The following is a 72,089-nucleotide window of genomic DNA, read 5'->3' on the forward strand; positions in this document are numbered from 1 at the left end:
CATAAATCAGCCCAAATAATCATTCTGTAAAATGAGAAAACATCCCTGTATATAATAGCAATCATTATCAATCAACGTGTACATAAATCGGAGGAAAGTTAATCCATTCACTCATCTAGTTCTTCAAAATAGCCAGCATTGAAAGGATAACGGAGGCGCCGACGAAGGCGACGGAGGTGGAAACAGATCCGGCAGCTCCAACAACGGGAGCGGGAGCCGGCGACATGTTGAGGTCCTGAGCGGAAGCGGCAGCGGAGAAGATAGCCACGGCGAGGACGACGACGAAGGCCTTGAATGTGCCCATTGGTGCCATAGCGAATGAGTGTTTTTAGCGAGAGAGAGAGAGAATAGGAGAAGAGACTGGAGAGCACAGAGCAGCTTTAATGGAAGAGAGATTGCAGAGAGATACGATTGAAGGAAGGGAGGGAGGGGTACTTTTATAGAAAGAGAATGCGCGTGGGAGGAGACAGCTGGCAATGTTGCAGAGAAGAAGCGCGTGAGCGGTAGGTGTGACTGTGAAGCTGTCGCGAGAGGCCAATTCTTGTTTGACCGTTACTGGTCTATTTAGCGTGGTGTTACCGTTCATGTCCTCTTTTATTCTTGTGAAGTTGATCAAATCATGTGATTTTTGTTTTTTTTTTGTTGAAAAAATTATTTGATTATTTATTTCTGGTCTCTTTGGATATCCGGTGGAAAAAAATTAATTAATGAGATTGATTTTGAATATACTCCCTCTATTTATATTTTTTAAAGAATTGAATGTTAGAAAATATAAAACACTTTTAATGTGTAAAGGTGTAATTATTATAATTTTTTTTAAAATAGCCATTAATAAATAAATTACTTTATATTTATTTTAGAGTTAAATACTCTATAAAATAGAGGTAAATATAAAAAAATAATATTAATTTGAAGATAAATAGCTATTTTATTAAAAAGTAAGATTCGATTAAAAATACTTATATTTTTTAATAAAAGAAGTAATTAATTATGTTATGTTGTATACTTGATTTATAAAATTAATTATAAGTTGAATTTAAAAGCAAAATTAAAAATAAGATAAAATCATAATTTTGTAAAAATATATCCAAATATTCTGTTTTGTATCAAAATCAATTAAAAATTTAAAATCATGATTTTTTTAAAAATATCCAAACACCCACTATGCTCATCAAAATTAATTATAAACTAAAACTTATGATTCTTTTAAAAATATCCAAATACCCCTATACACACTAAACTCAGTTATGAACTCAAAAACATGTTATCTTGTAAGCTACTACATAACCTGCTTTTTAATTATACATCCTTAAAATTTATCCAAAAACCATATAAACTTTATTTTATAAATTATAATTTTAGATTCATAATTAATTTTAACTTGTATAGGGGTGTTTAAATATTTTTAAAAAATTATGGTTTTAAGGTTATAATTGATTTTATTATTTAATAGGAGTTTGGATATCTTTTCATAAAATCATAATTTTGGTATTTAAAATTGATTATATTCGGTATATAAACATGCACATAGTAAATGCATATAACAGTATAATTGAAATTTAAAAGCTACTTCCTCCAATGCAAAAACGTGGTTTTCATCCAAATAATAAATTATTTTTTTTGTTTTATTTATCAATCACTTCCAACATATTTTACCAATATCAATAAAAATTTTAAAACTCATTAACTCTATTTTAAAATTTAATAAGTTATTGACTTTGCTTTTATTAAATATATACATTTCGATAATATATTTTTTCTTTCCAACATTTAATATAAGGTAAAAAAAAAATTTATAATAAAAATTTATGATGTGACTTATAAATAAAATAATTTTTTTCACTTTAGCCTGTAAATAGGACAAGAGGGAGTGGAAGAAAGGGTGTTTGATAATTTTTAATCAAACCATGGTTTTGATCTAAATAATCCATTCAATATGCAAATCCAAAGGGGCACTTAACCTTTATGCATCAAATGCCGTGATCAAATTTAAATTTTTTAACTAAATTAAATGGCTTGTAGATTCTGTGCATGGTACTTCAATTGTTCAAGCCTTTGCCCTTTCTTTTTATTTATTTATTTATTATATTTGCCCATTAGATTATCTCCCCATTCTTATTTTAACATCTAGCATAGAATTTAACACAGTTTGTTTCATACAAAATAATTTAATACTATAGTAGATGAAATTGATGTTGAACAAACTAGAGGGCGTAGAACTTAAAAAAAATAAAAAAAATTAATAATAAATATGATAAAATTAAGTAAACTTGTGACAATAATATAAACTTGAATTTCAAACTTGGATCGTAAACTCATAAAAGTTTACTTCTATTAATAAATAATAATTAAAAATTTATTATTAAATAATTAAAATATAAAATATAACCTTAACTTGATTTAAATATATTTAAAATATAAATCATTGAAATTAAATACATCTACATTAATAAATTATCATACAAAACATAAAAATTTTAAAATAGAAAAACTTATTTTTTGTATTTTTTTTCTTTTTTATTGATATTAGTTTTTTCTTTTTAAGTTTTTTTTTTGAACTAGATTGTATAACTTTTATAAACTGAATTCTTTATAATATATATTTAACTCGCTCAACTCGAAAAAAAGGAGCTTAGCAAGCCTGCATCTAGTATGAGTTTATGAATTAGTTGACACAATTTTATAAGTTAAAAATATAAAAATGTTAAATTCAAAAGTAACCTCATGAGTTTAACTGAATTTTTATCTAATCTAAATTTATAAGTAAGTTAATATAATTTTATAAATTAAAAATATAAAAATATTAAACTTGAAGAGTCAATTTAAAAATTTGACGAGTATGCATGCGAGGATGGGCAACCACAGTTGTTGGAGAAATTAGAGAATCATTCTTGTCCAGTTGTTCTCTAATTGTAATAACCCAAAAGTTGGTGAGACCCCTTGACAACGCATCTGAAATGAGGGACAGATCGATGCTAATTATTTGCGACTTGCGAGTATTTAGAGGATATTATGAATCAAACCAAACACATTATTTTTAAAACATCTCATTTATTTCAACTCCTTTAAACAAGAAATATTATGAATCTTAATAATTTTCAAGCACCAAAGATTATAAGCTTAAAAATGTCAATTTAATTTTTAAAAACTGATTCATTTTCCAGAATCTTTCATCAACTTACTAAAATCATAACTAATTAATTCTCTAAAAATCATAATGAGGTGATTGAAGTATCTAAATCAAGCTTATGAAGTCATCTTTAAGGGAAAAATAATCTCTAATTTCAAATAACAATCAATATTTATTGAGGAATTTTCGTTTCTCATTGTTTCAGTTACTTTCAGGAATTTTTTTTCAGCTTTTTGACCTTATCTTGTAAAAATCATATCTTATGACATACAATTCCAAATTTAATCATTCAGAACTTCATTTGAAGCTTGAAATGTCCTCTATAAGTGATACATAATTCAAGGTAATAATCACCATATAGCTACTATAATACCTTTGCTAATTTTTTACCTTAGATAAGTACTTTATCTTGGTAACATACACCACACATAAAAATATTTACAAACTAAAGTAAATTCTATCTATGATCATAATTGAACTATAAATATGTTTGTAATCTATTTTCATAGTTACAATTCAATATAAAATTATGAAACTATATATGTATATATTACAACTCCCAAAATATATCAAAATATTATTAAAAAGTAAGGTAAAGAAGATAATTTCTTCAATGCCTTTTCTCCTTACTTTGGTTTATGAATAAACATGCACTTATGATTTCTGGCATAAAGAGAAGAGTGAAATTTTTTAAAAACATCCATAACATTAATCTATTTCAAACTTCAAGCAATAATAATGAACAGATTCAAAATCAAAAAGCTTAGTTAGACCATAAATTTATGAAAACTCATCAAGTATAGACAAACTTTGGCCACAATGTCATACAAGCAAGATAACATCTAAGATAATTGTATTTTCTACACATTCATGGTAATAACATTCAATCACACTAGGTGTCAGCCCAAAAAAAAAAAATGCTATCACAAGAAATAGAAAAATTCTACCGTTGATTAAAATATTTTCTTGTCCCAACTTCTCTTATAATTGAGATTCTTTGGACTTCTCACAAATATTTAAACCTAAAAATTATTCAATCATCACCATATCATTTCCCATAAATCCAAAATAATTAAATTCATAATTTATACATATTACATTAGATTACTACTAGAACTTTTTTCTTTTTTTTAAAAAAATTCCATTCTCCTATATCTTAGTCACAGTCAAGAGTTCTACCCATTTCTCAAATAAGTTTTTTTCCCTCCACTGACTAATTTAGAAATTGCAAAAGTATTCTCCCTGCATCACCATCAGCAAAGTGAAAACGCAATAGCAAACTTTCATTTAAAACTTCATTTGTCATACATGTGTTCAGCACAATTACTTTGACGTGGCCCACCACTCAATTAACCCAAATATAAGCCCAATCCTCAACTTATCTTATTCATTCTAGAAATGGCAAACTTGCATCTGATGGGCTCAAGTGCGCTTGTTCATTTTAATATTGTGGAGTCTTATAAAAAGAATGATAATATTTCCAAACATCCCCAATATTCCAAGTCTTGTAATAAATTTATTTAACTTTTTAGGTATTTTTTAATTACTAATATTAATATGATTTTTTTAAATATTTCTTTCCTTCATATTCTAATTTTTCTTTATACCCCAAAAATAATCCTTATTTATTATTCAATCACTTATGAATATCTTTGTCCAATGATTAACCCCAATATATTCTAAAAATCATTTCTTCATATTTGACTAAGATCATTATTTAAATCCTATTCCTAAATTTTCATTAATAAGCATAAATCCAAACATGATAGTCACCATAACAAAATACATTATACATCAATTAATATTAATTTCTTTTTGGGTTTAGGGGAATTCCAACTTCAAATTATAAGTTTAAGAGTATATGAAATCTTAAACATATATTTGATGTAATATATTTTTTTTTAAATTTTAAAAACAATGCCTCATCACTTCACAATTAATAAAAATTAACTTTCACAATTAGTTACCTATTATAGAAAAGAACTTCACAAATTAAAAAAATGACCAAAATTTTATTTTATTTTTTTGTAATTTTTAAGTCATTTTTTTAATTTTGTAGTCTACTAAAAATTCAAGTTAATATTTATTAATGATAAGAATAATATTATATTATTTTAAAAATTAAAAGAAATATTACACTAAAAACAAATTTAGAATCTTGAAGGCTTTCAAACCTATAATTTAGAAGGAAATTTATAACTTAACCTTGTTTTTTATTTTTTTGGAACCACCAGAATCCATGGACCTAGTTGTGGGTGTATTTTTGCCGCCTGTGTTAACATGTCACCACAAAATCATACTCTTTCCGTTTAAAAATATAAGATAATTTTTAAAAAATTAAATATTAAAAAATATAAAATATTTTTAGTCTTGCAACGTATAATCATTATTTTTTTTAAAAGTATTCCTATTAATAGTGACTTTATACTTATTGTAGGGTATTTAATAAGATAAATATAAAAGATAGAGTTAGTTAGAAAATAAATAATTACTTTCTTGAATAATAAAATTCAATTAAAAATACTTTATATTTTTTAACAAAAGGAGTATATATACTAGAGGAATGAGGTTAAACACCAGATTTCTCTATCAAAAAAAGGAAATCAAATTTTTTTTTTCCCTTTTGAATAAATTTTTTTCAAAACAATTATATTGGAAATAGAATTGGGTAGTTAATATAAAAACATGTTTGAATTTTGGAACGTTCTAGGAACTAACCACTCCAGTGTCGATGTTTTGGGTAAAACACTAAAGCTAAAATATTAACGTTACACGTACACAATACACAGTCATAAATTTCGCCCAGTATTTTTGGCCAAATTTTTTCTTGCCCTGCATCAATCAATCAAATAAAAATTTATTTTCCATCTGCACATATATAAGCTTAAAATAAATAGCATCAAAATATCTATTATTTTTATTCATATAAAATAAATAGAAAAAATCATATATAATCCATCCATAAATGCCATGTATCTCAACTCTCCAATGTACAAAAATCAACTCGGTTCATCACTCGGTGCATGTAAAACGAATCATCATCAATCAACGCATACATTAACCGGAGGAAAAAGCGATCGATGCACGCATCTAGTTCTTCAAAATAGCTAGCATTGAGAGGATAACGGAGGCGCCGATGAGGGCGACGGAGGTGGAAACAAATCCGGCAGCTCCGACATCAGGAGCTGGAGCCGGCGAGGGAGACATGTTGGAGTCCTGAGCGGAGGCGGCGGCGGAGAAGAGAGCCACGGCGAGGAGGACGGTGAAGGCCTTGAATGTGCCCATTGGTGCCATAGCGAATGGGTAGAGAGAGAGAGAGAGCAAGCGAGCTTGAGAGAATCGGAGAAGATACTGGAGAGCGCAAAGCAGCTTCGATAGAGAAGACTTGAGAGACTGCAGAGAGATGAGAAGGAACGGAGGGAGGGAGGGATATAAATATAGAAGGAGAAGGCGCGTGGGAGGAGACAGCTGGCAGAGGGGAAGCGCGTGAGTGGTAGGTGTGACTGTGAAGTTGTCGCGAGAGGCCAATTCTTTGTTTGACCGTTACGGGTCTATTTAGCGTGGTGTGCCCGTTCGCCACCTCACCTCTTTATTTTGTGAGATTATGAGATTATTTATTTCTTAATGTGAAAGATTGGGGCAGGATTCATCCTTTACAGGACTTAATTGATAAGGCTAGGGAGCTTTGGATTGGATTATATCTTTTATGTAATGTTTGGTTTGATAAAAGCAAGAGGAAGGGGGGAATTTTAATTAAGGAAAGGTGATGTACGTAGGGGATAGTGGAATTTAAAAAAGGAAAAAGAGAAATAAATTTTTACTTTCTCTCCAACCAAAGTAACCCTTAAATTTTGTATAAAGTGTCATTCATGTTTACAACATTTAAATTTTAAAAATTTTGGATAAAAAAGTTGTACATGGGCGTTTCTTTTTAGTCATTACCAAAATAAATATTAATAATTACTTTAATTTAAATAATGGCATTTGTTCTGGTAATGATTAAAACAAAATAAGCATTTGCAATTTTTCTTCACAATTTTTTTATTTACTCAAGTCTAAGTATTGTAAATGTCAATGATTATTTTGGTTTAAGTAATGATAATTTGTATTTTGGTAATAATTAAAATAGAAGAAACCTTTACAATGTCTTTTCACAAATTTTTTATTCACTCAAGTTCAAGTATTCTAAATATTAAGATATTAAAAATCAGACTGATTATTAAATTGGCTGAAGTTAAAGATCAAGAGTTCAACCCGTGATCAAATGAAAGTTAGACCAAACATAATAAAATAATATAATTTAAATGAAAATTTATTAACTGTCAATACATTCATTAATATTCAAGACTTAGAATCTTATATAACATAAAAAATAATTTTGACAATAGTTAAAAAAATTTCACATAATGATAAAATTAAAGTCGCAGAAATAATAATAAGATATAGACATAGAATTAAAAAATTTATAAGTTAAAAAAATAACAAAAATATATGTAAACATATAAGTTCAATTAATAAGAAATCGAAATGTGTGAGCCGTGACAAGCAAAAGCAGAGAAAACGTGTATGATTCATCACCATCTCATTTCAAATTCTTCCAACATAACGTTAAGTAATAAAATTATATTTTTGCTTTCAACCCCCCTCCTTATTACTTGTATTTTATTATTTCAGGTATAAAAGGTCTTTCATTATTTATTTAATGGAAAAAAAGGAAAAAATATCTAAGAATTGTCAAACAATTAAAAGTGTGTGAATATCCATGAAGTTATTTTTTTAAGTGCATTTGTGATAAAATAATTAAAAGTCAATAACGTAGACTATTAAACTATGAATTTAAAATTTAACAGTTTGATCAAAGAAAATATTACTTTATGAACACTCATATATTTTTTCCGCTCTCATTTTAACTTGTTAGATGCTCGGTTGACGATTTATTGGATATTTTCACACTTGTATCCTTGTTTCGTTATATCAAACGCAATGTAAATTTGTCATGCGTGACCAATTTAGGATGGCCAACCACGGTTGTCGAAGAAATTGGAGAATCATCTTGTCCAGTTGTCCTCTAAACAAAAAGTTGAAACCCTGTCAACACATCTGAAAACAGGGAAATATGCTAATTATTTTTAAATGATCATATTGAGAAAATATAGTTTGGGGAGGGGGGCTCTTTGGCAGTAAAATTATGTTTGTCACCAAAACAAATACATTATATATCAATTAAAATTAAGTTTCTTTTGTTTACTATCTGATTTTGTACACCAATTACCACTCCTTGAAATAATTCTGCAAACCGAAAAAAATATATTCGGGGCTTGCTGCACAAAGCACTGAGAAAAACTCGTTGAATTTGCCCGTTTGAGCATTGAATCAAGTTGTGCTTATGTGTTAGTGTGTCAAGGAATAATCCAATATTGTTTAGATCTAAAATGCGTCTGATACAGCTGATATTTATCGTTTTGCGAAAAACAAATATATTAGAGGAATGAAGTTAGAGACACCAAATTTCTCTTTCTGGGAAAATATTAGCATTACACAATACACAGTCTTAAATTTTGCCCAGGATCTAATACAAATTCATGTGCAGTCTCCATGTACAAGCACTAAATAAATAGCATCAAATATTTGTTATTTCTCATTCATATACAATAAATATAAAAAATCATATATAATCCATACATAAATGCCATATATGTTAACTCTCCAATATACATAAATCAACTCAAATCATCACTGTGTGTATGTAAGACGAATCGTCAACAATCAATGCAAACATTAATCAGAGGAAAAAGCCATCGATCCACACGTCTAGTTCTTCAAAATAGCTAGCATTGAGAGGATAACGGAGGCGCCGATGAGGGCGACGGAGCTGGAAACAGATCCGGCAGCTCCGACTTCGGGAGCTGGAGCCTGCGAGGGCGCCGAGTTGAAGTCCTGAGCGGAGACGGCGGCAGAAAAGAGAGCCACGACGAGGACGACGGCAAAGGCCTTGAATGTGCTTGTTGGTGCCATAACGAATGGGGGGAGAGAGAGAGAGGGAGAGCTTGAGAGTCGGAGGAGAAAACTGGAGAGAGCGAAGTAATTAAATGGAAGAGACTAGAAATTGCAGAGAGATGAACGTTGATGGAAGACGTTTGGCAGGGAGGGGTACATAAAGGAAGAGAAGGCGCGTGGGTGGAGACAGCTGGCAGAGAGGAAGCGCGTGGATATTTAGGTGTGACTTTGAAGTTTTCGTGAGAGGCCAATTCGTTAACCAGATCGTTGCTTCTTCCTGAATCCTGAGTCTTGCCGGCTACCGTACTGGTCTATTTAGCGTGGCGTGGAGTATTACCTTTTTATTTTGTCGTGGAATTATGTGATTATTTATTTCTTAACTTGAAAGGATATGTTTTTTTTAATAAAGAAAGGATTTATATTTCAATAACACTTAAGCGGCCAGCCTAAAAAAATAAGTTTAATTAATAATATTTAACTTTAAGGAAATTTTTTAACAATGAATTAAAAATATTTATTCAGACAATTTTGTAAATTACTACAAGTAACTTGGAAAATTTAAATGCTTTATTTGTGATGGCCGAAAAATGTTTAATATAAAACCAATATTTCTATATACAACTCGCATTTTTTTTAGTAAAATTTTTTAAAAAATCAGTTTAAACTTCAACCACGTGCTTGAAGGATAAGGACCAAGGACTGTTATTATTTTCACCAAACTAAGTTTGATATTTTTTTTTAGATAATCCACAATTATCATTCTATTAGATATAATTATGTTTGAGATATAGTTAGGGTACCACAACTCTCTCAGCAAAAGTTTGAAACTTAGTTCATTATGCTGTGAGAAACTAAATACTTCCATTAAACTCAATTCTCATTGATTAAATTAAATTGAAATTTTAAAATTACTTTCTCTATATACTTTTGAATTCAATATGAAAGATTATGGAATTAATCTCTGTGATCCTATTTATAAAACATGTTTTAAAAAATCTATTTAGTTTTATTTAATATTTAAAATATATTTTTAAAATTACTTTTTATGAAAGAAACATTACTTTTTAAATTTATTATATAAGGACATATTTAAAATTTTATATGTTTTTATTCTTTTTACATTTTTTGGATTGGTATTAATATGATTGATAAAAATTAATTATAAAAAGAATTAAAGAAGTATATTTTTATTCCATTTTTAATATTATTTCATGCGAAGCAGGAACCCATTCTTTGTGAAAGCTTAGAGAATGTTTGAAGTAAAAGTCGCTTGTCATGTAAGGGTTGATTTGTGAGTTCGTCCGCTTTTCACGTAACCATATCAAACCGGGTCTAAGGACCTTTTCATTTTTCTCCCTCCATTTCTCCATTCTTACTATTTATATTATTTTCTTAAATAATTTTTTAATTATAAATTAATAAAGGATAATAATTGGAGAAGTGGGGGAAAAAGGATGGTTAAAAAAATGGAGACAAGTCAAACCAAGTCTGAGACATTGCCCTCTAACTTCTGACAAGTCATAACTGCACTTTAGGCCCCTATACTATTGGTTTATTGCTAAACGACTGCCAACTACAAAATATTGCACAAAATGGCAAATTTACAAACCTGAACAAGAGGAAAGCATGATTAACGATATGGAACAAAATCAAAACACAAAAGACATATCAGTCCACCCAATTACAAATAAACTTCATGACACAAAACAGGTAAAAAAAAATGAAAAAAATAAATTAAATATACATGATAAATTCCAAGGAAAAATCACGAAAATATGTATCCAACGATGACCTAGCTATTATGCTGACAAAGCCTGTGGACTTCATGAGACTTAAAAATTAAAGGTTGTTCTGAGCTCATAAAACTCGTATAACTTACCACATCTTTTTGATCTTTGGTTTGCTTTGGTTTATTGATAATGTTTTCTAGGTGGGGTAAGGTGTGAGTAAATGTTATGCGTCATAAACTCCTACTAGAAAAAAAATTAAAATAAAAAGAAAGATATTCACATAATTAAAATATTAATTTTCTTTAACTCTAAGCAATTCCATTTTTTCACCAAAAAAATTTAATTGCAAGAGAGGTATTTGGGCTTGCAAAATTATTTCAAATTCTATTGAGTCTTTAATGTAAATAAGTTAGTTTTGGAGGCCTGCAGTGCAATTCTGCCGTGATAATGCATGACTCACTCTATTTTTCTTAAAATATAAGGTGAAATATAATGAATTCAGTAATTTTTTTTCCATATATAAAAATAATTATTAATTTAATATGAACAGTAAAAAAATACGAGACAAGGAAAGATAAAAAAAAAAACATCTAGAATTCTTAGGTGCCAAGTCTTCTATTCTGGTCCGCACGTTCTCCTTTTTAACACTCCTTATGGGGGAAAAGAATGAGGTAATTTGTCAATACATTCTTTTTTTCCAAAAAAAAAAAGGCCCTCCGGCGAAAAATTTATAAAGTCTTCGATTATTTATTATTTTGTGGGTTTGATTTGCTACCAAAAAAAAATCACACATAATCTCAATTTTTATATCATTTTTTTCTAATTATAATATTGCAATAAAAGGTTTAATTCCTTGTTCGGTAAGCTATATTCTTTTACTGTTGTTCAGGCCACGATTTCAAAATTATACCAAAAGCTAAGAAAGTCACACCAAAAAGAACTTTTGTTTGTACGTATGGGGTATCGATAAAATTTTCTAATCTTTGGCCAGATACATTTAATAAAGTTCTGCCTTTATTACTTTAGTTTTTTGCCAAAATTCTAGACCCTTCTCACGAGTCACATAACATGGTTTCTTTTTTCGTTTTTTAAAGAAAAATAAAATATATTAACAACAGGAAAAAATTCATAAAGTTAAAGTCATATAAAGAAAATTAAAAGAAACCGATTTTACTGAATAGAACCTCACTTTAAAAATGGATAACTTAAAAACATATTTAAAAATGTTTAATATCATGGACGATCGTGACTTCGATTTTTGGGAGAAGAGATGGCTACTATTGAACATAGTTTCTTTTTCTTTTTTAATGAAATTATGAAAGTCACAAAATATGGTTCAACACTTGAATTTACTTTATTGATTTTTCCACCAGAAAGGCAATTCCAATTTATAGACAGGAGAGGAATCCCAAAATTTGAATTTTTAATTAACTTTTAGTCCACCAATTTTTTTAGTGAATCATTAGGCAATACTTTTAAGTTTTGTTGAAGATATAGTTTTTTTTTGTTTCCAAAATATATATACCCAGATATTGTAGGTTTTCATTGAAATATGTATTTTTAAAAAATATTCCCAAATTATTTTAAAATAAAAATTATCCTATACTACTATCTACTTTAATAATTTTTATAAAATTATTCTTTATTTTAGAAAATTCTACTTACTCTTTAGCTCCAGATTAATATATTCTTCTACTTATAGAAGCATCTCAAGATTATAAAAGAATAATGATGTTGCATAACTTTTAGGTACATTATTCCTTCTTTCTATGGTTACACGATTTGGATCACATGCATGATCATTTGAGAATATTAAGGCTACAAAATTTGAGTTGTCATTTTGACAGATCAATTCCTCTTTTAGCCACCGCAAGAGAATCATTGCTTTCACATGCACAGCCTAGCAACACCCAATTGCAACAAAGAATCAACTTTTAATTTCCTTTTCTCCACATTAATATTACTATTTTCTAAAAAATTAAATAAAATGGGTTAAAGTTTCTTAGATCAAAGTAGGTCTCACCTCTTAAAAAAAATAACATTTTTTACACAATTATTATTGACCGAGTCAAGTTCGAGTATTATTGTGTTTTATTCAAGATAATTCTTTTAAATACATTTTTTTGCATTTATATAGACTCAAAATATATTATTTTTATTTTTCAACCTTGTTCCCTCGAAGGCTATTTACATTTAAATACAAAAAATTTTAATTGACTTTTTCACAAAACTTAAAAAATTTTAGACTATTTTTCGCTTGTCCCAAATATGCTAATCATTTCAAAAGGTCCAAGCCATTTTTTTTGATTTTGCAGGGGTGTCTTTTTATTTAAAAACAATATTGTTTAAGACATAATCAAAATATTAAATATAATTATTTTTCTCAGCAAAAAATTGAATTATAATTTATTATGTTGCGAGGGAGTCCCTTCTTATGCTAACCGAATCCTACTGATCAAAGTCTAAAGCAATTTTTAAAACAGACCAATTATGCTTGTCAATATTATTTTACACAAAAAAAAATCTCAATAACAAAATATTGCCCCCCAAGAAACGGTCAATTAATTGACGACAAAAGAACTCAACCACTTTTTCCTGCATGCAAAATTGGAAATTAAGCAATTATTGGAAATTATGATCCAAAAAATAGGAAAGCCAATCTTATAATTTGGAAACAAACAAAATAACCACAATTCCTTCTCCACCCAAAGAGGCTATAAAAGCATCCCTAACCCTTAGCATTAAGACTCAGGCTGCATATATTCTCATTCTCTGTACAAGGCGCGTTTGGTAAATCAAACTTCTTTTTGATTTCAACATCACAAAGAAGTTTCTCTTCGTTTACCGATCCGCCATGGAGATGAAGAAGCTTGCCCTCGCCGTCGTTCTCGCCACCGCTTCCCTCACCGCCGTCGTGGCCGAATCTGAGGTTCCTGCTCCTGCGCCCGGACCGACCAGCGGGGCCGCCGCTCTCGGCTCCTTCGTTGGCGCCTCCGTCCTCTCCTTTGTTGCCATGTACCTGTAGATCTGAGCGACGGTTATATTATTATGAAATATATTCATAATTGTTTGTAGAGAGAAGGAGAAGAAGGGACATTGTTTGTGGAAGGAGAGGTTTCTGAGCGAGAAAAGGAGGTAGGATCTGAAATTCTGCTTTAATTTATTGTAATACTTACTGGTTTTTGCATGTTTTGTTTGGTTTGCTGGGTGCAATCTTTCCTTCTTTTCTTTCTTGTGGGGATGTTCTTGAAGGGTTTGTGATGGATTGATCTGTTTGAGACTCGAATAAAGTTCTCTGCATTGGGCATTATTTAATTTCTCTTTCAATTCTGTATACCGTATTGGACTGATCCTCTCACTGATAAAACGAAATTAAAATACAGGCTTCGATAAATTAAACCGTTTTAATTTAATTAATAAATACAGATTTTCCGAATAAGAGGTTCGTACTCGCTAGAGTTAAGGAACTGCAAATGATTCTTGTGTATTAAGGCAACTACCAAACTTGACACGCTGGGCCAGAGGATGGAATTTTATCAAATTCGGAAAAAAAAAACCAGTTTTTGAGTTGAAAGTCAATAAATATTTCCGAGAATTATGAAGAATTTGAAATATAAATGACAATTCATGTGCAATGAAATGTTTAGAACAAAATTTCGTTTTTCATTGGTTTTAAATAATACTCTTATTTTGGATGAAAGATAATATGTCTTATTTTTTAGGTGTTTTATTATTCCAATATTTTTTAATAGTAATTTCTATATTTTACTTAAAAACATGGAGAATATTTTCCAAATAAAAATGACTTTTATTTTTATACCTTAGGGAGAAAAATGACAAATAAGTGTCACCCAAATAATCGGATGACAAAAGAATATTATGAAATGAAATAATTATTAACTTATTAAGTTTATGGAGAGTTGGAAACTTTTCAGACATAATATGGTTGTAAAATTACATTTTCAATCCTTTGTTTTCTAAAAAGTTAAAAACATAATTTATAATAAATTCTTGTCATTAATGTTATTATTAACATATTAAAATTTATATGTCTTATCATAAAAAGTATATTAAATATATAAGTTTTGTGCTATAAGTCAAACAAGTCCTTATAGTATTCATCCTAACTATATAGTATTTCTATGATATATATTATTAATGATGACAATTTTAATCCAAGGAACAAAATAAAAACACTAGCATATTGTTCCTCTAATTTTAAATCTTGGGTGGAACATGTACTTAAATAATTTAAATAAATCAAAACTATATGCTGAATTCAGACATGATTCATGCACGTATATAAATATTTTTTTTTTCATGATTAGTGTGAAATAATTAATTAGAAAATATAATTTACATTATTTCATATAAGTCATAATTAATTCAAATAAGAAATATTCACTATTAGAATTCAACACGTGGTTCACCAAACAAAAAATTCAACACATAATTTTTTCCCCACAGCCAACACATGAAATACTTCTCGAAAAATCCAATACAGATAATAACAATGTATCCAAGGTTGCCATTTTAACTCACATGATAGAAATTAATTAATACATAGTTCTTAAACAATTAATCTAAATATTTTTTTACAAACACAAAATGTATGCCGCAGGCAAAATCATTTATTGCAGGATTCTGGAGATTGATCCCTATTTGTACCTGAACCCCGACATGCATTGGAAGAAGAACGTCCCTACAAATAAAATAAATGAGAGGTATTATAAAAATTTGTGATAAATAAAAATATGTAAATAAAAAAATTAGGTATATTTACTCGAAGGTAGTTTTGTATCCATTTCTCTTCTATTGCCTTCATTTGAGTTTCAATTTCAGCCACTGCATCCATTCGACCTTTCATTTCAGCCATTGGTATCAATAGAGCTTCGAATTCAGCTATTCGCTTCCTTTCAGCTTCTATTTGAGCAATGTTTTAAAATCCGAACCGGACAGCGAACCGAAAATATCAATGGGTCACGGGTCTCATGGTTCAACCGGTCAGACCGGCGGTTGGACCGGTGACCTAATAATTAAATAAAAAATTATTTTATATATATATATATATATATAAGAAACAAGTTAACAAATACAACACTAGATTCTTGAATGCATCAGAATTTAGGCATGATCATTTAAAAAAAATAAAACTTCTATTTGCAATAAACAACTCTTAGACAATACAAAATAGATTCATCTTTATCCATTCAACAATCTGCAATAAACAGCTCAGATAATAAAAAGCAAGCTCATCTATTAGCATTCATTCTACTCCATTTAGAACCATAGAGATTACATTAAATTGGGTAAAGATATAAATGAGGGAGAAAGAAAATCTCACCGGGACTGAGAGAGAGAGAGAGAGAGCAATCAACAAAGAAGATGAAGAATCATGAAAGGGGTCGAGCTCGACGCCATCTGACTGTTTTCAACAACTGGATGCCTATACTAGAATTAATCAAGAACACGAAGTCACAAACCAAAATGAAGAAAGTGAAGTGAAGATGAAGAACAAATAAACATTTGAAGTTTGAGAGAGTTTGAGATGGCTAAAGTTAAATGGTGAAGACAACAAAGGGTGAACATAGAACCCAAATGGTTGAGAAAGCGAGTCCAAGATGGCTGAACGGTGAAGATAGAGCCTAGAAGGCTGAGTGGCTTGAGGGAGATGACACATAGAACAAAACCCAGATGGCTGAGATTTGAGAAGATGACGAGAATGAGTGCGTGCATTGTGCGAGACGGAGAGAAGTGAGACTAAAAAGAAGAAGAATGGGTCCTTATAGGTGTTGGTCTGCTAGACAGAGTGAGGAGAAGGGTTTTTTATTTTTAAAAATATCAATTTTGTCATTTTTTTGCGACTCGCTGTTGACCCGTAAAACCCGCTCCGGGTTCCGGGTTTTTCCCGGGTCTTTAAAAACCGTCCGATTCTAGGCGAGCCAACCCGGGCCAACTGCTAATCCAGGTTAATTGGTTGAACCAGCCCGTTTTCTTCAGCGGGCGACAGTCCGACCGGTCCGACCGTCCGGGTCGGTTCGGGTCTTAAAACTTTGTATTTGAGCCATTCTACTGCCTTCCATCTCATCTAATCTCGGTTTGATTTGGTTCATCAACTCATCTATTTGTGAACGTAAAGACATATTTTCAGCTTTTAATCTTTCAACTTCATTTCGTAGGGTTACATTGTTTGGATTCTTTGTACGTTTACGTGAATGAGCTTTAAATGATTTTGTTGACAAAGTTGACCCATAAACTTGTGTTGGAGTGGGACCCATTCCTAAGCCCCCTGGATGATCTGGGCCTATAACTCTCACTAAAATGTCATTATTGGCATTGGCCTCAGATGAAGAATGATGATTTTCACATTCTTTAAGCTTCTCCTATTAAAAGAATAAAATAAAAATCAAAAAAGTTGAATTCAAGAAAAATTAAGGAAATGTTTGGTTATGTTATTTTTTTTAAAAAAATTGTTTTGCAATATATTTTTAAAGCTATTTTTCAAAACAAAACAGAATAAATCAAAAATGATAGTTGCTAGTTGTTAATAATGGTAGCTTATGATAATAATTAGTCAAGATAACTGTCATTTTTAATAATAAAATGTAATGTACTTTGAAAAAAAAAAGAACAGCTTTAAATGTTTTTATTTTAAAAAAAAAACAAAAAATGAGAATAATTTTGAAAACAATTAAATTCAAAGCATTTATTCAAACAAATGTTTTTAATTTTTGTTTTTAAAAACAGTAAAACGAAACAAACCCTTAAACTTGTCACTTAATTATTCAGTTTCTATTAGGCAACTCATAATCTTACCATGACTGTTGCTGCTTCCTCATTGCAAGGATTGCCTTCTTTATTTAAATGTGTGACTTCATATAGTTCCTTGATGTTAACTGGCCGATCATCCTCTTCTTCCTATCAATAACAGTAAATTTAATTTAAATATTTTTCGTTAAATGAACAAGACATATTAATATTTTTCATAACAAATAAATTAAAAATTACCATATATCCCCTCCTCCTTGCAAAGCTTAAAGACCCACTTGTGTGATGAATCTTTTTCAGGCCCCTATTTTGAGCATTACGACTAGCCATCGCCTATAGAAAAAAAATAACATTTACAAAGATTAACATATATAAATATTAAAATAAAATCTTCTCCAGAACAATTTAATATTACCATTGTGTCCGGACGTGTACGATAATCAACATATGCTTCCCAATCTTCTTTAGAGAGGCCATGAGGAACATTATTTTTCAAATCTTGCAAGTTACAAGTGCGGTCTTATTCATCTTTAAATAATTTGTACTTAGCCTCTCTCCAATTTGCTCCCAATGCCATTAAAATAAAATGTTTGTGCTCAGCATCATTCACAATAAAGTGGGTCTGCATAACATACATACATGATATGATAATAAAAACATATTAATAACAATTAATATCAATTATACCAAAAACAAATAAAATTTTTTTTTGTATGTATAATTATTAATATTAAGTACCTTGATAATGTTTGTGTAAGCATGATTCTTTAATTGATCTGGCATCTTGTGCCAGTTTGGGTACTTCAAGGGAAAATTTGTCGAAGTCACTCGCAACAATTCTTAGGAAACTTCCTAAAATCCCAGCGCCTTCTCCTATTGGTTGATTAAATTCATTCCATTCCACTTGAATTCTCTCGCCACGTCCAAGCAGTAAAACATCACTTCCCTTCATGTTTCGAGTAGAACTATGGCCATTCTCATCTTAAAAAAAAAATAAAAAAATCATTAAAAAATAATTTTTTTTATTTTACCATTAGAATTGGTAAATGGACGGGTTCAACCTTTGGCCGAAAAGCCCTTTTTTATTTATAAAAATTTTTAATTCTTTTTTTAAAATAAAAATTATAATATCTAAAAATTAAAAATAAGTTTTTTTTTTGAAAAAAACAAGTAATATAAATTTTAATTTTAAATTTTAAATTTAATTTAAAAATTAATTTTTTTTTTGTTAAAACAAGAAACAAGCCTAAACAGGTTATCATAATCTATTTTATAGGACTTAAATGGGCCAATTTTAGAGTATGTTTGGATAAGATTGTAACTGAGGTTTGAAGGATTCGAGATTTGAGATTAAAAAGCTCGTTATGTTTTGTTTGATTTAAAAAAATTTTAAACTAACTGTTATCCCAAAACTTTAGTTAGGCCAAAAGCTAATGATTTTGGCTTCTAGCATTAGACACATCCTGACAGCATGTAATGCTATTTATATTTTTCTATTATTTGTTAATTACCATAATGTCCCTTGTCCACTCCTGTTAACATTCACACTCTTTGAATAATTTTGACTTCTACCATCTATATTTTTAAACTTAATAAACTCTTTATTTGGTTTTTATTTAAGTTGTTTTCTTATTTTTTTTTATTTTTTGGATATTTCTAGACTCCAACCGTTGAATCTAGAATGACTTTTTTACTACCTGTACATGGGGTTATTTTAGTTTTTTTATAATTTAATATTTTGTAATTTATTAATTTACTTTAGAGTTTTATAATTTACAAACAATAAATTATGTATGAACTCCTTTTTTTAAATTATAACTTAAACTTTAATATTTTTCATTAAAATATACAAGAAAACTTATGTCCATTTTTGTCATATACATTTTAATTAACTTTTAAATCAAATTATCTAAACAAATTTCAATTTGTTGAACTAACTTAAAAAAAAAATTCAAACATAAATCATGTTACATTTACATACTTTTTTCCTAATCTCATTTAGCTAACCTTAGTTGATTTTTAATTTCAGTTGAAAATTTTTTAATCTAAATACACACTTAAAATCCTAATTACACAAATTTTTCAAGTATAAAGCCAAAGGAAAAAGAATGACTTAAACAGGCAGTTCATATTCCTGGCTCTATTAGTTATCGTTGATGTAAAGACCTTAGTGTCTTGTTGATAAGCACTAATCAACCTAAACACTCGTTTACCAGAATAAATATATAACTCTACGTACCCGTAATTGTGACTCTATATCCTCCTCTTCTTGAGTTTTGGTGAGGGCGTCCACGACGAAACTGCCGATTCTGTGTATCTTCTGGTTCTGGTTGTTCTTGAATAGGCTCCTGTTGCCTTTCATTGAGATTTTCTCTGCTGCAACCTTCAGATATCAAATCTTTGTCCATTTTCTGAACACGAAATTATTAATAAATTACTATATCAATCATTATATAATTAATACAATCATGATATCATTTGCACTTACTAAAATAATTTATCGAACATCAAACTAAAAATAAATAGGAAATAAATCAACATAGACTTACTTTACAGCAGATTCAAACGTTGCTGTGATAAGATAGAATTTGAAAATCAACCCCGGCATTCAATTACATAGAAATATAAATATACCTATCATTAAAGACAGAAAAGAACTATTAACAAATTTAAAATGAAAAACAACTAAAAGAAGGAAAAATATTGAACGTAAAATATCAAAATATATTTGCAAATACAAAAATTATTATATCGATAACCAAGTCACTAAAATAATTCATCCAACATCAATTTTTTTTTTTCCTTTTTGCCAAAGAAATACTATCATTCAAAAATGGAGTAACACCAACAGTAACATCAGAAAGCGATAGAAACTCGAAAAGAAAAGAAAAGAAAAGAAAAACAGAAATGAAAACAACAAAAAGGCAGCAGCAAAAGTAATCTATGTCAGATTCCCGGATCTAAAATAAATATGGTCTAGGATTTGAGCCAGTTAGGATGCGAGTTTAATAACCCAGTTCAAATCAAATCCAAAGAGCACATCCAACACAAGTAACTCTTATTTAGATAATTTTCAAAAGCACGTTCAAATTATATTTGAGATGTACTTTTGTAAAATTCAACAAATAGTTGAATCTATCAAATGTGTTTTTGCAAAATATAAACTGAAAGCCAAACATATACTCAATCTACAGCCAGGTTATTGGTTCTTTAGATCCACTAAAAGCAGATTCTGCCAGTGAGTGACCAAGATTCATAATATTATCTGCCATTGTTGAATGTTCCCACCATTAGACATACAACAATATTGCTTACAGCATCAACTAGAGAAAGACAGTCCGACATAAAAGAAATTATCTGTGCAAACTATGATTAGAATACCAAGAAAGAGCTTTTCACTCTGCCTCCACCTTAGAGCCAGAAGAGGATGACGTTAGGGCCACATGTTCCTTGAATAAGATACTGAAAACCTGGTCAAGATATTGATTCAAGGATTAATTGTTAAAATTGAAATTGAACCGAAATTAAATCGATCATAAATAAAGTACTTTATTAAACTGGTTAAAATATCAATTTAATAGTTTCAGTTCAACCGGACAGGTTGACCCAAATCTCAATACTATACCCTTAATCCGTACACGAGGGCCTTGTTAATCCATAAAATGAAACCTACACCATCGACACAAACAAGAACAACACCACCTTCCCTTGACCTAGCATTAGAAGCATCCAAATTCCTATTGTCCTGGCTCTGCGAGTTAATCTTAACTAGAACTTTCAGTTCCCAAATGACTTTCCAGATTTCACTAGCCACCGAGGCACCAAGGTGTCTCTCTCAACAAAAAAGAACATCAAGCAGAGATTCACTTTGCTGAAAATATAGATGGTCCCGAATGTATAGATCAATTGATCTCATTTTATAGAAGACCAAATAAAGGAAACCCATCCTCCATTGATCCAAAAAAAGTTTACTAGCACAAAATCTGGAAAAGGACTCTTTGCTTCCAGCACCAATTCTCTCCAAACTTCATCCACAGTCATCAAGTCCCCAAAACTAGGAAAACAAATAATTGTATTTTCCTGAAAATTTTTAAGCAAGCCAATTTCTATGTAAAAGATAGAGAGTTTACTAAAACACGTTGCAGAGTTCATCCCTTCTACAGGTACCTCTAGCCCATGGTGGTTTCCATTCAATCCAAGAATAACCAAAAGTCATCCTTAGAATCTATAACATTATTCCAGTGCAGGTTCATAGAAATCAAACAGTAAGTAGCCATATGGAAAGAGCATATTGTTGAATCTTTATAGATTAGCAATCAATTACAAATTCATAACCAAAATAGTATTGTAAGTATTAAGTAATCTTTATGTTATATTGTGCACTACTTTAAAATAGATTGAGTCTAATTGAATGACCATAATAGGCTAGAAAAATATTCAATTATAGTATACCAGAAGAGACTCTAATTTATAAGGCGCACATGTGTTATTATTGATCCTATTTAAGATAATAGGAACACTTTGGTCATTATGATTTCATAATGAGCAACATTATAAGATGCTTTGTTCCAGCAAAATAAACTCATTCTCTCTTGATATATATTCCCAGTGAGTTGCTCTCTCTCCTGTTTAACAATATATTCTTTGTTCACAACTTCACCAAATTCAGATCCGGAGTATCCATAGACCACAATATGCTTCAAGGTAATTTGTTTAAGCATTATTTTATGTCACATACCACATTGAAGAGGATTCATAATTTTAGCCAAATTGGTTCACCGGCTCCTTGAAAAGAAAAACCTAACCCTTCCATCATCTTCCTAATGCCTTGTGACAGCTTATACACTCGGAACACTACAAAGTACAAACAACTATCTATATAAAGTATTCTCCACATAGATCGCATCTCTTCTAAGATAAAATTAAATGAATCTGAAAACACAGTCTTCCCCGAAGGTCATAATGCAATTCCACTGTATAAGCATAGCTGCTGTCTACAGGGGCGGGACCAGAGCCAAAGGTTGGGGGCTTGGGGCCTCGGGTGATTTTAAATGGCTAAATAAGTTGCTTAATTTTTTTATTTTAAATATTTATTATAATTTTACAATGTGAGAAATTTTTCAAGAATAAAAATCATTTATAATAATATAAACAAATAAAACATCATGAAATTATCATAATCTTGGAGAATGGTGATGATAGAAGTTTAAAAAAAATAAAAAAAATAAATCATTTAGTGTTTTGATCCAATTATAATTCAGTTACTAAACTTTTACTCGTTATAACTCAATCTCTAAAATTTTGACTCGATTGTAAATCAATCTCAAAACTTTACTTCTTATAATTTAGTCCTTGAAGTTTTAATTTCTTAAATATTAGTTCTTATATTTTTAAAAAATAAAATTATAAAGATTAAAAATATTTTAAAATTTATTACTAATATCTTAAATTACTAAACCCTTTTAATATTTATAAATATTATAAATGTTAAAAGTTTAAAATATTTTTAAACTTTATAATTTTATTTTTTAAAATATAAGGACTAATATTTAAGATATTAAAATTTTATAAACTAAATTACAAGAAGTAAAGTTCAGGGCTGATCTACAACCAAATCAAAATTTTAAAGACTAAATTAAAACTAAATTAAAATTATAAAAATTAAATGATTAATTTTTTTTAAAAAATAATAATTTATCAATGCTCTACAACATGTAAACATCATTACTCTTAAACCATGCAAAAGTGACAAGTGGGAGTGGCAAGAGTTAAAATTGAAAACATAAGAAGGTCAAGGAAGTAATTTCATCCACTGAGTTAACCTCTCCCCGGCCAGCGTATTATTATACAAAAGCAACTGGAACAGCTGATGCTCATCTTCAGCTCAAACAAAATAAGTTATAAATCAACATAAACTTACCTCAGATTTAAAGGCTGATGTGATTAAATAAAATCTGAAAACCCAGCTGAAGATTTTCTTTTTGACCTTGAACGCTGAAGATCCAACTACATAAATATATAAATATATCAAATATTAAAGATTAAAAGAATTGAAAATTTTAAATTAATTAAAAGAAGGAAAACTAGAGCATACCTCACTGAAAAGCTTGAGCGTGCTGAAAGGAGATGACGCCCCTGAGAGTATTTATAGGGAACGGGGAACCGTGGCTCTTCCCACGGTTCAAGTAACGAACCGTGGGTAGTTGCCACGGTTTCTGAACGAACCGTCGGATTTCTGCACGGTTCTTTGGCAAGGTGCCATTTTGAAATCGGAACATCGGCAATGGCTTCAAACGACGCCGTTTCGGACTCCGCCCCTGACTTCAACGATTCTCTGACGGACCGTGAGCTCCGGTACATCAAGGCGAGGCTCGATAACGACAAGGATAAAGAGATATTTGGCTTTGTTTGTAAGAGATGGCTTCACTTGCAGAGCAGCGAGGGGGAGAATCTTACTTCTCGCGCTGGGTCCCACATGCTCCTGCGATTGGACAGCAGGTTCACCCGTTTGGTAAAGCTGGATCTCTCTCGATCAATTTCTCTCTTCTTTTTTCCCGCCCCATACCGATTTTGACTTCTCTCTCATCGTCAGTTGTTTCACGCGCTTTGGGGCGCTTAATTTGCATAACTGTAAAGGTCAGTTTTCTATGTTGTTTATTTTTGGCTTTTGCGATTAGGATCCATGGACTGAACTCTAATTAGCTCCGATTTTCAGTTGATATAGATCGTGTTATTTCAGTTATAGGTGATTATTGACGAACAAAATGTTGGTCCTACTATTTACTGTTAGTAGGGCTTGAGCTGAAACTCGATATTTTGCCCTGTACTGTAGTTTGTGGTGGTTGGAATTATAATGTATGTTTTTTTTCAAGTCTTCATTCCACTGTTCATTGGTTTCATTTTCTGTTAGTAGAATTCATCCCATTTACCCACTTGACGAGATGACTTGTAAGTCGTAACCTTCAAACATCGGGGGCTTGGTTCAGAGAGTGTTGAAGCTTAAGTAGAAGAACTATCTTCTTGGCAAGTTGGTATTGTCATTGTAGCAATTTTAAAGGTGAAGGAATAATCCTTCCCACCTAGCTTTCTAGTTTTGCAGATGTAAATGCTGTGTGAGAGACAATATATAAATAGATAGATAAAGGGAAAAGAGTTGGTTGGTGGGAACAATAGTGTCATAACATTTCACATCGTCAGATTCTGAACGATGTCAAGTTTTTCAACTTTTCGGAGTATCATCTATTTATCCTACTTAAAAGTTTCAAAATGATTTTGACAGGGTATTGTTTGTGTTGGTAATATAAAGGAATCAGACATTGGAATGGCTGCAATTGTTGAGACTCTTTCGAAATTGCAATGTTTGGACATATCCTCCTGCAGAAAGGTGACAGACAAGTGATTATCAGCAGTAGCCAAGGGGTTGTCTTGACCTACGAATTTTGTATCTGGCTGGATGCGGATTTGATACAGATGACTTATTAGAAGCGCTCTCCAAGAACTGTCACAACTTAGTAAGTGTTGGGGTTGCAAGAGTGTATAAATATCACACACAAGGGACTAACAGACCTCACAAGTGGTTGTAAGTATTTAGACATCAACAAATGCAACTATGTTGGTGATGTAGGGATCTCTTGCATTTTTGGGGCTTGTTCATCTTCTCTCAAGACACTGAAATTTTTGTTCTGCTATAAGATTGGGGATGAAGCTATCGCATCCTTGGCCAAATTCTGTAATAATCTTGAGACCTTAATCATTGGTGATTGCCGGGATGTCTCCAATGACGCAATAAAGTTGCTGGCTACATCTTGTAGAAGAAATTTTATTGCAAATGGTTTGGTGTCTAAGCATCTATGACTCATCATTGAGCGGTGTATTGAATGATTGAGCTTTGAACCTTGGTGGTTGTGAAGAGATGACAGATGCTGCATTCCAGCTTATAAGCAGCAGTGAAAAAGAAGAAGCTTTGAATTTGAAGTTTTGGAATGTTAAGAATTCTCCAAGGATCACAGTGGCAGGTATAGGCTTTCTTTTGAGCAAATGCAGTAGTCTAGAATACTTGGATGTGAGGTCGTACCCATATGTTACCAAGGCTTGGTGCAACGAGGCCGAGCTGCATTTTCCTGAATGCTGTAAAGTTGACGTCAATGATAATGTCAGTGAACTTGTCGTGCCCTTTTGTCGGCATAATGTTTTAGAAAGGTTAGCATCATCTAAATGTTAAGACATTGGAGATTTGAAGAGGGCCCTTCTGGTACCAGCGCCATGTCAATTTCCTTGCAACTTGTAAATAGTACCTGTGTAATTGTTTTCTGCCTTTGCAAGTTATTACCTCTTAGCACCCCCTATTTTCTTTTGTTCCTAGGTTGTCATGTATGATAATCTTAATATCATCACTGTTTGTATGTAGTATCAATGCATGTATATAAAGATACATTATTTATAGAGTCTTGACCATTGTGGCTTCAGTGGTATCTAGTTTGTGCATATTTCCCCTCAGAATTATTTGTTTTGTTGTGCCATGTATGCTTGGTTGAGCCATTGTTTGCAGACTGAACTGATTATTCAACCAAAGAGGAGTCATTTTTTGGTACGTGTTGGCAAGAAGGGAAAAAAAAATTATGGTTGGAAAGGATGAAATGAATTTTTTTTTAAAATATATGTTTAAACTTAAATATACATTATTGTATAATTTTTATAATACTTGACACAAATTCCAGCTTCCATCCAGTTATTATAATGCCAACTAAGAGAAGGGAGAATGACAATAAAATTTCAAGATATAAAATTTATGACAATTACATTTCTGACAAAATTTTTTAAAAAATAAATTGTAAATATTGATATAAATAATTATAAACAACAAATTTAATTGTAAATTGGGAGTTACATTTAGAATTCAAATGTTTTTACAAATAGAACTTTTAAATTTACAATTATCTAAATAAATATTTGTAATTTATACTTTTGAAAATATTGTTGGAGATTTAAATTATCATAAATTATCTATTTTGGAATTTTATTGCTATTCTCCAAGAGAAAAAACCCACAGCAAAACTAAGTAGCACAAGAAAATTGGAAGCATAGTTATTCAAATCATCTGACATCTACAATCATATTGGATTTTGACTAATTAAATTGAGAGTCTAAATTTAATTTCATGTGTATGGACACTATTAAATTAATATTAAATTTAAAATATTTATTTTTAAATCAGCAGAATAAGCTGTTGTATTCCAATAACTAATGCAATTCATTCATTTAGACTCCGTGTCATTCTATAAAGACCTTGATATATTTTATCATATTTATCAAACTAAAAACAAAAAGGGAAGGTGCACCTGCAGAGGTAGACAACTTTAATTAGCATGAAAGTGAGAAAATGGAAGGAATCTTAAGACACATTTCATTTCACCCACATGATCACATAAAACCGATCACTCTGCTTCTTGACAGCTCACTCCCCATGCACTGGTCAAAAATCTGTGCAATTTTCCTCACATTTTCAGCCAAAACAATCTTAAAAGGCAAAAAGCTCTGTTTTCTTTTCCCCACTAGGTTTACCATAAGGTTCAGAATCTGGAGAATCCATTGCCCTGCCCAACATGTTCTCTTTGGTGACAGCTCTGAGCTTTGTGACAACAGTGTGTTTGATCTCAAAGAATGTGGTGATTAATGCTCTTAACCCGGAGAATTACTATAACTTGGCTCCTTCTCCATCATCAATGGTTGCTGGGTCTGCAGGACCAGCCTCAGCTTCCTATTTGTCTGTTGGTTAATAGGTTTCTCTCTTCTGGTCTATGTTGTAGCCATTTTCTCTCACTAGAAGGCTGAAATATCAAATCTCTTTAAGAATCATGTTTGGTGTCTCGTTTTTTAGTGTTCCCTTTTCTTCTCCTCCCTTGTGTAATTTTAGTACCTTTTTGTATCAAATCATGTGGTAATTTCAGTGCTTACTTTTTCCTCTTTTGCTTAGTCTGTTTCTTTCTGCATTTAAACCATCATTTTGCAAACAGAGACTTTAGATTCCAAGGAAAACTCTCAAAAAAATTTCTCTCGAAATCTTGATTAGCCAATTAATGAAGATTTCGGGCTCATGTGGTAGAGCCTCAAAATACATTTCCTGTTTAATATATGGATTAAGTCCGACCATCATAATTGTGATGGGAATGCTAGCAAAAAGTAATCTCCGTTTTTTGTGCCAAGGAAAGTAATCTCAATTTCAATGGGACCAAAAGGAATCATAATGAATCTATAGCTATTCCATTTTGATGACTGTATTGGATTTATAATGTTGTACTTATATTTTCTGCAACCACAAAAAAAAAAAAAAAAAAAAACCTTCAAACATAGTTTGGCAAGTAACCCCATACTGTGATAATACAATCACGATGAATCTGCTTTCATTCAATTATCTCTCCCTTGTCTTTCTTTAGGCTTTCATCACTTTCTTTCTCCTATGTAATTATTAAAAATATTCAAATAATTCTAAGTGGCAACAAACAAAATTCATTTCACCGTTGTCAAGCAATACCTCTTCTTATTGTGAGCTCCACAGTGTGCAATTTGTCCTCTGCCACCAGCCAAAGGAGCACCTTCATCTTTTCCGGCACGTTTAGCTTCTAAATGAGCTTGAGTTTCCATATGCTGTCTCAGTGATCATTTATACCTGCAAAAATAAAAGGGAAATTTACGTTAAAGTCCGGCATAAAAAAAAATTACGTTGAAGGTTACTATAGTGTCAATAATCTTAATTCAGTTGTTAATAAATTTTATAGTCATTAATATTGTGTTATAGATTTTACTATGAAGGAACTTGGATGGTTTTCAAATGTATTTGTCCCAAGTATAAGGTCTTTTTGTTCAACATTTTCTTCCTGTACTTAATATAAGGTGAAGTTTGAAAATTTCTTTTTATCTTTAATATAGTGTAAAGTTAGAACAATTAATTTTTTTTGGTTAATTTCAACTCCTTTTTATTTATTGTCATTTGAATTTTTGAATAATAATTTATCATATTATTAATTGCATAAAAAATTGATAAGTTACATATTTTTTAGGAAAAATTAAATATAAGTCCTATGAAGTAGACTTATTTACAAATAAGTCTCGCAACTTAAATGTAATTTAAAATTAAGGTACAAAAATAATATTGGTTTAACTATTAGATATTTAAAGTTATAGTTATAAAATATTACTGATAAGATAGTTGTAAAAAATTAGTGTTAAACTTTATTAGTAATGCATGATTAGTTTAACTATTAGATATATATATATATATATATATGTATGTATGTATATAAAGTCATAGTTGTAAAATGTTGAGGCGATAATTGTAAATTACTAATAAGATAGTTGTATATAATTAGTATTAAACTTGTAATCATGATCAACTTAAATATTGGACATGTGAAATTTAGCTATAAAAAGTTAAAGTAATAGTTATAAATTATAAAATAGTTGTAAATTACTTGATTGATGTAACATATTTTTAATAAGATAAAAGGGCAAAAATACCCACAAAGTGGTCAGTGATGGGCACCCAATATCATAAAGTGAGTAAAAGGGCAAAAATATTTATAACATTACATAGATGAGTACAAAAGTGATCAAACTGTTAACTTTAACCTATTAAACGCTGACTATATATGCCACGTGTCAGTCTTTATTGACATAGACTAATAAAGGGGTAAAAATACCTACGAAGTCATAAGTCAGGAGTAAAAATATCCACAATGTTATCAGAGTTAGTGCAAAAGTGACCAATCCTTTAAATGTTGACCGTTTAGCCGATACCTAAGCAGAAGTTGACTATTTTTTTGTTGATATAGACAAAAGATATTTCCAGATGAATTTTTATGAATGTTGATCGATCATCATATGAGTACCCATAATGTTACTTTAATAGGTGCAATAGTGACCAATTCACCAAAATCAATGTCACATGATTTCTTTCCATTGCCACGTATCTTGTCCCCTTCCTTTCTTCCTCTCTACTCATTTTTCTTGTTTGCAAAACTTGAGATTCAACATAGTGAGGTAAGTTATACAAAATCAAAGATTAAGATTGAACACACCTAGCTTAAGAAAATTTTCATAACCTTAAGCAATTGTATGTATGATAGATTTAAAATTTTTAAATGGTTTTTACTACTACTATAAAGAAACAAACAATTTAATTTGATGGTCAGTTAAAATCATGGTTAGAAAACCAGACCAGATCGGACCGGCCGGTTGGATCGGCGAACTGGTAACCGGCCACATGTCCGGTCTGATTTGCTGCATAGATCAGATAGAACTTAATTCGGATTAACCCGGATGACTCGGGAAAAACCCGGAGCAAATTGTTCGACCCCACGAGTTGGGCGGGTTGAATGGGTCACTTTTTTCTCCTTCCAATGGCTCCAAAATGATGCTGGAAAAGAGCAATGATGAAGAAGAAGCTAGCGGCGGAGATATGTGCTTCGTTCCATATATAAATGACGAGCAAATTTGAGCAACAAGATATTGAGCAGATCTAGAAAAAATATAAAGGACAAACAACCATAAGTAGACGAACTAATGATAGAAAAATAGCAAGCAGCAGATTTGAAAACATAAATATAGAATGCTGAACAGCTAGAAGAAGAAAGAGTGAAACACTGAGGCCCCGTTTGGTATGATTGAATAGTTTTTGATGAAATTAAAATTGAAATTGGAATCAGAATTGGAATAGAATTGAATTATAAAAGTATGTTTGGTATGTCAAAAAAATTAGATGGAATCCTTGCATTACTTTTGTTTGGTATGCAAGACATGGAAATGGAATTATACTTAAAAGACAAAAATACCCATATATAAAAATTAAAATAAAACATAATAAAAACTTAATTGTGTACCAATAAAAACATTTAATAAAGGTAGCAAGGAAATACAAGAAAATCAAAAGTTTCCCTTCCTAAATAATAAAAAATCCAGTAAAATATTTTACAAAAAATATTATAAATATATAAATTATATACAAATATTATATATAATACTATCTTATATATATATATATATATATATATAACGTTTTATATATAATGAGCAAAAATATTAGGAACCAGGAGTGAGGTGAGGGTTTTATATTTTTTGAGGGAAAATTTGTCTTTCTGGAATTTGTACGATGGCAAAAGTATCTTAAATGTTACAATTCTATAGAATTGCTCCCAATTCTATAACTTTAAATAAGGAATTCAATTCAGCCTCTTTTCATAGAATCAGGATTTCTAAGAATTGTAATTCATATCTACCAAACATCACTTTATTCAGATTTTTATCCTAATTTCATTTCCATCTTCACAATTTCAACCTACCAAACATGGTCTGAGTGAAACTTGAAAACTCGAGCGGGTGTGGCTTTGACTGGCGTTCTAGGAGTGGGAGAGGAAGAGATTTTTTTAATTTTCATTTTACATCAATGATGGTATATGTATTGTCATTTCTTGGCTGACATTGTTTACTGCTACACGTCTACTACACACCTTTCTAAACAATGTTAAAATTCAATTGCTGAAAAAGCCAAAAAGGTGCTCATGGCTATTTTATTTTATTTTTATAATCTAAAACTTTATATATGTTAACGGCTTTACGCACTCTATTATTTAACATTAGATATTTATTTTTTAATTTTAAATGATTATTTATATCTCTTTCTAATTATATTTATATTTTAATTTTTAAAATTTTATTCTTATTATTTTTTAAGAAAATGTTTTTCTATTATATTTTCTACCAAATATTATTATCACTTGAATTATTATTTTATATTATATAACATATCAAGTCTTGGATATGGCTAAATATATCAAGAATTAAGGTATTTTTTTAAATTATTTTATTTTATTATGACCGGTTTGATTCCGGTTTAACTCCCGATTCAACCCCGCTTGAACCATTAACTCTTGACCCAATGCGTTAACCGGTTCAATGACCGGTCCAGTTTTTAATACCTTGGTTAAAATGATATTTTCTCACATGATATTCATATAATAACCGATTAACTTCAAGAGAATTTTATTTGAAATATGTTTTATCCATATCAATGAAAAAATGGACAACTTTGCTTAAGTGTCAGCTAAACGGTCAACATTTAAGGGATTTGATAGATTGATCACTTTTGCACCAATTTTGGTAACATTATGAGTATTTTTGCTTCTGGCCGACAACTTCATAGGTATTTATGCTCCTAATCGACGACTTCGTGAATATTTTTGCTTCTTTATTAGTCTACGTCAACAAAGACTGACACTTGGCATGCATAGTCAGCATTTAACGGACAAAGTTAACGGCGTTAGATTAAAGCTAATGGTTTGATAACTTTTGCACCCATTTATGTAACATTATGGATATTTTTGCCTTTTTTCTTACTTTAGGATACTGGGTGCCCTTGGCAAACCACTTTGTAGGTATCTTTACCCCTTTATCCTTTTTAATAAGGGCATTATTATCTTTACACTCCACTTTTAAATTACAATCAAGTCCCAAGGAATATGGCCAGTGTTTTTAAATTTCATAAGACTTATTTATAAATAAGCATATTCTACAAGACCTATACATAATTTTTCTTTTTTTTAAAAAAAAAATTGAAGTTATAACTAATACTCCCCTTGGTCCTTATTATAGAGCATCTTTTAGAATGATTTTTAATCTTAATATAGGTCACATGAAGAGTTATTTATTATTATTTTTTAATTTTACTCATGTTATAAATTTAATTTTATAACTCATCACGTAATGTGAAATTGAAATTTTTAATAGAGATAAAGTTAGAATTTTTTATTTTAAGACATTTAATAAGCTAATTTATTCCTTGATTACAGTGAAGTAGTAGAAAGCTTGCCAGAAGAGCACTGGGAAGTAGTCTTTGTTAATAAACTCTTGGTTAACCTTGCCTCACATACAGTGACGGACTCTGGAAATTTTGTTGACGCGGGGCAAAACTTATATCAAATAAATATTAATATTTTGAAATATAATTATAATTTTTTATTAAATTACTACAAAATAATTTCATTAAAATTAAATGCATAAGAAACAATAAAAACTATAAAATTATAATAACTTAAAAAATAAATTATCTTAATATAAGAAAAAATATATTAAAAATAATAGACTAAGTAGTAGTTATTTAACATCATACTCCAATACATTTTTTTAATAAATTACTCAGTACTCTGTTGATGAAAAGAATTGTACCCTTTTAAAATAAATATTTTCAATATAAACAACTGAAAAATATTTTCTATTTTATTAGAAAATAAAGATTAATATTTTATTTGAGGAGTTGAAAATATATTTAATAATATTTTATTACACTGTTATATTTATATAATATGAACTAACATTCTTTTTAATTTTTCATATTGATATCTCTATCTCCTATAAAATTAGCAATACAAATAATATTAACTACCTTGATTGAATAAGCGAGAAAAAGTTCAGGCCGTAAGGTGAAGACTGAAATTTAAAAAAAAAAAAAAAAGTGATGCAAGAGCAATATTAGAGGAAGGGGGCAAAGGACAATTTTTTGGAAGGGGCAAGTGAAAGTTTTCCTATTATAACTAAGAGATCAAATTGGTGTTAGTAGGGCCAGCTGCCCCCTCTTAGTTAGACGTAGGTCTGTCATTGCTCACATATTAAGTATGAAGGGAGTAACTTTGTTAAAATTTGAGTTGTTGCTAGTATAACATCTTAAAAATTAACTTTCTGTTTAATTAACATAATCAAGGATAATTAAGTAAATTAATATGATGTGTGATTATAGAGAGTTAATGAATGTTTTGAGTTGTGATTTCAATTCTAGGATTGGTTCTGGAGCAAGTGGGGATGCCAAAACCTTAAGAAGTGAGGAAAACAAGAGAAAATGCTTCTATATCATATGCCGCAGCGTATAAGTCACCAACACACGAAGCCTAGCCCTTTGTACTACACGAATTACAGTGCATGATCAATTTCTAATAGTAATAAGAACAAAATCAATCTAAAAATGGAGAAGAGATAAAGAAAGAATAAAGAAAACGCCTCTTGCTCTACTAAGTCATGCCATTTGGGAGGATTGAGAGCCATTTGAAGCTTGATAACACTTAAGGTAAATTTTTCAAGCTTCCTCATCCCTTCCTCTTTCAATTTTTGCTAAATTTTGGGTTAGAGATTGTTTGAGTAAGATGACTTTCGATCCTTATAAGCTATGAATCTAAATCCGTTAACTTAAATAAAATTAATAACAGTTGTTTTGATTATTTAAATAGCACTGATTATTTTACAATTATTTGGTTGATGAAAGTCATTAATGACTAAAAATGGGTTATTAATGAGGTTGTTGGGAGTGTTTCAAAGCTATTAATGATAGTTGGGTGATACATTGAAATTATTGTGAATTCAAGGAAGTTAATAAATCCAATGTGTATGTTTAAAAATAAGAGATTATGATTTTAGGAGTTGGAAGTGTTGAACTAGAGAGTTGAGATTATCTTATGGATAATATTAATCATTGTTGATATGACTAAATTGTAAATTAACTGTTCTTGGCACCATTTGAGCTAATTGAAGCTTTAGAAGTATTTGTTATTGAAAGATAAACTTTTAATCTCTTAAAAGTTTAAGAAAAATTTAGTTTGTACATTTATTTATTAGTTAGTTATAAATAATTATAACTTATTTTTGGAAAAGAATAGTGTGTTTGAACATGTTAAATGCAAGTGTGGCATAAATTATTAATTCAAGTTTTGATAATATGATTTTGTATGTGAAGTGTGGATAAATGGCTTGTTTGAGCATAAACATGAGAACATGCATGAGAAATATGATGTGATAATAATGTGATGTGAATGAGATCAAGAAGAAAAGGTTGAGATTGTAAAAAATGAATAATGCTATGAATAGAAATAGATGTGAGTAAATTTGCTGATTGCATATGCATATAATTTTATACTTGAGAATTTGTATGCCAAGAGTTGATGTATAAGTGATTGCTTATTATGAGCTAAGCATATATGCACTGTATGACCATGGAGGTAGGAGTTTACCTAGAGAGTGGAGTAAAGATTCTAAATTCACTTGGTAAGGCCACCATTCAAAGTTCAATAGCTTATCCTTTTATTTTCATTGTTCTACTTGTTCTTGAGGGATTGTCTCACTTATTTATTAAGAAACTTGAACCTAATTAGTTTTTATCTATTTAGAAGGAGGCTAGTTTAAAAGTACGATATCTTATAATTGTTAGTATTAAGAAAAATTATAATTTATAAGTGGATGTAGTAGCCTTGGCTGAGCAACTTTTCACAAGTGAAAGGCTTAGGTAGCCGATCAAATGGACAAATCTCACTAAATAGCCAAGAAATTTCATGTCAAAGGTATTAATAGGTTATAAGGATGGCATTGATCATGTGTATCATTATATGATCACATGGTTATTATTATTGTAGTTTTGCATAACTTGACAGGGGCACATAATTGTTAGTATTATATCCTTTTATGTGTATCAATGATTATTATTGATATAAGTTTTGTTGTATGATTGTACTTAATCACATGGTTGTTAGTAGTATTGTGATTGTGACAAATATTTTGAAAGAAAAGCTTAAACTTGTGAAATTTGTGTAAATACACTTGAATCATTATAATTGATTATCATGTATTTATATAGGCTAGATTAACTTTGATTACTGAGTGGTTATACTCACTCATCTCTTTCTAATACTTACAAGGCCTAGCTCGAACCAAGACAAGAGAAAAGCATTAGAGGCTTATGACATTAGTTCCTAGTTTATAGACCTCTATTATTTTGTAATGTGTATTTTGATTTGATAATTGCCAACTAGGTTATCATACTATTATGACTTACTTACACTATTAGTTGATCAGATTTAAATATGTATTTTGAGCCTTGAATTGTATATGACATGTTTACAAGGTCTAAAAAAGTCAAAATACTAGTGCAAGTAAGAAAATATATAAATGCATAAATGCGATGGTTTGAGTCTATTTATGAGAATTTGTTTCCACCTTCTATTTTTGTGTTCAAGAGGTTGGGAGTTAAATGTGATATTTATATTATTGAAATGCTATGGTATGTTGCACAAGTTCTTTTTAGTTTATTGAGTGTGATCTAGGAGTATTTGTAAGCGTATGACACTTAGTAGAAAAATTGGACACCTTAGTGGAGTTTTAAAAGTAAAAAAGAGTGAATTCGTAAATGGCTGTCAAACTTTTGAATGAAAAATAATTTGTGAGTGAAACCAATACTAGTAAGTTAGAGTTTTGAAATAGCTTTTTGTAAACACTTAGATCACCTCAATTGAATGTCAGATGGAGGAATGAGGCACGTATAAAGTTTTGATAGTAACATTGATGTCAAACTTGTGTAATATGTCACGGTGCATGGCATAAAGATAAATATGTCATAGCGCACCTCCACTTCACTATACCAAAGTATCATTTTTTAACTTAAATACAAATGCTTTAAGTCAATATTCCATATTTTTATAAACACATTTTGCTTTGATTTTTCATTTATGAAAGTATATTAGAGGGTCTTTAAAACTCGGGGGCCCATTTATATGATTTTACAAACTTGATAATCTTTAGGTTAATTCTGTGATTACCATAATGAATAAGTTAAAGTGTAGACGACCTTACAACTAGTAATTAACTAAACTAAATCAATGTTTCATCAATTCTAGGAGTCAGTAAACTTTACACTTTTCTCTCTTGAATTGCAAGGCTGGATAAGATGGAACGCAAAGAATGAAGCAGGGAGCTTGAACACAAGAAGAACACATTGGCAGAATCTATTCGCCCAAGCCTGCTGGAATATTTAGAAAGCAAGATGCAAGAAACTCTACTCAGAAGATGAGATTCGAGAAAGTGATATTGCCTTCTTTAGCAATCAACAAATCTATAATGATATGAAGCTTTTATCCAAAAACCAATCATTTGAATAAAAGAAGCACTAGTTATAATACTAATTGGAAACCATCTAAATTCGGATAGGTTAGACTAGACACTGAATGATGCTGTTAACATTAATAGAGCTGCTGTTTGTAGAGGCATCATAAGAAATGACAAAGGAAATTGGATCAAAGGCTTTTTCAAATATCTTGGCTTTCAAACAACTACTAAGTTTATGGGAATCTATGAAGGGCTTATCCTCTATTGGAATGAAAAATTATACAAAATTAATGTTCATTTGGATTCGATGGAAGCACTTTTCTCATCAACTACACCTACTCTGGAAGTCATCTTTTCTCCGACATCATTACAAAAATCAACAATCTCACAATGAGGGATTGGGTGGTCATATTTGATCATGTTTATAGAGACTTAAATAGATGTGCTTATTGTTTAGCCTACCAGATATCTCATGATAATTTTAATACTACAATATTTGATGTCCCTCCGCATGCTTATAGAAGCCTTTTGGCTTTAGACATGACTAAATCTTAGTTTTTTTGCACAGCTTACTATGGCCATGTATTAAAAAAAAATTCTAGGAGTTAGCATCAATTTGGTTTTTTCATGGATCAAGTTTAAGGTTTTTTTTATAGATATTTTTCATTGTGTGTGTGTATGCATGCTTACTAATAATTTTTAACTATTAATTATTAATTTCAATGAAAAAATATCTCTTGATAGCGAAATAATATTTTTAATAATTATTTAACACATTACTCGTCTGATCCTATTTATATAGTAGAGAGAAAAGAAAAATTTTAATTCTATTTATAGGATACTTGTTAATTTTTAAGGCTCCTCTTTACATTTTTGTTTTTTATTAAATGCTTTGAATTAAAATAGCAGTAATAAGATTTAAGAACACTGATTAGGGTAAAGCTAAAAACTTGTTAAATTTTGAGACAAATTTAATGAGGTTTATAGTTTTCTTTGGTTCTAATAAAACATGCTGGAAGTGATTTATAAATAGTTTTAGAGAGAGTAACTATTAAAAATTAATTATAAAATATTTTATTTTTTACCAACTAGTGTTATTGTTATCCTTGAAAAACTTAATTATAAAATTAAAAAATTATTATAAATAATTCTATATCATATTTAAATAATTTAAAGATATTTTTAACTAGTGATTTGTTTATAACTAAATTTGATAAAAAAATATTAAATAAATTTATCAAAATATATAAAATAGCTATAATAAAATTTGATTTGATTTAGTTTAAAATTTTTTTAAAAATAAAAACTTAAATAAAAAAATAAATTTATAATAAATTCGGAAGCTTGGTTCGATTTAGTTCGCTTTGGATCTTTTGAACACGTGACCTAACCTTTTCCAGGAACAGGGGAGTGCTCCCTGACTCAATTCTTATCTTGGATGAATGAAGAGTAAAAGAGGACCTGAGCTTGAATGGTGAAATTAGTAGACGGAGGACCAAGGACACGGAGTAGCATTTTGGAACAGAAGAAACAGTCAAACAGGTATCTGTTTCAGATTCTTTCACTTGCTGTGTGTGTTTGATGCAACCTTAGGATGTTTTGGAGTGAATCATTGCCTGATGTGCAACGGGGAATACCTCTAGTTCGATTCAAGATTATGAATTGACGATGGCTGCTCTAATATTTTGGGTAGTTGCTGTCTGTTTGTCTGCCTAACTTTCTGTATCTTCAATTTCTAAGTGCTGTTTGAATTGGGAATGCGTATTGCACTGTGAAGATCAGCCATTATTTTCCTGATTGAACGCATACATGGGTGATGTTTAAAAAGGAAATGAAGAATAAGAGTCTGTCTTTTACCCTCGTTGCTGCTTTCGGTTGTGTTTAGATTGAGGATTTTGTTGCAAGAGGTGAGCTCATTATCTTGATTTAGCAGCTGGGGAGTGGTTTCTTCTTTTCTTTCATTTTCGTCCGTTGTGCTTATTGTCAGATGTTTTTATATGGAAGGGAAGTATGGTGATATTTAGTTAGGAGTGGATTAATTTGTGGAGTTCTGTTGCTAATAGAAATTGGGTTATAACTTCGCCTACTCTGATGAGAAGTTTCTTGCGTGAAAATTGATCGGAATTTTTTTTGTTATTTCGACTATGGTGTCTTGCCCCTTATATGAATTGTAGGGGTAAATTCTGGTCCATGCAGTTTGCAGCGTTTCGGTTAATAGGAGGTCAGGGCTTTTTTTTTTATTGAAAAAACAAATCAGGGTTGAACCTCTAGCAAGACCTGCTGACCTGTCTGATTTGGCATAAACTCATTTAGTCTGGGTCAAAGCTTTTACAACTATGCCTTTGTTTAAATTGTGGTTTGAAGTTGGGTTTTAAATTCTGCACAAACTCTTGTTTTCCCTTGCCTGTTAGCATGATTTAATCATGCTTTTGGTCTTAAATCTGTGCTAAGAATGCTAAGCTAATTTGAGCGTTAATTCACAAGCTCCACCTAAGATTTGCCTCGGAAATTTTGAATGTCATTATTCAGTACCATTTGGCATTTCATTCCTACTATTAGTCTAATTCAACTAGACAACAATGATGGCTGCTATGATCTTCATGAAGCAGCAAAGTCCTATCTTTGAGTCAAACCTGTTCTCCCTCTTCAATCCCCGGTACTATTCCACTTTCACTTTGACACTGTGTTCACAGTTAATGCCCTCAAACAATATGCAAAACCCAGAACATTTTAGATATCAAGTTCAATCGTAATATCCCTAAATTCTTCCAAAAACCCTAGCTTGGAGAACCAGAACAGGCTGTTTGGTCAAAACTCTAGAAATTTCAATCTTAGCATTGTGAAAACTTTCTCAACTTCCTATGTGAATTCCAGAGACCCTTTTGTCATCAGCGGCAAAACCCTGATTTGTGTCATCCAATAAATCATCTTCAGAATCTCAGAACCCCCAAAGTTTGAAGGCATATTGTAGTTAAAACCCTGACTTCACCCACCAAGAAATTGTGGGGCCTGCCATTGATTGAACTGACTAGACCCATTTTTTTGGCTCTTGGATCAACGTCCTATTTCTTTAACTTTGATTAAAGTCATAAGGTACTTTTCCCTTTTCCCAACAGTTTGCAAATTATTCTCTCTTTGCTTTGGTTCAGACTCCAGAATGATGCACTATGAAGCACAGATACTTTAAAAAAGTAAATGTATCCATATCCGATACGATACTTGTAGAATTCTTTGGCATACGTATCCGATATTCTAATATCTGTAATATGATTTTTTTTTTCAATAATTTTTTACCATATCACTTAAAAGAAACACTTATCATTTTGTTAATTGTTATGAATATCATTATATTACTTTAGAAATTTTTGTTTAAAAATCAAAATACCTATACCTATATCATAAAATGTTGAAATATATATTATAAGCATCCCTATACCCATATCCTAAAATTTTGAAAATTTGCCGTCTCCCTGTCTCATGCTGTATTTTATCGGATATTCATACATGTATCTATGCAACCTAGATGATGCAAGCAGTTGTTTTTACAATACCACAGCACTTGTTTCATAATGATAAAGCAGTGCTAGATTCATGGGAATCACCATTGCTTTGGTAAAACTGATGCTTAAGTTTTAGACCTTTTCATGTCTATCAGAATCTAGAGGTTGGTCTTGAACGTGATTATATATGCGTTGACTACCATAAGCACATTTCTTTTTGATAGAATCTGCAAATTTTTTTGCAATATAAGAAGATATATGAGAAAGATACAAAATATAGTACATACTGTGTGTTGGTAAGTAGGTACAAGGACGGCAGGATTAGAATCAATCACACTAACTGAAGGATCCTTTTTGTCATGAAAGCATTCACATTGCTCCCCTCTGAAACATGCTCCACGAGCAAAGAAAAGGATCCACAAACTTAAAATTAACAAACTGCGCCGATGAGTAATCACAAGAAAGGAGTCTGCAATTGATTTGAATGACTCAAAGGCAATAGTGGAAATTAGAAATTTTGATTTAAATCAATACACACAGAAGAAAAGGGGGGAAAGCCTTGAAGGTGTTAGATAAATTCTGGTCGCCTTCCTCTTTGTTATAATTCAATTTATTCTCTTTGTTCTGATGCTGAGTTTGTAAGTGGTTTTCATTACAGATTCATGCCTTGTTTTTGCACCAATTCTCTTGCTATAAGTGAAGATTGCATTTGGACATTATTCATGATGAACTTCAGTAGATTATGGTTTCTAGGTTGGGTGTTGTATGCAAAGAATGCGTTATTTATTAGGCAAAATTCAGTTGCACTTTTGAACAAATATGTTGCATTCGAGTTCCTGAGATTTGATTGGAAATTCATTGTGATGTGTGTGCATGTGTGCGTGGACATTGGATTTTTTGGTAATTATTGCTCATATTTTATTGTGACTTTTTCCCAAGTGGACAATAAGCACGGATATTTCTTTTGGAAAATGTATTGAGTTTTATATTCTATGATGAAATTAATGTTTACTTGTCAGTGACACATTTGCATTCTTTAGATTCACTTATGCATCTATATGTCTCTATGGTTGTCTAGGAACTTAAATGAGCTATGATTATCAAGAAATGAAATCAATATGTATCTTTTGTTTCCATTTTTGGTGATAATGTACAATTCTTCCCAAAACAGAACATTCAACAAATGCTGGCGTTTTCTTCCAATGCTTTCCATATATCAATGTTCTTTGGCCCCTTCAGGTTATAGGCTATTAAAGTTCTCAGATAGTAGCATCAAATCCCTCCTTAGAGTTTGCAAGACCGTTGGGCATCTAAACCAAGTCCATGTGCAAATCATCAGCAAAGGATTAGAGCAAGATCATTATGTCATTGCAAAGTTCATTTCCCTCTCCAATTCCCTTTCTCCTCTCAATTATTCAGTTAGTGTTTTTGATCGTGTTATCAGACCTGACACCTTGCTTTGGAACTGTCTCATTAGAGGGTACTGCCAAAAGAACTCCTTTGTGGATGTTCTTGATGCTTTTTTACGCATGAAGAGAGCGGATTGTCTTTCTGATAGCTACACATTCCCATATGTGATTAAAGCATGTTCTAACTTATGCATTGTGCGGGAAGCAAAATCAATTCATGGATTAACTGTGAGGTGTGGGTTTGAACAGTGTGTGTTTGTAGGTACGAGTTTGATTGACATGTATGGGAAATGCAGGAAGACTAGTGATGCTCGCAAGGTATTTGATGAGATGACGGAGAGAAATGTTGTTTCTTGGACAGCTATGGTGGTTGGGTATGTAGCTGTTGGAAATGTTGTGGAGGCAAAGAGGTTGTTTGATGTAATGCCACAGAAAAATGTCGCTTCATGGAATGCAATGATTCAAGGGTTTGTAAAAATGGGAGATTTGGGCAGTGCTAGAGGTGTATTTGACTCCATGCCTGAAAAGAATGTAATTTCCTTTACGACTATGATTGATGCCTATGCAAGAAGTGGTGATATGGTGTCCGCTAGGTTATTGTTTGATCAATCCTCAGATAAAGATCTTGTTGCTTGGTCTGTATTGATATCAGGGTATGTCCAGAATGGTCAGCCTAATGCAGCATTGCTAATTTTTCTAGAGATGGAGTCTTTGAATGTTAAGCCTGATGAGTTTATATTGGTCAGCTTGATGTCTGCTTGTTCCCAGTTGGGGTGTATAGAACTCACACAGTGGGTTGATTCTTATGTAAGCAAGAGCTTTATTGATCTTCAACAAAATCATGTGATGGCAGCTCTTATGGATATGAATGCAAAGAGTGGAAACTTGGAGAGGGCACTAAAACTGTTTGAAAAAATGCCTAAAAGAGATGTAATTTCATATTGTTCAATGATACAGGGGTTGTCAATTCATGGGCATGGAGTTGAAGCTATAAACCTCTTCAATAAGATGCTGACAGAAGGACTAGTTCCTGATGAAGTGGCCTTCACAATTATCCTGACAGCTTGTAGTCATTCTGGACTAGTTGATGAAGGTTGGAACTATTTTAATTCCATGAAGCATAAATTCTGCATTAGTCCTTCTCCTGATCACTATGCATGTATGGTTGATCTTCTTAGCCGATCAGGGTATACAAGGGCTGCCTACGAACTTATAAAATCATTGCCTATAGAACCTCTTGCTGGTGCTTGGAGTGCACTTCTTGGGGCTTGCAAGCTATATAGCGATCCAGACTTAGCAGAGATTGTTGCTAATCGACTATTTGAGCTTGAGCCTCAAAAAGCTGCTAATTACGTGCTATTGTCTAATATCTATGCTGCTGCAGAGCGATGGATTGATGTTTCCACTGTGAGGAATAAGATGAGGGAAAGGGGTATGAGAAAGATACCTGGCTACAGTCAGATTTAGTCCAGAGCTGAAGTTGTGTTACACACATGTATTTTATTGAAATTGTTAGCTTCCTGAGGTAATTTATAAGTCAAATCATTGATTCGAACACTCTAGGACAGATTGAGAATATGGTTGTTGAGCTAGAACCGGAATTATTGATATCAGGGGATGAATTTCGTCAAATTGAGAATATTAGCTATCAGTTAAGTTGTCCAAGTGTTGATTTCATGGGGATTGTATTGACCGTAGCTTTGTGGATACCTTCGCAATGGGGGTTTAGCTTTGATTCATTGACATAGAGGGTTAACTATTCAGTTGATTTTGGTTGAGTAGATGCCATTCCATTTTACAATTTTATCACTCGCCTGAGATGCTTTATTTTCAAGCCCATGTAAATTTCAAAGATGATGTGTTTTCTTCACCATTAACAAACCACTCTCTTCAGGCATTGATATCTTCTGTTATTTGTGCTACTTTTAGGAGACAGGCTCCAACAATGTTTTTCTCTTTCTCTTCATTAGAAGTTAAATGCGTGGAATCAATGGAATCCAGTGACTAATTCTGAAAGTTTCCTATGACTGATGATTAGGAAGTATGAGTAGTATGGTTTAACTTGAATGTCGCTTCAATTATTGGTATGGGGATGCTATATGAACAGTTTTTGCGTGGCCAGTTTCTACATAAATGAAAACAGAGTTCTTGTACCTCATACATGTCTGATTTTTTATGGGCGGGATTTGGTTTCCAAATGTCTGTAGCGGACAACAATTCTGACTTCTGAGCTTTTGCCTAGGTTCAAACCAGACAAAGAAGTGATGCATTAGAACGAAGCTGGATAACGTGTGTGAGCCGAACTCAACTTAAGCAGAGACTATGGTTTTGTGGTCATATCCACCTACAGCACGGCAGCTAGTTATAACTGTCAGTGCATTTATCACCGGTGCTTCATTATTCGCCGTTGGTGCATATCTCTCTCTGACAAATATAGGTCCTCAACAAGCTCGGGCAAAGGCTCGCAGTGAATTAATCAAGAATCGTCTCCGTAAGATGTTGGATGATTGATATGGATATTTATTTCACTCTCTGGCTCTTTTGCACCATCATCTTCTCTGGTTCCAGCTCTTTGGCATGGTAGCTCAAGTTCCTAGATATTACATTTGATGTAACATCTGACCATTTAGGGATTTTCGTGGGATCATAAAATGGAGACAGACACGATGGTAACTCCCAATGAGTGGTGTAATTGCTAAAATTGTTCCTTGTACTGTTTCGACATAAAAACGTTGCTTGAATCATAGGACTCAGTTAGATAATGGAGACTTCGTTTCTTGTTTCCTAAATGTATGAGCTCTTTTCACAGTTCTTTTGGTTGTTTGCTTGTCATATCTAGGTGCTTTGTCAAAATATTGGTAGGGGAATTGTATATCACTCACTCCTTCAGTCTCATCTTGTGTCAAGTACTTTCAATGTTCACCAAGTTTTGGTTAACGATATATTTTGGTTGGAAATGAATGACAAGGCAGACATTTTGCTAATCCTCTAGAATTTGATCAATCCCTATGTGGTTTTCTTAGTTCGTTTAGTTCTTATCAAGAAATGTTACATTTATATTTGTAAGATAGTTATAGTTAAAAAAATATACGTGGTAAATTAAATTTCACAAGATGTGATTTTATCCTCCATTTTGAGGATTATTATTATTTTTTTTTTTGAATTCTATCTTGTTGCTCAATAGCATTCCTATTGCTAGGGTTATTTTTCAATTAACATGTTTTATTCTTTTTTCGCATTTTACACTTAACCTAGTGCTTTTCTGTAAGAAAGAAGGCGCACACCCGTACATGTGTACAAACATGTAATGCTAAGTTTAAATGAAGGTTCTTTTCTAATGAGGAAGGTAGTGTTGTCATTAAGACAATTGTGAATATTTAACATGATTTATAGTATATCAAAAGTTTAGTGAATGAGATTTTAGGACCATGATGAATGTATATGATTTGAAGGAGCTTGCCATCATGTCTTGTAATGGCCTTTGTGATGGCTAATACCTTGATTGTGACTAGTGTATTAGAGAAGGATCTTTGAGGTTTAATTGTGCTCAATAATCTATTGGTTTTGGTCAAAACTTAATTTTGATAGGGAAAAAAACTACTCATAGTGCTATGGTCAAAATGTGATAACAAACACCAAAACAACACCAAAAACATATTAAATAGTATACCAATTCTTTGGACGGTTATGAAGTTGACATGGTATTTCCCTTTCCTTTCCTTTTCTTAAAAAAAAAAAATCAACTAACTTTTTGAGTTTTGTGAGGCTAGATTATTTTTATAGAAAATTACATTTAAGTATCCAATCTCTAGTCTACAAAGATAAAAATGTCCCTAATGTAAATGTGATAACGATTGACCCTAAAGTTACATTGATATTTTTTTGTACTAAATGGTCTCATTTTAAAGTTATATTGGATAAGAATTGAATAGACTTTAGAAATAAAGACTGTTAATTTAATTGACTGAAGAGTTCAAATCCTAAAATATATAATTGCCTTGAATGAAGGTCCCTGTTTAGTACAATAATGAAAGTATTTTTTGATGGAATCCTATTGAAATGGAGTTGACATATAGAAATATGTTTGTTACAATGAAATCTTATATAATTTTTAATTTTATAAATGTATTTATAACATGAAAAGACCAAATATATGACTAACAATTTTAAAACTAACAACCCTATGACTAACAGCTAATGGTGAAAGAGGGGAAAATAACTAATGGTGAAAGAGGGGAAAGGGCAATTCCATGAAATTAGCCCAATTTCACTTGTGATAATGATAAGATTGAATTCGTAATGTTTTAGTTAAATCAGATTTTATGAGAAGCCTAAAAAAAATATTTAGATAATCTTTAAAAGTATATCCAAACCACATTTAAGATATGCTTTTGTTATATCCAACAAATAGTTAAATTTTTTAAATGTGCTTTTAACAAATATAAATTGAAATTTAAACGGACACTTAAATTAATACATATTAAACTACTCAAAGCTTGATTCCAATTTCATTTTTGATTTAAATGTACCAAACAAGGCCAACAATGTTGAAAGCATCCCCGAGCAATCTATGAAACTGTCATGAGTATGTACCACGTAGCGGGTCTGGATTAATAATAATCAGAGTCATGATAATATTTATAGCCTTTACCCTGAAGGTATTTGAATCTTATTAGGAGTTATTACTCTTCTTGATTTCAAAAATAAAAAGCCCAGAGAAGCCCAAGAACGACAGTGCAAGGATAGTCGCAATGCACGAGTGCTAAAAGTGACGCATTTATACCAATCAACTGCGCAGGCGAGAGATCATCCTGAAGAACAAAGTCGTGGTGTGCATGAATTTACAGCCATGACATTACTGGAAAATCCAAATTTCACAGGACAAATTACGAAAGTCATGATGCCAAGCGGGACCTTACAAATGCTCCGTCAAGGCGCTATTGCGAAAGAATTAGTGAAGAAACAAGGTAACCCTAGCATTACTCGCAGCCAAGATCCATGTTAGCATTGTGATGTTATGAAAGTCATCGTGCATAACTCATAAGCGGCAGCGCATTCCCCAAATCTATAAGTAATAATACCTCAGGATATGTATAAAAGAGCCTTTAGATACTCTTCAGCAACTTTGGAAGAAGTTAAGGACGATCTTTAAACGTCCTGGAAGGAGTCTCGGAGGCTGTTAACACAGAGCTAAAGGGAGCTTATGCTAGAGAAGACACAAATATAAGTTCTTTTGTCCTTTTTAATCTGCTTTTACTCCATTCTTTAGCTTAGGATGCAATTGTGTAATTCTAGTTTGATGTTTCTTTTCACATGTGTTTCTAGAACCCTGACCGGCGCAGGATAAGTTGCCTTGTTAGGGGGGTAGGTTAACTTCTGCTACTTTGAACAATTAAAGATTGCTACTTCAAAATGGCTATATGTTATGCATACTTCGTTTTATCTATCGCTTTCATGATAAGGGATGTCATGTATGATGAATTGTGGGTTAATTTCCTATGCATTCATGTTCATCCCTTGCATGATTAAGTAACTTGGCATCTAATCACTGCCTGTTTAATCCTAGGATGAATCTAGAATGACAAGACGGTGAACATGTTAACGGAAGTTCTAGTCAACAAAATTAATCACGACAACCGGTCTATGTGCATTGACTTCAATTGAACCAAAGGTGACAAGCGTTGGAGTAAATGTTGAAGATGAGATTTTTCTCCAAAAAAAGAATATTGAAGATGAGATCTAGGTGACACTAGATTGACCTTTTAAAACCATTTTTTGCGAATTGAAAGCAATTTGAATATAAACTTCTATCCGTTGATTTTTTCCAAACATATTTTTCTCTCCATTTTAGTTTATTTGTTTGCATCCATTGCAACCACGCTTACTTCTTACACGTGGGGAGGTTTGTGATTCATCTACCTTCCTTATGGGTAAGACCTTGGAGTATTCCTATTCTGGGTTTGAATTTTAAAACCATGATTTAATAGTGTACTACTAGACCTTGTCTTCTTGCAAAAGAGCCTTATTCCAATGCGATCAGATAACTAGGATGAAGTTCCACTGGCCCTACATTCTGAGGACACTCCTGCAACAAGAATGATGTGAAAACCCATTAGATATAGTATAGAAATTATATGTTCACCAAAGAGATAAAAGGTTAACCAGTATTACATTATCATTTAAGCCTAACTTATGAAGAAGATTTTATTGCCTTAAACAAGGAACTTTCAACATCTTAGTATATCCTTTTGACACATGTCAATATAACTATCTTTGTTCCTTAGGCTCTAGATCAGTCTCAGGAACAAGTACTCTTAACTTCTTGTGCAATTAAGTATTAATCTTAGAAAATCAAAAGCCAGTGAATAAAGACAATCCTATAATTCTGTTGAATGTATATCTTACATGAGTTGAGTCTTGAGGGCTTCCTAGAGTTAGGGTAGGTTTCAAGACTTAGAGCGATTACAAAAATACTTACTGATAATTATGTCACATCCTTGCTAATTCATTGCATTTACTTTATATAGATTTATACATAATCAAGCTTCGATTTCAAGGAAGAGAAGAAAAATGTAGTAATAGTTTATACAATCACTATTTCAGACTTTGCATAAAGAGAAGAGGATGACCATCATCACTATCTATTATAGCTTTAAGATGAACATAAACGAGACTATCTATTCACAAGATAGATGCCATTTGGTTGACATCAGAAGAGGATCAAGGCAAACACAAGAGAATTGGATGGATTTAGCAATTCAATTTAGGGTCGATCTTCAATGGCGAAACACTATGTTTAGGGTGTTTAAATGGAAGGCAAGATTTTCAAGGAATTGAATTCACATCATGTTTGTCAAGAAAAGTACTAATTTAATGCATCACATCATTGACTTCAAAACGGTGTGCTTTGATGTTATATCTTGTGTGGCCTGATAAGGCTTATGGATCAAGCAAATGGCTAGGATTAAACGGCAAATTGACGTTTTCGTATCTTTGATCACGTGATGCATCCCATCTAAATGCCAGTTAGGCTTGATTATGTAACTGCTATGCAAGGACATTTTCATTACTCCAAGAAGGGGCTGAAGGAACAGCACGGAACTCCTATTCGTAACCTCAAATCTACTTCAGATTTGTGATTCTTAGCAACCAATTTCACAGATCTCCCTATGTCTAAGAGGTAAATTTCTTTTGTGTTTTTTTTTTTAACTCTCGAATTCAACTAAATCTATGTTATTCTCTGTTAATCGAGTAAATTTTCAATATTTTTTACAGCTAAAATTCAATTGTCTCCCCTTTCTTTATGTTCACTGTGATTTTCTTGGTTTTCACTTCTTTTTTCTTAATATATTTATAGTTCAGGTGTGAAAGAAGACATAAAGGGCATTTGTAAGTCATGGTTGGTTAGAAGGTTAATTTGAACAAGTAATAATGATTGTGAAATTGGTTTTTCTTACCTATTATGGGTTCCTTAGCATGAATGATAAATAAGGAAGCCTTCCCTGCAATTTAGTTACCTCTTTAATGTCTAGCCTATGTTATATCCGGGCTGGTGATGCTAGAGGTATATTTTTCTTTAGTGTGGAATCAAAGTGCTAATATGATAACTCCTTTCTTCCAACATCTTCTAGGCTTTTTCCTATTTTCTTCTATGTATATTAATTGAAATGATAATGTGTATTTTTCTCTGTGTGTTAACTCAACATTGATAAAACACAATGGCATCGTGAAATCCATATAGCTGACTCCTCCTAAAGGGATAAGGTTGCTTCCTGTTTTTGTTGTTATTCTTGTGTATTAACTCAACATCTCCAAGGAAGTTATCAGGTGAGATCTTTCGGTAAATGGTATATTTGAAAGTTAATTGCTGATAGAGTATAATGGTGTTGTGCAATCATGTAACTGAGCTCATTTTGTGAAATAAGGCTTGTTGTTAGTGTTGTTGTTGTGTATTAACTCAAGTTGGTTACTCTACTCTTCAATCTTTGAGTTATTTAGATAAATTATGGGCCTCTTTTTCTTCTAATTACTTATTGTTGTAATTTGTTCATTTTAAATTTGTGGATCCTTTAGGTATTGCAAGTTCTTTGCTCGTGGAGCATGTATCAAAGGGAACCAATGTGAATATTCTCATGACAGAAAGAATCCTTCAATTAATGTGCTTCCTTCATATTCTGCCTCCCTTCTACATACTTACCAATTATTGATACTTAGCACGTTTGTGTTTCTTTCATCATACTTAAATATATTTTTAAAAAAAAAAATGAAAACAGATTTGTAGGTTCCATCAGAAAGGAATATGTGCTTTTGGTGGTCAATGCAAATATAAACATATCCAAACTTCTCAAGCACATTCTTCAGAACATGGAAGCCAGCTCCTAAATTTTGATAGACATGGAAAGAGTATAAAACTTACGCATCAAGATTACCAAAGGAATTGTGATGCCAGTGAACCCAGTACTGCTTTACCATCAAGAAAAAAGTGTTCTTGTGTTCCTGGAGAACGATGTGTTTACTGTAAAAAGTTCTGCTTGTATCACTCTGAACCAAATGACAAAGAGGAGCATCTGCAAACTTGTGAGAAAAAGGAAAAGTATCTTGAGACTTTGAATAAAAGTCAAGAAATAGAATGCAGAATTTGCTATGAACGTGTTCTTTCAAAGCCTGAAGGAGATGAATGTAAGTTTGGTATTCTTTCTGAGTGCGATCATCCTTTCTGTTTATCATGCATCAGGAATTGGCGTAATAGTGCTCCAACCTCAGCAATAAAGAGAAATGTGAAGACCTGCCCCATGTGCCGGAAGTTATCATATTATGTGATTCCAAGTAGTATCTGGTATTTTACAATGGAAGAGAAACGGGACATTATTGACAACTACAAGACAAGCTGCAAGTAATTTCCCATCTACTCACTTAATTGTCCCTGCATGTTATTGGTTTAATGATCATTAAATTCAAGTTTCTATATAGAAGGGCTAAAACGTTGGGAAAATTTGAATAATTTACTCTTCTATTTAATTTTGGTCAATTGTTGAAGGTTTCATAAGTGGTCATTGATGGGGAAAATAGCCTTCCTTGTTAAATGGGATACAGTTTTTTTTTTTTTTTTTTGGGGTTACACTCCACTAATTTTGCTGGGGGACAATGCCTAGTGAAGAGAAAAGAGCTGATTTAAGTTGTACCAATAAGATCTTGAACAATTTTTTCTTGTCTGCTATCGTTTTTCTTTTCAGGTTGATTAATTGCAAGCATTTTGACTTCGGATATGGATATTGTCCCTTTAGGAATACTTGTTTCTAGAGGGTAAATGTGTTTCCCTCTACAGTATATTCTGCTTATTATTATTATTTTTTACTTTGTAAAAGAGAGCCGTAAATGAAAATGTTCATTTGATTTTTCTGTGAAATTATTGTTTCTTTTTGCATAGCAATTGTCTGTATACCATCGAAAGTTCTCAGAAACTCTCAATTAGCTCCTTCTATCTAACTACGAACAACAATGAAATTTATTCCCACTTCTTTTTGTAACCATCTGCAGTCTGTAGGCATATTAAAGATTTTTTCTTTTCTTTTTCAATTGAGAACTATATTTTGTTGTGTTGCAGTAAATGCCACGCCAATTGTTTGAGGGGAAAAAAGAATGAAAAATAAGTAAATTAATAAATGAACTTAGAGAAGCAGTGTTCTAAAGTCCAAAATCAAGTTTCATTGGACCATGATACTGCATAAATTTCTAAAATTTGTACACAGGATTGTTGCCTTGCTGGTTAGTTTGAGTGTTTTTGGATGACTTTACTTTTTTATGTCTAATTATTTGCTGTAATAGGCATAGGCTAGATTAAAATTTTAACTTTTAGATTGATTTTGATGTTGTTACTTTCAGCATACTGTGAAGCCTGGTTCATATACATGGATACACCACAAACCACCGCCACCTCTACTCAGATCAACTTTTATGAATTTGCTTTATCAATCTGATTTGGGATCATTCCTTCCTCAAAATTTGGAGCTTTTCAATGATATGGATTCATCAGAGATGCCGCCCAATCAATTTGCTCTGTCAGAGATGCTAGTTGGTTCACGGCAGTCTGATGCTGGCATTTCAAATGAAGAAACTGACCCTTTTAGCTTTATTGTTATGTCAGCAGTTTTAGATTCTAGTTCAGACACCATTGATTCTGAAGACTTGAATCTATTTGAGATTATGCCATTAACTGATCAGAGTCCGGATGGTTCATGGTGGTTTGGAACTGAAGGTTTTGATGATCAAGAAACGGATATTGTGCTTCCTCCAGCGGAGCAGGGTGTTTCATCTTTAGCTGATCCTGATATGCCTTCATCAGAGACACTTGGTAGCTCAAGTTTGTCTGGTCATGAAGATCCTGAAGAATCAAATAATGACGAACGGAATCCAGTGGAGCCATAATGATGCTGCTGTATTCTAGTGTGAAATAAGGGGAATTGTTAAATCTTTAGCTCAAACGAGGAGGGAGAGAGAGATGAGATTTACTTTTGTTGTGGTGAATCTCACACAGGTGAGCTTTACCTCTCCATTTCCTTTTTACTTTTTTCTCATCGGTTCTATTGACTTTTAATTTACTTAAAAGAATCTAGAGTGCTATTAGCTCTATGATAAGTTTGCCGTCTTCGTTCTTGTACATTGGCTTTATTATGTGTGTGTAAATGCTTTTTGTGTATTGTTGATATGAAGTATCAATTGCTGCTTTATAAAGGGAGGATGACAATTAAGTCTCCAATGAATGAATAAATGACAGTTAAGTCCTTGACAAAATTTTCTACAAAATAAATTATAAATATTAATTCAACCAGTTACAAAAAAAAATTTTGTTACAATTTAAGAGTTACATTTAATACTTAATTACTTAAATACAATTGAAACTCTTAGATTTATGATAATTTGAATTGATATTTTTAACTTATTTTTTAAAAAAATTTATTGAAAGCTTAATTATCATTAATTTAATGTTTTGGAATCTAGCTGCCATTCTTCTCTTTATTAACATGTTGTACTAACTTGAGGAAGTTAGTTTGATGGTCAAATGTTGTGATTGTTTTTTGTGCTTTTTTTAAAACTTATTCTGTCCACTTTCATTCCTCACAAATTTTAATGCTAATTACTATTAGAATCTTATTTTCAACTTTGGTGATTATCCTAAGTTTCTTTGGGAACCAAGAGCCTCTCCTCATCCCTTCCCCTCATTTTCCTGTCCTCTCCCCTCCTCAACCCATTCCCTCCTTTGCATCAAAAACTGAATAGTTGAGATTTAATATTTTATAAAATTATTATAATAATATTATATTAAAAAATAAATAAGTTTAAATTGTTAAAATTTGACATGAATAGTTCACAATTATAGATTAATTGTAGACTATTATCAAAATATTTTATAAAGTACTTTTTTTTCCTTCACTACAATTATTAATTATGCAAGGACCATGTTTGATAGAAGTTGGGGCCAATGATTTAAAAAAAAAAAAGGTAGGGCCCAATAAGATCGTTGGGTCTCTAGCACATCTCGCACATTTTTTAAATAATTTTTATTAATTACAAAAGAGGATGCCTCACTAAATTTCTAAATGTTAAAATTTAATTTTTAAACTGAAAAAGTAGGAAGATATGTTCTGAACTTCTCAAAATGTACACAGGATAAAGGATGAGACTCTTGTTCATTAAACATTAACACGAAAATAGATTTAAATTAGTATTAGTATTAGACTCTGTGTCAAATTCATCCGCCATCTTTCCTTAGTACACAAGAAAATATCTTCTACTAGTATGTTTTGTGATTAATTGATAGGAAAATATCTTAATACTGTTATTTTTATCACAAAAAGTTTTATATTAAACTTTTAAATATCAACAAAATATTATTAAATATTGATACATTAAGTTCAATTTTTTAAAATAATAATAATTGACATAAACAAAATATTCATATGAAATTAATAGTGTTAAGGTTAAGGGATTGAAAAGATAATTTATAAACTTAAAAAATTAAATTAAAATTTAGTACAGAATTAGAGGAATAAGAGTATATTTTAACTTAAAAAATTTTAACCAAAAGGATTAAGCCAGGCCGAAGAAACACGGATTGCGCAAATTAACGGCTGGAGACTTGATAGAAGAAGCTGGAGTCATGATACGAAGACTCGATGGTTCTGGGTCTAAAAATATTAAACTCAAACTCATTCACCATTGTATTGTAATATACAACATAAATAAATAAATAGGAGGATCCTATTAATCTTATCTCAGTGCCACACACCTCAACTCTCCAATCAACATATCAATCAAATCACTACTCATCTGTAAAGCAATACATCAGTATGTGTATAAATATTAAAGCCTGCAACATCATATCATCATCTATAAATGAATAGATAAATCAGCGCAAAAATGAATGGATTGATCTAGTTCCTCAAAATCGCCAGCATTGACAAGACAACGGAAGCGCCGATAAGGGCGACGGAGGTGGAAACAGATCCGGCAGCTCCGACATCCGGAGCCGGAGCCGGAGCCGGCGAGGGCGACAAGTTGAAGTCCTGAGCGAAGGCGGCGGCGGCGAAAAGAGCCGTGACGAGGAGGAGAACCAAGGCCTTGAATGTGGTCACTGGCGCCATAACGACAGGTGCAGAGAGAGAGAGAGTTTGAGAGAGTCGAAGAAGAAACTAGAGAGCGTTCCGGTTATTCTGGATGGAAGAGAGATGATAAGAGAGACGCTGAGAGTGCGGGTATGTATGGGGGAGGAAGAGTTTGGGGGGGGGGGGAGAAAGCGCGTGGGGAGGCTGCGTGGGACAGGTGGCAGAGAGGGAGCGCTTTAGAGTAGGGAAGGTGTCATGTTTCCGTGAGAACAGAGTGAGAAGCCAATTCGTTAACCGACTAGGTGCCTCCTATATTGACTGCTACAGCGGATCAGCGTGGAGTAACAGTGTGAGGCATCACGCTTTCCTCCTTTTCCAAACTAAACAACCCACCTGGCGTGTCCCTTGCAATTATGCAATGCAGTCAGGTTTGGAAATCGCCTTTCTGAGATGACCCCAACAAGAATAATGAGAAGATTAAATGTAAGAGCAAATAATAGAGATTCATAGAACCTACTTTATTCATGAATCATCACTCAGTCGTGCTTATTACAGTTCATTTTGTGCCTGGCAAATGCATGGAGTTATTTATTTAGTAGAAAAATAATATAATAATAAAAAACAAAGTTATAACATTAAATGTAAGAGCAAAATAATGGGCTTCTTTTTTTCAACACGGAAGAATATGAAAATGTAATTTCTCATATCCTATTTATAAGTTACTTTCAGTATGTTTCATCAAAATTAAAGAAAACTATAAACCTCATCAATTTTGTTTTAAAATTTAATAAGTTTTTACTTTTATCCTCAATAAATATTATTAAATCTCATTATTGATATTATTATTTAAAATATTTAATAAGGGTAAAAATATAAAGAGGAGAATTGAAAATTAACAAGTACCCTATAAATAGAATTAAATTTTTTCTTCTCTCTTCACCCTAAAAATATAATAGAGGAGTGTATGCAACTTTAGGAGAGCTAATAGTTGTTCTCATAGCAACATAATCTCCTTTTAATAGTTGTCCTATAAAGAAAGGTTAGATTAAGGATAAATTAGTAGTTAGTTAGTTATATATATATATATATATAAAAGGGAAAATGATAATAAAATTTTTTAAATTATATAAATAACAATCTAATCTCTTAAAATATTATAATTCTATTAACGTTTCTTGAAATTTCTAGTCAATTAATTTTTAAAGTGAAAAAATTATTTTACCCTTATTGAAAATAACAAGCCTCAATAATAACTTTCACTTAAATAATAATAATTTTTATTTTATAAATTGCAAGAGTCGAATGAGAAATTACTATTTGTCAAGTGCAATTTTTTTTATTGAAAATTAGGCTCTCAAAATAATAAGCCACAATCATAATTTTTTCTTGAAGAATAATAACTCTTATTATATTAATCGCAAGAATTAAATAAAAAATTATAACTTGTTAAGTGTAATTTTTATTGTTGAAAAATAAGTTTTCAAAACAACAAGTCTCCAGTCAAAACTTTTGTTTAAAGAATAATTTTTATTTAAATAATAACAAGAATTGAATAAAAAATTATAACTTATTAATAAAAATAAAATAATTTTTTTTAATTTAAAATTTATTGATATAGAGGTCTCTAAAAACTCTAATAAAATTATGACATTTTAAGAAATTAGATTATTATTTATATAATTCATAAGACATCTAATTTTTGAAATTATTTCTAAGGACCTTAGTTCTTTTCAAGGAAAAAAAAGGTATCTTGACTAAAACGCCTTTCATGTTTCAACCGTATTTAATAATCACATTGAAAATTTTAGGAGTATCACTTTTACATTTAGCACTCCAGTTTCAAAATGTAGTATCAGTTGTTCGTAAATTTAAGTAAATTTATGATAGGATATAAACTTGAAGCATAGACTCAAATTATAAATTCTTAAAAGTTTATTTCTATTAATAAATAGCCTTTAAAAATACATAATTAAATAATTAAATATAAAATAGAGAAAATTAGTAAAAAGGATCTAGTTGAAAGATAAATTGTACTCAAGAATTAAGTTGAATTCAAGGACCAAACTAAATATTTTATTTATTAAACAATATAAACAACCAAAATGCCCCTATGTTTAAACAAATGAAATTGAAAAAAAACAAAAGTTGCTTATGCAACACATGTATTTCAAATTAAAAGCTTTGCACCCCAGACACATTATCATTGATTCATTACCAATCATTCAATTTGAATGAGTTTAAAAATTAGGGTCAAGGCTCAAAATTAAATGAGATTGATTTAAATGTTCATATTCTTTTTTCTTAATAAAATAAAATTAACATTTACTTCAACTTTTATATAACACTCATGAACCTTTTTTTAGACTCCCAGCACATACACTTCATTCTCCTAAAACAAAAAATCATATTTCAATCACTGTTTGTTTTAATTTTTTCTTAAAACAGTAGGAAACAACAAATACAATGTCACTTTATATTTCCTTTATTTTTTATATTTTAATACTTGGCCTAATATTAGCAGAGAAGAAAAAACGGTGTGATGTCATGTTTGAAAATTCTGAATTTTTTAATATAAAAGTTAAAATTAATTTAAAAAATTGGATAAAGATACTTCTAGTATTTAACTTTATGCAAGATTGTTGGTCAAAAAAGCTTTACGCAAGATTTTATTTTAATTTTTTAATTTTATAAAATATTTTTTCAATCTTTTAATTTTAATATTATTATTTTTATCACAAAATTTTTAAAGTATTTTAAAATATTGACATATTAAGTTTAATTTTTTAAAATAATAATAATTGACATTAAAAAATATCCATATGAAATTAATAGTGTTATGGTTGAGGGACTAAAAAAATAACTTATAAAATTAAGAAATTAAATTAAAACTTAGTATAGAATTAGAGGAATAAGAGTATATTTTAACTTAACAAATTTTAACCAAAAGGATGAGATGTTAGTGTGGCTACATTAGCCCCCTTTTTTTTCCCACATGATCCTGTAGTTTAAGCCCGGCCGAAGAAGCACGGATTGCGCAAATTAACGGCTGGAGACTTGATACGAAGACTCGATGGTTCTTGGTCTAAAAATATTAACCTCAAACTCATTCACCATTGTATTGTAATATACAAAATAAATAAATAGGAGCATCCTATTAATCTTATACCAGTGCCACGCGCCTCAACTCTCCAATCAACATATCAATCAAATCACTAGTCATCTGTAAAACAATACACAGTATGTGTATCAATATTAAAGCGTATAACATCATATCATCATCAATAAATGAATAGATAAATCAGCGCAAAAATGAATGGATTGATCTAGTTCTTCAAAATCGCCAGCATTGACAAGACAACGGAGGCGCCGATGAGGGCAACGGAGGTGGAGACAGATCCGGTAGCTCCGACATCAGGAGCCGGAGCCGGCGAGGGCGACAAGTTGAAATCCTGAGCGGAGGCGGCGGCGGCGAAAAGAACCGTGACGAGGAGGAGAACGAAGGCCTTGAATGCAGTCACTGGCGCCATAAAGACAGGTGCAGAGAGAGAGAGAGAGTCGAAGAGGAAACTAGAGAGCGTTCCGGTTATGGAGCTTAAGGACGGCGGACAGGAGAGATGATGAGAAAGACGCCGGGGGTGAGGGGTATATATAGGGGGGAGGAAGAGAGAGAAAGCGCGTGGGTAGGCAGCGTGGGACAGGTGGCAGAGAGGGAGCGCGTGAACGGAGGGAAGGAGTCTTGTTTCCGTGAGAACAGAGAGTGAGAAGCCAATTCGTTAACCTACTAGGTGCCTCCTATGTTGACTGCTGCTGCAACGGCTTAGCGCGGAGTGACGGTGTGTGTGAAGCATCTCGCTTTCTTTCTTTTCTAGACTAAACAACCCAACTGGCTCGTCCATTGCATTATGCAATTCCAGTTAGATTTGAAAATCGCCTTTCTGAGATGACCCCAACAAGAATAATGAGAAGAAGAAGAAATCATGTATGTTAACATCAGAATGAAATAATGGAGATTCATAGAACTTACTTTATTCATGAATCATCACTCAGTCGTGCTTATGACAGTTCATTTTGTGCCTGGCAAATGCCTGGGGTTATTTATTTATTAGAAAAATAATATAATAATAGAAAACAAAGTTATAACATTAAATGTAACAGCAAAATAATGGGCTTCTTTTTTTCAAAATGGAAGAGCATGAGAACGTACTCTCTTTAATTTTTTTTTATAAATCACTTTCAATATGCTTCACTAAAATTAATAAAAATTTTAAATTTCATTAATTTTATGTTAAAATTTAATGAGTTTTTACTTTTATTCTTAATAAATATTTTTAAATTTTATTATTGATATTATTATTTAAAGTATTTAATAAGAGCAAAAATATAAAGAGGAGTATATGAAATTAACAAGTGCCGTATAAATAAGATTAACTTTTTTTCTCTCTCTGTCATATAAATAAAACTAGAGAAATATATGTAATTTAGGAGAACTAATAGGTATTCTAATAGCAATATCATCTCCTTCTTTTAATAATTATCCTATAAACAAAGGCTAGATTAAGGGTAAATTAATAGTTAAATGTATAAAAAAATGATAATAAAATCTTTCAAATTATATAAATAATAATCATATCTCTCAAAATATTATAATTCTACTAAAGTCTTTAGGGACTTCTATGTCAATTAATTTTAAAGTGAAAAGGCCATCTTACCCCTATTGAAAATAACAAGGTCCAATAACAACTTTTGCTTAAGGAATAATAATTTTTATTTTGTAAATCGCAAGAGTTAAACAAGAAATTATAATTTATTAAATGTAATTTTTGTAATTGAAAAATAAGTTTTCAAAACAACAAGCCCCCAATCACAATTTGTGTTTAAGGAATAATAACTTTTATTTAAAAAATCACAAGAATTGAACAAAAAATCACAATTTATTAACAAAGATAAAATAATCTTTTTAATTTAAAATTTATTGATATAGAGGTCTCTAAAAACTTCAATAAAATTATGACATTTTGAGATATCAGATTGTCATTTATATAATTTGTGAAATTTTATTATCATTTTTTTTGTTTATAACTTTGAGAGAATTATTAACAAAACCAAATAATGAAATTAGTTATTCATAAAGACATCCTTCAGGTTAAAAAAAATATTCATTTAAGACATCTAATTTCTGAAATTATTTCTAAGGATTTCTTTTCAAGGAGAAAAAAGGTAACCTGACTAAAATGCTTTTCATGTTTCAACATTATCTAATAATCACATTGAAATTTTTTGGAATATCGCTTCTAAATTTAGCACTCTAGTTCCAAAATATGCTATTAGTAGATTCATTACGACAATTTATGTCATATTTCTTAAAAAGAAATTCTCAGAGAGGACAAGTAAGGAGTTGTTTAATTTTGTTTCCATTTTTTTATTTTTAAAAGGTATTTTATAAAATGAATTTTAAAAATAAAACAAAAAATATATTTAACTATATTAATTTAAATATAATTTTATAGTTAACAAAAGGACCAATAATAATAAGGGTCTACTACGGCTAATTTTCATTGCTATCTATAGAGTTGAGAATAAAGACTGAGCCTGATGGACCACCCGTTTAAGCTCATTTTAATAAAGGTTTGGACTTAAAAATTTGATATTTTTTAGAATAATCTGGCTTCGAAACCCGACCCTTTTAAACCCTAAAAAAATGGGCTCGAGCGGCCCGTCAAACCCATTTAACTTTTTTTTTGCTTCTATGTTAAACTTTGGAGAATGGCTGAATTGGGGTTAGACTTTCAACTTTCAAAAAACCCTACGCAGCACACTCATACTTAGTCTATCACTCTCTCACTCTTAGACCTGTAACAGAGTTGGAAATAACATTTTTTTTGTGAATGATAATGAGGGAGATCTTAATTAGCATTGATAATGAATTTTATCTTTATCTTATTTGGACTTTTAAATCTTGAGTTTATTTTTTAAATTATGTAAGACTTTAATTTAATGTATTTTGAATTTTAGAAAATTCTAAGTAAATTAAAATGTTAAATTTTATTTTATTTTTTTCATAAATAGGCTTATGGGCTCGACCCTGAGCCCTTTAAATAAGGGCCGGACCTCAACTTTTGTGTGAAATTAGAGTAATTGGGCTTTCAGGCTTAAGCCTATAAGGGCCGAGCCAATATAGGCCAAGCCCACCCGTTTCCCAACTCTAGCTATCCACAATGGCCAACGGTGGCAATTGACATTAGGTGAGGGTGGTGGCTAGTATTGTAGACAACGGTGGCGGTGAGTGGTGGTGATTGATGGTAGCAACTAATAGTGATAGTTAATGGTGGTGATTGACACCAGTAATTAATAGTGATAGCTCGTCGGTAATGATTATTGGTGGTGACCAACAATGACTAACAACAATGGCCAGTGATGGTTGATTGACGATAACTAATGATGGTTAGTTAATAATGACTAATGGACATAGCAAAAAATCACAACCATCAAGGGTGACAAACTAACAATTAGGAATGATGGGTGATAATTATTGGTGGTAACGAATAGTAATATTTAATGGTTAAATATAGTATGCTTTAAAAACAAAAGTAACTCCAGCATGTTTCCATTTTCATATTTTAAAAATAAAATAAAAAAATATTTAAAAAAATCATTTAAATGCCAAATACTCTCAAAGGAAAACAATTTTTAAAAATAAAAGTCAAACGCAAGCACGTGCCTAAATTACCTGGTCCTCATTTATAATTCTTCCATTAACTGAGTCACCGGCCCAGTCCAGCACCAACTTATGGACTCGTAAGCTTGAACGTGACTCGGCCTCCTCTCCAACCATCCAAATAATTAAACTGAGTCACTTCAGGCCTAAAAGAAATTTAAAAAAAAAAAAATATGGGAACAAATGGAGTCCCAAATTATGTCCTCAAAAGATTTAAAAATTCTATTTTAGGCCCTTAACTCTTGATTTATTGTTAAATGACAAACATAAATACAAAACATAGAAAAACAAACAGCACAAAAATACAAACCAATGTTAAGCAAAACAATATTAACATCAAAAGCAAGATTAATACTATATATTTACGGCATCAAAATATCAATTCCTTTTTAAATTTCATAAAAAAGTAACCTCAAGTACAAAGAATAATCGATACAGTTTAAACAAGACAAGACCTTGGTAATTGTTTTTTCATCAAAGATAACCTACCATCAAGATAACTAGTATTATGCATAATTGCATATTTTCTGTACTCTAAAATCATTTTTAATCTACTCTAACAGTAAAACAGAAATGTACACAAGTTTTAATATCACTATCAAAGCTTCGTAAGTGCTAAGGGTTCTTGTATTTTCAAATTACAGGTACTTCTCTATATACTTTCATTTGTTATTAAGTCTTAGTTATTTGCTTGAGAAAAATTGTCATTCTATCTTCTTAATCAGTCGTTGTCCTTCAAACATTGCATTTTACTTGTAAGAAAAATGGCAAAAAGATACTTGTAATTTTCTATTAAGTTTTAGTCATTTGTCTTAGCGAAATTGTCATTCTATATTTATTGTAGATTATTTAATAAAAATAAATATAAAAATATAAGTAATTACTTTATTGGAGATAAGATTTAATTAAAATACTTTATATTTTTGAACAGAAGAAATAATCATTATCCTCCATACATTGTATTTTACTAATAAAAAATATTATTAAATAATCACTATCAATCTATCATCTATATGTTTCATTTCAAATTTTAAATTAGAGAAAATTTGTTATTTCGCCAAAAACGCATACATTAGACAAGCCCCTATAAACTACGCAATAATTATTACATTTTGCAGTACTTTTTTATCATTTATATAATTCAATGATATTGTTTTATCATTCTCCTTTATTTTGAAAAAAAAATTAATTGATCTTTTTTAAAAAGCAAGGACTAATATTTTAAATGGATCAAACTATAAAAAATGAGTTGTAAAAGTTAAAGTTTAAAAATTAAGTTTTAACTGAGTCAAGATTATAAGAACTAAATTATAATAAATTAAAATTTACAGATTAAGTTTTAATTGAATCAAAACTATAAAAGTCACATGATTAATTTTATTTGTTTAATCAAAGATAACATATCATGCATAAAGAGATATATAGTAGGTTAATGAATATCCTAAAATATAAAATATTACAAAAATAGCATTTTGAATTCTGAACTTTGGAACTGTGCAAAAACACTATCAAGGTGTTAGGGTCCACAACTACAAAAGAAATATTACTATCAATCTAATAACGTATAAAGTGGACCACTTTATCTTTTTAAAAGGTGACTAATAAAGTAGATCGAAGGGAGTATGAGTTGGGCTAGGCCGCCCACTATTTGATTTTTCATATTATTATATTTATTTTTTATCTATTTATTTATTAACACATTAAAATTTCCTCAAGCCTCAAAATTTGTAAGTTTCAGCTTAATTTATGTATTTTGTTTATTAGTAGAATTTTTTATAATTATAATTAAATAATCATAATATGATAAATTGAAACATTTATTTTAACTGTTTTTCTTTAATCTCACCTAATCCCATAATTTGTCTCTTTTTCTAAAAATTATTTCCTTAACTCTTTTTTAAATAAATTCTATTTTCTCAATTAATTACATGATCAAGTCCCAGTGTTACTTAATCTAAAAATAAAAATTGCAATGTTTCACTCAAAATTTAAAAGTTGAGAGTATTTTTTATACATTTTAAAAGTTTAAGATTTATGATACTATTTAGATAATAATTTAAAGTTTAAGATGCTCATTAATCTTATATGTGCATAGCTGAATATTTTCTGTATTTGAAAGTCTTTTTTAATTAACTTTTTGCAGTAAAAAAAAGTATTTGCACAACTTTTAATATCAAGGCTTTTTTTGTTTTTTTTGGTCGAAATATCAAGGCTTCTTAAGTGCTAAGTCTTCAATTTTGGTCCATACATTGTCCTTTACTTTTTAAAGCGATATTGCTGAAAGCACTACCACAGATTTTAATATATCTTTATGAAAAATAAGAAAGGTAAGCCAGTTTGTGGGTTTTCGTATTTGTGGGTTTTCGTTGCTCACTTTACATAGTCTGAATTTTTTGGTTAAAAAAAATGCATTGTACAATATTAGGATAAAAAATAAAAAATCATAAAAAAATATATATTTCTATATTTTTATTTTTATATCATTTTTATCGTATTATAGTACCATCATACAAGATTTTTAGTCTTCAGCAGGCAAGCTAGCTTCTTTTGTTGGTATTCAAATTTCAGGCATGATTTCTTTCTTTCTTGAGAAAATTATTGCCAAGGACAGCTAGAGAAACATATTCACAGTTAAAGATCAATTAATTTTAAAATTTCACTACAATCTCAAAAGTTTTAACTGTAATTAATTTATACTGTGAAAAGATAAAAATGCCCTTATAATGGTTGTGTGTTCAAAGTTAGTGAACAACACACTATTTGAGAAAAAATAACTCCCTTTTTCATTTTAACAATAAATTATTTTGTGTGTTTTTACTCATGATTTGTAGAGTCGGTAATTCAGGTGAACCGGACTTATTTGGGTCGGGCTCAATTCGGGCCAGGTTTAAAGAATCCTACTCTTTTTAAAAAGCCCATATAGCCAAGCCCGACCCTAACACCTTCGAGCTTATTCGGGCCGGCCCGAATACCTGAAACTTTTTAAAAAATATTTTTTTATTTTTTAATTAATTTTACTTTTTAAATAATTTTATTAAACATAAAATATTTTTTTAACTTAAAAGGAATAAAAAAATAATAACTTATTACCTTTGTAGTTAAGTACTCAAATAGCTCTATTATTATTTTGTTGTATTATGTGTAATTTATTCATGAATGTTTCCTTTACTTGTAAATTGATATCTTATTTATTTAAATATTTTCCTTATCATCGTTATATAAAAATATTTATATATTTTAATTGAATCATATAATTTTAATTATGATCAAATTAATCTCAATTCAACTACAGTTAGACCACTAATTTAAAATTATTATCTTAATTAGTTCAATTTTTTTTTAACAACTATTAGATAAACTGTACTTTTCGTTTTTAAGAATATGAGAAAATAGCCATCATTATATTATATAGAACAAAATTATTTAATTATGAGTAAAATATTATTTTTTTTAATTTTTTTAACCTTTTATATTGTTTAAGTCCTATATACAAAAGATATTTACTTTTGTTCATTCTTAATTTTTAACTAAGTCTGACATGAATGATAATTAAATAATTATCTAAAACTATTAGTTTATTTATTATGTTTGTTTAGTAGTAGAGCTGGAATTTATACATGCCCAAATTTTATTTTTAAAATTATTTTTAATTTAAAATTTATTATCTTATTTTATAAAAATATAAAATATAATTGTTTGGACAAGAAAATTGTGTATGTGACTCAATTTTTCTAAAAAAAAGATTGAGTCTTAAAGTATAAAAAGTAATATTAAAATATATTTTAATTATTATTTTGAAATATTTTATTTGATTAAAAATTATAAAAATAGGAAAATATAATATTTTTATTTTTTTAAATAACTATAGTAATACACTCAAATATATGATACTTTAAAATAAAATGATATAAAACTTTAAAAATAATTAATATTTATTATATTATATATATTTTTAAAAATGAATTTTTTTCTATTTGGGTATTCGAACGAAGCCTGAATCCGATCGGGCTTGACCCGAATTTTCTTGGGCCTACAATAAAAAATTATTATTTTATTCGAGCTCGGGCTTAAATTTTTCGAGCGAGTTTGGGTTGGTCCGTCGGGCTTGGATCAAATTACCAACTTTAATGATTTGTGAAAAAACTGTGTTCAAAGGTGGTGAACAATGCACCACTCGAGAAACAACTTTCTTTTTTATTTTAACAATAAATTATTTTGTGTTTAAACTCATGACTTGTGAAAAAGTTATGTTCAAAGCTAGTGAACTACACATCATTCAAAAAAACAACAACTCCCTTATTCATTTTAACAACAAATTATTCCATGTGTTGGAATTTTTAAGTTGTGAAAAGGCTGTGTTCAAAGTTGTTGAACCACACATCATTTAAAAAAAAAACAACTCTCATTTTTATTTTAATAATAAATTATTCTGTGTAATTGTTAGAACCTCTATTACAGGGGTCTTTTCATCTTCTTGCAGTGCAAATTAATTACAATTAGAACTTCCAAAATTTCAGAATTAATCAGTTCTCAACTGTGAATATGTTTCTCCAATAGTTCTTGACTATAATTTTCCCTTCTTTCTTTCTTTTTCTTTTTTTTGGCTTGGCCATAATTTAAAAATTATAATAAAAACAAAAGAAAGTCACACCAAAAAGACCTTTTTGCTTTTGCATTACACATTTAATAAAAAAAAAGTGACTTTTTTGGTCAAAAAAAAGTGACTTTTTTCGTTGAATGCTGTTTTTTATTCCCCCTCAGAAAGTAATACTAATAAACATAATAAATTTGTACCCATTTCGCAAATCACGCGACATGGTTCAACACGTGTAAACAATATCATCAATCTACTTAATGATCTTTCTTCCAAATGAACGCGTTCACTTCACAGATGAAGATAAGAGACGGATCATATCAAAAAAGGAAAAAAAAAAAAAAGAGAGGGATTACAAAAGGTGAATTCTTTATTTTTAGTCTATTATTTTTGGAAATTACGCATTTTCTCGTTTTATTGATTTTATGTATTTTATTTTTAGAATATATTATTTTTTATCAACTTTTTCAATTGGAAAGTAGTATAGTTTCCCCATATATTATGCTATGCTATGATGCTATCGATTCTGTAAAAAATATTGATGATTAAGGTGATTTAAATTGAATAAATTTTTATTTGAATTCAAAATATAAAATTTAAAGTTAGAGTTATACCCTTCACAAATTATAAATAGTGCAACTTATTCTTTAAACTCTGTAATCAAAGGTGAAAATGTGAGACTCAACAATATGAGGGAAAATGTGAATCTGGTTGGAAGTTAAATTTTTTACTATTTCTTTTTTTTTGTATTATTTTATTTTATTATTGTTTTATATTTGATTTGCATCAAAAAAAGTTGGGAGAAAAAGTGGGACAGGCTAGGCCCTCAAAACTTATCGCAATTTTTTTTTTAAAAAATAAATTTCCTCAAAATATTACATAATTAAATTTGGATAAAAATATGCCCATCTCATTGAATATTAAATTAAACAATTTTTTTATCATTTATTTGATGACATAAACATTGTAAATTTTAACCAAAGGGATGAGATGTTAGTGTGGCTACATTAGCCTTATTTTTCTCACATGATCATGTAGTTTAGGCCCGGCCGAAGAAGCACGGATTGCGCAAATTAACGGTTGGAGACTTCATAGAAGAAGCTCGAATCATGATACGAAGACTCGATGGTTCTGGGTCTAAAAATATTAAACCCAACTCATTCACCATTGTAATATACAAAATAAATAAATGGCAGCATCTTATTAATCTTATATCAGTGCCACACACCTCAACTCTCCAATCAACATATCAATCAAGTCACTACTCATCTGTAAAGCAATACATCAGTATGTGTATAAATATTAAAGCGTATAACATCATATCATCATCTATAAATGAATAGATAAATCAGCGCAAAAATGAATGGATTGATCTAGTTCTTTAAAATCGCCAGCATTGACAAGACAACGGAGGCGCCGATGAGGGCGACGGAGGTGGAAACAGATCCAGCAGCTCCGACATCAGGAGCCGGAGCCGGCGAGGGCGACAAGTTGAAGTCCTGAGCGGAGGAGGCGGCGGCGAAAAGAGCCGTGACGAGGAGGAGAACGAAAGCCTTGAATGTGGTAACTGGCGCCATAAGGAGAGGTGTAGAGAGAGAGAGAGTTGGAGAGAGTCGAGGAGAGAAACTAGAGAGAGTTAAGATTACGGAGCTTTTGGATGGAAGAGAGATGATGAGAAAGACGGTGGGAGTGTGGGTATATATATAGGGAGAGAGAGAAAGCGCGTGGGGAGGCCGCGTGGGACAGGTGCCAGAGAAGGAGCGCGTGAGCGGAGGGAAGGGGTCATGTTTCCGTGAGAAGCCAATTCGTTAACCGACTTAGGTGCCTCTTATATTGACTGCTACAACGGCTTAGCGTGGAGTAACAGTGTGAAGCACTCGCTTTCTTTCTTTTCTAAACTAAACAACCCATCTGGCGTGTCCATTGCATTATGCAGTTGCAATTGCGTTTGAAAATCGCCTTTCTAAGATGACCCCAACAAGAATAATAACAAGAAGAAGAAATCATATGTGTTACTATGAGAATGAAATAATAGAGATTCATAGAACTGACATTGTTCATGAATCATCACTCAGTCGCGGTTAAATTACATTGTTCATGAATCATCACTCAGTCGTGCTTAAATTATAGTTCATTTTGTGCCTGGCAAATGCATGGAGATATTTATTTATTAGAAAAATATTATAATAATAAAAACAAAGTTATAAGATTAAATGTGATAGCAAAATAATGGGCTTTTTTTTTTTTCCCCAACACGGAAGACTATGGAAATGCACATGCAACTTTGGGAGAACTGATAGCTGTTCTAATAGCAACCTCATTTCCTTCTTTTAATAGTTGTCCTATGACAAAGGACTGGATTAAGGGTAAATTGATAGCTATATATATATATATATATATATAAAACTTTGGGAGAATTATTAACAAAACCAAATAATGAAATTAGCCATTCATAAAGACATCTAATTTTTGAAATTATTTCTAAGGACCTTAGTTCTTTTCAAGGAGAGAAAAGGTATCTTGAATAAAGCGCCTTTCATATTTCAACATTATTTAATAATCACATTTAAAATTTTAGGAGTATCACTTCTAAATTTAGCACTTCATTTTCAAAATGTACTATCAGTAGACTCATTACCACAATTTATATCAGGTTTCTTAAAAAATTGTCCCAGAGAGGACTAGTAAGGACTTGTTTAATTTTGTTCCTATTTTTTTATTTTTTAAATTATTTTATAAAATGAATTTTAAAAATTATTTTTTAAAAATAAAAAAAGACAAATATATTTGACTATATTAATTTAAATATAATTTTATAGTTAAAAATCAATCAATAATAATAGTAGTTTACTATGGCTAATTTTGGTTGCTATTCAAAGTGGCTGTGGCAAGTGACATTAGTTGATGGTGGTGGCTAATATTGTGGACAATGGTGGCAAGGGGATGGTGAGTGATGATAGCAACTAATAGTAATGGCTAGTAGTGGTGATCGACATCGACAATTAATAGTGATGGTTGGCCCATGATGATTATTGGTGGTGGCCAACGATGACTAACAACAATGGCTAATAGTGATTAGTTAGCAACAACTAATGATGGTTAGCTAGTGATAACTGATGGTCATAGCAATAGAGTTGGGAAACAGGGCCCAACCTATAAAGGCCTGAATTCATAAGCCCAATTTTTTTTTGGCTCATCTCTTGAAGCTCGGCCCTTATTTAAAGGGCTCAAATCCAAGCTCATAAGCCCTATTTAAAAAAATAAAATAAAATTAAACATTATAAGCTCTATTTTCAACTTTTTAGATTGCATCTATTATTGCAATTTGCAGCTTTCATATTGCATGTATTTTTCATTTGTAAACTAGAATCAGAGAGAGATAAAGAACTAGATGTAACTAAAGGTTGAAGCAGAGTCTTGAATCGCAAGTTGATAGAGTCAGGAAGTGAGCATCTAAAGCAACTTGCAACAAGAAGTGAACTATCTGTTGGCCAAGAAGTGAGCACCTAGAGGAGTTACTTGAGAGCATAGAGCAGTTTGTTGTCTAGATTTAAAGGCCGAGAAGTGAGCACCATGAAGAAGGAGAGTTCGATAATTTGTGATCATCCCTGTCAAGATTGAGATTTGAGAGGGAGGAGAGGCCAAGTCACTGAGATGAAGAGCAACAATGAGTGGCCGAGATTGAGCCTTAGCCTAAGAGCAAGGAGAGCAAGGAGATGATGAGGAATGATGCGCAGCTAAGATTAAGTTTGAAGCAAGGAGAGCAAGCAAAAGAAGAGGAATGATGCACAGTAGAGTCGTGTCTCTCATGTGAAGCTTAGGGTTTCTCACTTTCTTTGCCAATTCAAGGACAACATTGTTTTAGACATAGAGAAGGAGCCTAAAAAAAAAAAAAAAACCAGGATTAAATGACTGTCTAAGCTCGAGCTTTTTTTTAAGGTTTAACAAGGCCTGACTTCAAAGCCCCTTTTCCAAAAAAATAACTAATTTTTTAAGCCCAAATTTTTATAAAAACGAGTTTAAAGAGGCAGCTGTCCAGGCCAACCCTTATTTTTGGCTTTACATAGCAATGGGTGGCAATAAATGGTAGTGACAAATGGCAACATTCAATTGTTAGATGTAGTATGCTTTAAAAACAAAAGTAACTCTAACATGTTTCTATTTTCATTTTTTAAAAAATAAAATAAAAGAACATTTTTAAAAATCATTTAAATGCCAAATACTACTCAAAGGAAAACAATTTTTTAACATAAAAGTCAAACACAAGCACATGCCTAAATTACCTGGTCCTTGTTTATAACTCTTCCATTAAATGAGTCGGCGACCCAGTCCAGCAGCAACTTATGGACTCGTTGGTCGTAAGCTTGAACGTGACTCGGCCTCCTCTCCAACTATCCAATTAGTTAAACTGACTCACTTCAGGCCAAAAAAAAAAAAAAAAAGATTGGAAAAATGAAGTCCCAAATTATGTCCTCAAAAGATTTCAAAATTCTATTTTAGGCCCCTCAACTCTTGATTTATTGTTAAATGACCAACATAAATACAAAACATAGAAAAACAAACAGCACAAAAATACAAAACAATATTAACATCAAAAGCAAGATTAATACTATATATTTACAGCATCAAAATATCAATTCCCTTTTAAATTCCATAAAAAAAATATAACCTCAAGTACAGCGAGTAATCAATATACTTTAAACAAGACAAGACCTTGGTAATTGTTTTTTCATCAAAGATAACCTACTATCAAGATATATAGTATTATGCATAATTGCATATTTTCTGTACTATAAAAACATTTTTAATCTACTCTAACGGTAAAACAGAAATTTGCACAAGTTTTAATATCAACTATCAAAGCTTCTTAAGTGCTAAGGCTTCTTGTATTTTCAAATTACAGGTACTTTTCTATATTCTTTCATTTGTTATTATGTTTTAGTTATTTGTTTGAGAAAAATTGCCATTCTATCTTCTCAATCAGTCGTTGTCCTTCATACGTTGCATTTTACTCGTTAAAAAAAGGCAGAAATATACTTGTAATTTTTTATTAAGTTTTAGTCATTTGTCTAAGTGAAATTGTCATTCTCTATTCTTGAATAGTTATTGTTCTACATAAATTTCATTTTATTGATAAAAATAATGGAAAAATACTTGTAATTTACCATTAGGTTTTCGTCATTTGTCAAATAGAGGTTATCGTCCTCTATTTTTAAGTACTCATTATCCTCCATGCATTGTATTTTACTGATAAAAAATATTACTCCTTGTATTTTACTGATAAAAAATATTACTCTTTCTATCTCAAATTATAAGATACTTTTAGACAAAATTTTATATTTCAATAAAACTCATTAAATACACTTTACAACCTAAATTTTTCAAGACAAAAATATAAATTTTTAAAAAATACTCTTCATTTAATACTCCATTGATGAAAGAATATTGAAGAGAGATACTATATGAGAAGGGTAATATTAAAAAAATATTATTAATAAAACTTTATTTTTATTAAAGTGTTTCATATTTGAAACTTCAAATCCTTCTTAAAAGTATTTTATAATTTGAGATAAAGAGAGTATTAAATAATCACTATCACTCTATCATCTATATTTTTCATTTTGAATTTTAAATTGGAGAAAATTTGTCATTTCGCCAAAGACCAATATTAGACAAATCCCTGTAAACTACACAATAATTATTACATTTTGCAGTATTTTTTGTCATTTATATAATTCAATGATATTGTTTTGTCATTTTCCTTTTTTTTAAAAAATTAATTGGTCATTTTTATTTTAAAATGTTAGGATTAATATTTTAAATGGATAAAATTATAGAAAATGAGCTATAAAAGTCAAAGTTTAAGAATTAAGTTTTAATCAAGTCAAAATTATAAGAATTTGTAATGAATTAAAATTTAGAGATTAAATTTTAACTGAATCAAAACTGTAAAAGTTAAATTATTCATTTTATTTGTTTAAGCAAAGATAACATATCATGCATAAAAAGATATATAATAGGTTAATAAACACCCTAAACCTTAAATTATTATGCAAATAGTATTTTAAATCTTGAATTTTTAAATTGTGCAAAAACTCCATCAATTTTAAATTTTTAAACACCTGATATCTCATCATTAAGTTAAAGAAAATAATTCTTTTATAATTGTAGAGTCTAGTTGCATGCTATCTAACACTTATCTTAACCTTTAAAAATAATAATAATTTTTTTCAACGGCAGGTTTCTAGTGCTCAGTGTAACATCTTTATTTTTATAAACAAAAAATTATCATATATTAATAATTAAAACTTGCCTATCGGACAGTGGGATCCCAATAAAACAACTCAAGCTTTCAAGCTTACATCCATTTTTCATAAATTAATCAAAAGCAATGAGTCTTTAATAAAAAAAAACATGGCTCAACTCAAAATCAAATAAAAATAACTTTTTAAATAATTTTGAAGGACCCAAAATATCATAATTTATTAAATATTTTAAAATCAATAAAATAGTAATTTAAATACATTCTCCTAAATCATGACAATAAATATAGTGTAAACTAAACATACATGATACTTGCAAGACAATTGACTCATCACTCAATTCTAACGCCTTTTTCTCGTGACCTTTTGAAATTCTTACATCTTTGTCAAGTTAAAATTATACGTTACGAAACATTCACATAACCATCAATATAAACGTCAGTCTAATTTTTAAAAGGCTTAGAACAGATAA

The 72,089-nt window shown here is 30.7% G+C and overlaps 1 protein-coding gene, 1 long non-coding RNA gene and 2 pseudogenes across 16 annotated transcripts; 3 read left to right on the forward strand and 1 right to left on the reverse strand.

Annotated features, from left to right (window-relative positions):
* Positions 1-15,337: 15,337 nt before the first annotated feature.
* LOC129313480 (uncharacterized) lies at positions 15,338-24,013 on the reverse strand. Of its 10 annotated transcripts, none has more exons than XR_008593965.1 (12): positions 23,720-24,010; positions 23,546-23,631; positions 21,007-21,095; positions 20,175-20,259; positions 19,865-20,001; positions 18,364-18,606; positions 18,041-18,247; positions 17,866-17,958; positions 17,674-17,775; positions 16,202-17,240; positions 15,641-15,886; positions 15,338-15,559 (listed from the first exon to the last, which is right to left on the reverse strand). It is a non-coding gene; the product is annotated as an uncharacterized LOC129313480 (long non-coding RNA). The 10 variants fall into 10 exon arrangements; XR_008593961.1 differs by having other exon boundaries at positions 19,865-20,036; positions 21,036-21,095; positions 23,720-23,951; XR_008593957.1 differs by having other exon boundaries at positions 19,865-20,036; positions 23,720-23,951.
* LOC129313479 (uncharacterized) lies at positions 24,002-26,109 on the forward strand (annotated as a pseudogene).
* An 11,803-nt stretch (positions 26,110-37,912) lies between these two features.
* LOC129313086 (putative pentatricopeptide repeat-containing protein At5g37570) lies at positions 37,913-44,420 on the forward strand. Of its 6 annotated transcripts, none has more exons than XM_054955961.1 (3): positions 37,913-38,076; positions 41,206-42,536; positions 43,686-43,847. In XM_054955961.1, the coding sequence occupies exons 1-3, from the start codon at positions 38,006-38,008 to the stop codon at positions 43,706-43,708; spliced, it is 1,425 nt and encodes a 474-aa protein (XP_054811936.1). In that variant the 5' UTR covers positions 37,913-38,005; the 3' UTR covers positions 43,709-43,847. The 6 variants fall into 6 exon arrangements, with proteins under 6 accessions (XP_054811936.1, XP_054811935.1, XP_054811937.1 ...); XM_054955960.1 differs by having other exon boundaries at positions 41,206-42,968; positions 43,686-43,822; XM_054955962.1 differs by having other exon boundaries at positions 37,937-38,076; positions 41,693-42,968; positions 43,686-43,822.
* Positions 44,421-46,117: 1,697 nt separating this feature from the next.
* Positions 46,118-52,102, forward strand: LOC129313087 (E3 ubiquitin-protein ligase makorin-like; annotated as a pseudogene).
* Positions 52,103-72,089: the final 19,987 nt, after the last annotated feature.

Source organism: Prosopis cineraria, unplaced genomic scaffold (assembly GCF_029017545.1).
Source record: "Prosopis cineraria cultivar Desert tree isolate PC_DT_omini unplaced genomic scaffold, ASM2901754v1 PC6, whole genome shotgun sequence".
In the NCBI taxonomy this organism is placed as follows: Eukaryota; Viridiplantae; Streptophyta; class Magnoliopsida; order Fabales; family Fabaceae; genus Prosopis; species Prosopis cineraria.

Bases quoted from the DNA above. Each gene is read 5' to 3' on its own strand.
- LOC129313086 (XM_054955960.1), top strand. From the start codon at position 38,006: ATGGTGAAATTAGTAGACGGAGGACCAAGGACACGGAGTAGCATTTTG. The intron at 38,077-41,205 runs GTATCTGTTTCA...TTCCCAAAACAG, and splicing joins CAGAAGAAACAGTCAAACAG to AACATTCAACAAATGCTGGC.